Source organism: Somniosus microcephalus, unplaced genomic scaffold, assembly GCF_052327205.1.
Source record: "Somniosus microcephalus isolate GS21.2 unplaced genomic scaffold, FLI_Smic_1.0 unresolved_chr8, whole genome shotgun sequence".
NCBI classification, from domain to species: domain Eukaryota; kingdom Metazoa; phylum Chordata; class Chondrichthyes; order Squaliformes; family Somniosidae; genus Somniosus; species Somniosus microcephalus.
The window spans coordinates 41,489,929-41,562,017 of record NW_028225186.1 but is presented as its reverse complement, the minus strand read 5'-3'; positions in this window follow the sequence as shown (position 1 = coordinate 41,562,017).

The following is a 72,089-nucleotide window of genomic DNA, read 5'->3' as shown; positions in this document are numbered from 1 at the left end:
ACATTAACAGTTGCGTCGAGGTTGTCAAGACCCATAAAAATATCGGGACATACCCCAACCAGAAACCCTGAATGAATAGGGATGTCCACTCGCTGTTGAAAGCACGCAATGCAGCATTTAAATCTGGCGACGCCGCGGCTTACAGTGCAGCTAGGACCAACCTAAAAAAGGGTATCAGGACTGCCAAAAGGAAACAGACACTGCGGATAGAGGATCATTTCCATAACAACTCGGACCCCCGGCGCATGTGGCTAGGCATCCAGTCAATCACTGACTACAAGAGTAATAACACCAGCACCCCGGTCAGCGATGCCTCCCTTCCGGAGGAGCTTAACAACTTCTACGCTCGCTTTGACAGGGACAACAGGGAGCTGGATACCAAAGCCTTGCCACCTCTGGAAGACCAGGTGCTCACTCTGTCGACCTCCGACGTAAGGGATGTTCTACGCGGAGTGAACACACGTAAGGCTGCTGGACCTGATAGCATCCCTGGACGGGTACTCAAGGAATGTGCTGTTCAGCTGGCTGATGTCTTCACCGCCATCTTCAATCTGTCATTGGCCGAGGCAGTAGTCCCTACATGCTTCAAGACCGCTACCATTATTTCTGTGCCAAAGCAAACGGCTGTGACGTGTCTGAGCGACTATCGACCTGTCGCACTCACACCCATCATAATGAAGTGTTTCGAGAGACTGGTCCTGGCTCACATCAAAGCCAGTGTTCCCGCCTCTCTTGACCAACACCAGTTTGCCTATCGTGCAAACAGATCAATGGAGGATGCAATCACAACTGCTCTACATTCTGCACTGAAGCACTTAGACGGTAAAGAGACCTACATCAGAATGCTGTTCATAGACTACAGCTCAGCATTCAACACTATCGTCCCCAATAATCTGGCCACCAAACTCCACACTCTTGGCCTGAACACTTCCCTCTGCAACTGGACTCTGGACTTCCTAACAAGCAGACCCCAGTCTGTCAAATTAGGTAACCACACTTCCCCCCCCTGACTCTGAACACGGGGGCCCCACAGGGATGTGTGCTGAGCGCCCTCCTCTACTCCCTCTTCACCCACGACTGTGTGGCTGTTCATGGTTCCAACACCATCATCAAGTTTGCGGATGATACCACAGTGGTAGGCCAGATCACCAACAACGATGAGTCAGCCTACAGGGAGGAGGTGCAGCATCTCATGAAGTGGTGCGCCGATAACAACCTGGCCCTCAACATCAAGAAAACCAAATAAATCATTGTGGACTTCAGGAAGTGTAAAGGCGGAAGTAACACCCCCATCCACATCCATGGGGCTATGGTGGAAAGGGTGGACAGCTTTAAGATCCTCGGAGTCCACATCACGGAAGACCTCTCCTGGTCCCTCAATACCTCCTCTCTGGTGAAGAAGGCCCAGCAGCGCCTATATTTCCTAAGGAGGCTGAAGGGATGTAGCCTGTCACCCCGAACCTCTCTAACATTTACCGCTGCACAATAGAGAGCATCCTGACGAACTGTGTCACAGTATGGTATGGCAGCTGTAGCTACTATGACCGGAAAGCCCTGCAGCGGGTAGTCAAAACTGCCCAACGCATTACCAGCACCCTGCTACCGACCATAGAGCACATATACCAGAAACGCTGTTTACGGAGGTCACGGACCATCATCAAAGACCCTACCCACCCCAGCCACAGTCTGTTCGCCCTCCTGCCATCTGGGAGACGCTACAGATGCATTCGCACCCGAACGACCAGATTTAGGAACAGCTTCTTTCCCAGGGCTGTCATCCTACTGAACTCCACAAATAAACTCTAAAGCCTGCACATCTGCCAATGCACTTTATTATGTTTATGTTAATGTATTACAAGCCAGTTGAATGTTGAATGTTTAAATGTCTTAATCTAAATGTACATTCTCAGGAGCCACAAGCCTACATTTCGTTGTACTGCACTTGTGCACAAAGAATGACAATAAAGTTGATTATTATTATTATTATTATGATTGGTTAACGGACGGAAAGCAGAGAGCAGGAATAAACGGGTGATTTTTGCAATGGCAGGTTTTTGACGGTTGGAGTGCTGAAAGTTCAGTGCTTGACCCTACGCCATTTACAATCTATATCAATGACTTAGATGAGGGGCCGAATGTAATATTTTCAAGATTGCTGATGGTACATAAGAACATAAGTATAGGAGCAGGAGTAGCCCATACGGCCCCTGCGGCCTGCTCCGCCATTCAATAGGATCATGGCTGATCCGAATCTAGACTCACGTCCACTTCCCTGCCCTCCCCCCGTAACCCTTAATTCCCTTATCTGCTAGGAAACTGTCTATCTCCATTTTAAATTTATTTAATTTTGCAGCTTCCGCAGCTCTCTGGGGTAGCAAATTCCATAGATTTACTACCCTCTGAGTGAGGAAGTTTCTCCTCATCTCAGTGTTGAAAGGGCAGCCCCTTATACTTAGATTATGCCCCCTAGTTCTAATCTCACCTATCAGTGGAATCATCCTCACCGCATCCACCCGATCAAGCCCCCTCACAATCTTATACGTTTTGATAAGATTGCTTCTCATTCTTCAGAACTCCAATGAGTAAAGTCCCAACCGACTCAACCTTTCCTCATATGTCAACCCCCTCATCTCTGGAATCAACCGAGTGAACCTTCTCTGAACCGCCTCGAGAGCAAGTATATATTTTCTTAAATATGGAAACCAAAACTGAACGCAGTATTCCAGTTGTGGCCTCGCCAATACCTTGTATAACTGCAGCAAGACTTCCCTGTTTTTATACTCCATCCCCCTTGCAATAAAAGCCAAGATTCCATTGGCCTTCCAGATCACCTGCTGCACCTGCATAATAACTTTTTGTGTTTCATGCACCAGGACCCCCAGATCCCTTTCCACTGCAGCACTTTGCAGTTTCTCTCCATTAAGATAACAACTTGCTCTTTGATTTTTTCTGCCAAAGTGAATAACCTCACACTTTCCAACATTATATTGCATCTGCCAAATCTCTGCCCACTCACTTAGCCTGTCTATTTCCTTTTGCAGCTTTTTTATGTCCTCCTCACTCACTGCTTTCCCTCCCATCTTTGTATCGTCGGCAAACTTGGATATGTTGCACTCGGTCCCGTCCTCCAAATCGTTAATATAGATTGTAAAGAGTTGGGCTCCCAGCACTGACCCCTGCGGAACACCACTTGTTACTGATTGCCAGCCCGAGAATGAATCATTTAACCCAACACTTTGTTTTCTGTTAGACAGCCAATCTTCCACCCATGCCAGTATATTACCCCCAATCCCGTGATTTCTTATCTTGATCGGTAATCTTTTGTGTGGAACCTTGTCAAATGCCTTTTGGAAGTCCAAATACACGACTTCCACTGGTTCCCCTTTATCCACACTGTATGTTACATCCTGAAAGAATTCGAGCAAATTTGTCAAACATGACTTCCCCTTCAGAAAACCATACTGACTCTGTCCTATTTAATTATGTTTATCGAAATGCTCTGTTACTGTTTCCTTAATAATGGACTCCAACATTTTTCCAACCACAGACGTTAGGCTAACTGGTCTATAGTTTCCAGCTTTTTGTCTACTTCCCTTCTTAAATAAGGGTTTACATTAGTTAAGTGGGCAAGGATGCTGCGAGGAGAACGCAAATAGGCTGCAAGGGAATATAGACTGGTTAAGTGAGTGGGAAAGAAGTTGTCAGATGAAGTATAATGTGGGGAAGTGTGAAGTTCTCCACTTTGCTATGAAGATTGGAAATACAGAAGACTTTTTTTAATGGTGAGAATGTAGTGAGTTTTCGGATTCAGAGGTACTTGGATGTCCTTCTAAACGAATCACAGTACGTTAACATTCAGGTACAGCAAGCAATTAGGAATGTAAATGGGATTTTAGCCTTTAGAACAAGGGGGTTGCAGTATGAGAGTAAGGATGCCTTGCTGCAATTATTTAGGGCTTTGCTGAGAACACATCTGGAGTACTATGTACACTTTATGTTAACCTTACCGAAGGAAGGATAGAGTTGCCTTGGAGGGGGTGGAATGAATGTTCACTAGATTGATTTCTGTGAAGAGAGGGCTGGAGTTTAGAAGAATGAGAGATGATCTCATTGAAATGTGTATAATTCTTAAAGGGCTTGACAGCGTAGATGCTGAGCGGCTGCTTGCCCTGATTGGAGAGTTAAGAACTAGGGGGCAGAGTCTTAGGATAAGGGTTCGGCCATTTAGGACTGAGATGGCGAGATATCTTTTCACCCAGAGGGTTTTGAATCGTTAGAATTCTCTAAACCAGTGGGCTGAGGATGTTCAGTCAATGAGTATATTCAAGACTGACATCGATAGATTTTAGGGAACTAAGGGAAGCATGGGATAGTGGGATAGGGCATATCGTCTACTCCTGATTCTATTTATTATAGAAATATAGAAACATAGAAGATAGGAGCAGGAGTAGCCATTCGACCCTTCGAGCCTGCTCTGCCATTCAATGAGACCATTGTTGATCATCCAAATTCAGTACCCTGTCCCTGCCTTCTCCCCATATCCCTTGATACCTTTAGCCTTAAGAAATATATCCAACTCTTTCTTGAATATACTTAATGAACTGGCCTACAATGCATTCTCTGGCAGAGAATTCCACAGGTTCACCACTCTCTGGGTGAAGAAATTCCTCCTCATTTCATTTGTAAATGGCTTACCACTTATCGTTAGACTATGACCCCTGGATCTGGACTCCCCGGCCATCAGAAACATCCTTCCTGCATCTGGTCTGTCCAGGCCTGACAGAATTTTATAGGTTTCGATGAGATCCCCTCTCAATCTTCTAAACTCCAGTGAGTATAAGCCCAATCGACACAATCTCTCCTCATACGTCATTCCTGCCATCCCAGGTATCAGCCTGGTGAATCTTCGCTGCACTTCTTCCGTGGCAAGAACCCTCCTCAGGTAAGGCGACCAAAACTGCACACAATACTCAAGGTGCGGTCTCACCAAGGCCCTGTACAACTGCAGCAAGACATCCTTGTTCTTGTACTCGAACCCTCTTGCTAGGAAGGCCAACATACCGTTTGCCTTCTTAACCGCCTGCTGCACCTGCATGCGTACCTTCAGCGACTGGTGCACAAGAACACCCAGGTCTCTTTGCACTTCCCCTTCTACCAATCTATTGCCATTTAAATAATAATCTGCCTTCCTGTTTTTGCCACCAAAGTGGATAACCTCACATTTATCCACGTTATTTTGCATTTGCCATGTTTCTGCCCAGTCACCCAATATGTCCAAATCGTACTGGAGTTTGACGACATCCTCCTCACAGCATGTTTGTGTTCCGTGACTCAGAGCACACCAATTTTCAACAGGCACGGTATGATCGAGGACTGAGAGCTAACCCATTTTAAGAAGGCAGAGAATGATCGAGAATGACAGTAAACCCGTGTCAAGCAGCTTCAGAATGTTCCGTGAATGACAGGAAACACCTTTAAATCAGACATGGAATGATCAAAGAATGAATCACTTAATGTGACCTGAGACAAAGAAGTCGTTTGCAGCTGACAATCAAAACACATTTGGAAGGAACATTCTACATTTACTGAACCAGAAACAGCCTTCAGCCGTCAATCAACCCTGCCCCGCCCACACCACCCGCAGAATTCAGAGAGACAGAGACTGTCAGAGAATTCCAGCATTCAGTGCTGACCCTATTAAACTCACAAGCTCCTCACACAGAACCCTGCTGTCATAAACACTGAGCATTTTTACTGAACCCCTTAAAATAGTCTTTAAATTGACAAAAAACTCAAATTTCATCACAATTCGGCTGAATGGCAGAAAAGTTAATAACGATTTCACCATCACTCAGTAACCCCGTTAGACATTCATTCCACCCATAGAATAAATTATCTGCTGTAAGAATTGCTCATTTTGTCCCTCTGAGTTGAATTATTTCAGTTTCAGGAACTTAATGTCTTCATAAACACTTTATTAAAAAATAAATAAATAACTATCAAACACAAGCACGTTAACGGTTGAAGGCATCGCACTTTCTGCATTAAACCACCCGAGGGCGCTCTTGCATTCGCACTTATCCTGCAGACCGGCTAATGTGCACCGGGCACCTTAGACCAGCAGGGGCGCACATTCGTGGTTACTTTTACTGCGGACCGGCTAACGTGCAATGTGCGCATTAGACCAGCAGGGGGCGCACATTTGCGGTTACTTTTACTGCGGACCCGCTAACGTACACTGTGCGCATTAGACCAGCAGGGGACGCGCACTCTCCATTACCTTACTGCAGACCTGCTAACATGCACCGGGTACCTTAGATCAGCAGGAGGCGCACTCTTGCCGTTACCTATACTACAGACCTGCTAACTTGCACCGGGCACCTTAGACCAGCAGTGGGCGCACACTCGCCATTACTTTTACTGCAGACCGGCTAATGTGCACTGTGCGCATTAGACCAGCTGTGGGCGCAAACTCGCCACTACTTATAATGCAGTCCTGTTAATATGCACTGCGCACGTTAGACCAGCAGGGGGCGCACAATCGCCGTTAGCTTATAATGCAGTCCTGGTAACATGCACCACGCACCTTAGACCAGCAGGAGGCGCTCTCTTGCCGTTACTTTTACTACAGACCTGCTAACATGCACCATGCACGTTCGATCAGCAGGAGGGGCACGCTGCCGCTACTTATACTGCAGACCGGCTAATGTACACCATGCGCAAAAGACCAGCAGGGGGCGCACACTTGCTGTTACACATAATGCAGGCCTGTTAACATGCACCGCGCAATTTAGACCTGCAGGGGGCGCGCACACATGCCGTTACTTGTATTAAACATAGAAACATAGAAACATAGAAGATAGCAGCAGGAGTAGGCCATTCGGCCCCACGAGCCTGCTCCGCCATTCAATGAGATCATGGCTGATCATCCAAACTCTGGACCCTGCCCCTGCCTTCTCCCCTTATCCCTTGATCCCTTTAGCCTTAAGAAATATACCTAACTCCTTCTTGAATATATTTCGTGAATTGGCCTCAACTGCCTTCTGTGGTAGTGAATTCCACAGGTTCACCACTCTCTGGGTGAAGAAATTCCTCCACATCTCTGTCCTAAATGGCTAAACCCTTAACTTTAGACTGTGACCCCTGGTACTGGACTCCCCCGCCATCGGGAACATCCGTCCTGCTTCAAGTCTGTCCAGTCCTGGTAGAATTTTATAAGTTTCAATGAGATCTCCTCGCATTCTTCTAAACTCCAGCGAGTATAAGCCCAATTGACCCAATCCCTCCTCAAACGTCATTCCTGCCATCCCATTATTCAGCCTGGTGAATCTTCGCTGCACTCCCTCCATGGCAAGATCATCCTTCCTCAGATAATGCGACCCAAACTTCACACAGTACTCAAGTTGTGGCCTCACCAATTCCCTATACAGTTGTAGCAGGACTGCTCTGCTTTTTATCTCCAACACCTTTGCAATAAAGGCCAACATTCCATTTGCCTTTTTGACTCCTTGCTGTACCTGCATGCTAACTTTTTTGTGCTTCATGCACAAGGACACCCAGGTCCCTCTGAACTGTAGCATTTTGTAATCTCTCCATTTAAATAATAATTCGTTTTTTTATTTTTCCTGCCAAAGTGGATAACCTCGCACTTTCCCCATTATTCTCCATCTGCCAAATGTTTGTCCACTCATTTAGCCTGCCTATATCCCTTTGCATATTCTTTGAGTCCTTTGCACAACTTGCTTTCCCACCCATCCAGAAACTTGGCTACATTAAACTTGGTCCCTTCATCCAAATCGATAATGTAGATTGTAAATAGTTGAGCCCAAGCACCGATCCCTGTGGCACCCCACTAGTTAACTTTCACTAACCGGATTTGACCTATTTATCCCGACTCTCTGCTTTCTGTTAGTTAGCCAATTCTCTATCCATGTTAATCCGTGAGGTCTTATCATATGCAGAAACCTTTTATGTGGCACCTTATCGATTGCCTTCTGGAAATCCAAATACACCTCATCCATTGGCTCACGTTTGTCCATCCTTCTCGTCACATCCTCAAAGAACTCCAGCAAAGTTGTTAAACGTGATTTTCCTTTCATAAAACCATACTGACTCTGCTTGACTGCATTATGATTTTCCAAAATAGCCTGCTACTGCTTCCTTAACGAAGAACTCCAGCCTTTTCCCAACGACAGCTGTTAGGGTAACTGGTCTATAGATTGCTGCTTTCTGCCCCATACGGGCTGTCGTAACTCACGACTTCTACAAGAAGTAACTCAGGAAGTACTACTGGACGGCCAGCTGAGCGCGCCGTCCGAGAAGTATATATGCTCGGGCGTGGGCCCAACTTGGCCAGAGACAATCTGGAGACAGAAAGCAAGTGACTGCTAACTAGACCTCCATGTTTTGTTACAAGTCGATTAAAGCCTTGCTTTATGTTCAGCCAAGTGCGTAGTCAGTCTTTATTACGTCAATTTAATCGACTTGTTATCATCTCCACGCTTTGGGTGATTTGGAACAACCAGCTGCAACTCAAACCACAGAAAAGAACTTGGTCAAGAAACTGATCCATCATGGAAAAACTCCTTAGACCCGCTCGTCTCGACCTGTACCCGAATGCACCTGCGGCAGTGAAGGTATGGAAGCATTGGTTTCGTACCTTCAGCAACCTTCTTGAAGAATGTGGGGCGGATGCCCCTAATAAGTTACGAATGCTTATTAACTATGTATCCCCTCATGTGTATGATTATATTGAGGACTGTATAGACTACGGCACTGCTATCTAAATTTTACAGCAGCTATATGTCAAGTCCCCAAATGAAATCTATACCCGACACCTACTGACCACAACTCGGCAGCAGCCTAGGAATCACTCGATGAATTTCTCCAGAAACTCCACAGGCTCAGCAAAGATTGTAACCTTAAAGCGGTTACAGCTGAACAGTATCAAGAGGAACTAATCCGCGATTCCTTTATCAATGGGCTTGCGTCCCCTTTTATATCTCAGCATCTTCTGAAAAATAAAGCCCTCAATTTACGGGCTGCTTATGACCAGCCGTGTTCCCTGGACTTGGCCAAGAAGAATGCAGACAGTTTTCACCCACCACGTGCACGGGCGGCGGCTATCACCTGTAATAAGTCTTTCGATATGTCTCGGGTGGATGCCCCCGCTGATGATTGTGGTGTATGTGCCTTTAAAAGCCCTTGTGTACTGTAATGCCGGTTGTGGCCACTCGGGCTATATAAGCCTGTATAGTGTCTTGTATCTTTTAGTTCACCTCCAGACTTTGTTCAGTAAACACCTGTTAAACCAACTCCTGCATTCCGTGTCTTCATTAACACACGGATACAACAATGATGACTCTACTCTAACGAACGGTGACCCTACCCAAGAGGCCTTTGCTGATGACGACCCCGCCCGAGCAGCATCCTGGCAATCAGGAAGAAAGTGTTCCTTTTGTGGAGGTACGTTCCATTACAGAAACTTTGCCCGGCTCGTAATGCGACCTGTAATCATTGCAGCAAGAAAGGACACTTTTCCAAGGTATGCCAGTCACGGGCCTATGCTAACAAGAAAGGCCACTCCTCTAAAGTATACCGGTCGAGAGATCCTGTTAGCTTCACAGCTGCTATCTATGGAGCTGCTCCTCCCCCAAGAACCACTGCTAAGGCTACAGCTGCCGAAGGGAAAATCACCCCTCCTCCCATCACTGCTGTTTTTCCCCAAAGTTTGTCCCATGCAGCCACGATGTTTTAATTAAATGGGCACACTTTAAGCGTGCTAATTGACTCCTGCAGCTCTGACAGCTTCATTATTAAGCAGGCTGTCAGCAGGTTAAAACTGCGCATTTATCCCTCGGACAGGGAGATTGCAATGGCTCTGACGACTCTGACCACCATTTCTTCTGGCTTCTGTCTTGGCAACCTCATCCTTAATGGTCGCACGTATCCCTCCACCCGGCTCGGAGCACTCGAAAACTTGTGTAGCGATGTGCTTCTGGGACAGGACTTCCAGAAGCAGCACAAAAGACTCACTTTTGAGTTTGGAGGGTCGAAGCTGGAGCTTACCATTTCTAAGGTGCCGTTTTGTGCGCTCTCGGCGGCCTTACTCGGTGAGCCCTCCCTGTTTGCCAATCTCTCCCCCCGCTGTAAACCCATAGCCACCAAATCATGGCGCTTTAGCCAAGACGACTGGGCATTTATCGAGGCAGAAATCTCTCACCCTTTAGCTGACGGTATTATTGAGCCGTGTTCATCCCCCTGGCGGGCTCAAGTTGTCATTGTGAAAAACCCTTTAAAACAACATAAGAAACGTCTGTGTATTGATTATGCGCAGACTATTAATTAATGTACCGATCTGGATGCCTACCCGCTACCACGCATAGATGATATGTTCAACAACCTTGCCAAATACAAGGTATTTTCAACCTTTGATTTAAAGAGCACGTACCATCAGGTACTGCTGAAAGACTCGCCAAAAATTATACGGCCTTTGAGGACAATGGTCGGCTTTATCAGTTTTGTCACCTTCATTTGGGGTCGCCAATGAGGTGGCCATCTTCCAACGGGCAATGGATGGCCTAATCCGGCAAGAGAACTTGCCAGATAGCTTTCCATATTTAGACAATATCACTATTGCCGGCCATGATCAAAAGGAGCATGACGCCAATCTTCAGAGATTTTTTGACGTTCTCCGCCGTCGTCAGTTAACATTAAACGAATGCAAATCGGTGAAATCGGTGCCATCAGTGAACATTCTCGGCTACTGGGTGGGCAACGGTGTTATTAAACCGGACCCAGAGCGACTTTGACCATTTCAAGAGCTCCATCCCCCTACAAATCTCGTCTCTCTTCGTCGGGCACTTGGCATGTTTATTTATTACGCAAAGTGGATACTTCACTTCTCTGATAAAATACAGCCCCTGCTTCATGCAAAGTCTTTTCCATTAGAAACAACGGCTATTTCTGCCTTCAACCTCCTCAAACGATAGCTAGAGAAAGCCACGCTTTGCTCCATTGATGAAAACCTTCCTTTTGTGGTCGAATGCGATGCTTCGGAGGTTGTGATCTCAGCTACCTTGAATCAAGGTGGCTGGCTCGTGACATTCCTATCCAGAACCTTACAGGTAGCGGGCTCCATTATCCACCCCCCCCCCCGTTGAGGAGGAGGCTACAGCCATCATTGAGGCTGTACGCCAATGGAGTTATTTTCTTGCTCAGTGTCATTTCGTGCTCATAACTGACCAGCGCTCCGTGGCCTTCATGTTGGATAACTGGAAGTGCACGAAACCAAAAATAATAAAATTCAACTCTGCAGGATGGAGCTGGCCGCCTTTGGATATACTATCCTTTACCGACCCGGCAAACAAAATGTGGCCGCAGATACCTTCACACGGGCATTTTGCTCTTCAATGTCAACGTCAACTCTGGCAGATCTGCATATGGACTTATGCCATCCTGGCGTTACCCATATGTTGCACTTTGTGCACTCCAAAAATCTACCAATCTCAATGGAGGACGTAAGGAAAATATGCTCCTCCTGTAGGATATGTGCAGAATTGAAACCACAATTCTTCCGCCCATCAGATGACTTACTCATACATGCAATGCAGCCCATGCAGAGGCTCAGCATAGACTTTAAAGGGCCATTGCCTTCGTCGACGTGGAACACCTACCTACTTACGATGGTAGCCGAGTATTCACGCTTTCCCTTTGCCTTCCCCTGTCCTAATATGCTTACCTCTACGGTAATTAAATGCCTCGATCAGGTCTTTTCCCTTTGTGGGACGGCCAATTTTATCCACACGGATCAGGGTCCCTCCTTTATGTCGAGTGAACTTAAAAGTTATCTCTCCCAACGGGGAATCGCCTCGAGTAAGATGACACCATATCACCCAACCGGCAATGGACAGGTTGACTGATACAATGCCATCATCTGCAACGCTCTCCGTCTGGTACTGTGGTCATGCAACCTACCAGACCAGCAGTGGGAAACTGTGCTCCCCGACGTGTTACACTCTATCAGGTCTCTTCTCTCCACATCCACTAATATCACACCTCATGAGCGATTCTTCAAGTTCTGGCGTCGCTCTACACATGGGACATCTCTACCATCATGGTTGGTGGCTCCAGGCCCTGTGCTACTCCGGAGGTTTGTCCGGTCGGCCAAGAAGGACCCTCTCGTTGATGAGGTGGAGTTAATGGAGGTAAACCCCATGTATGCACACGTGCGGTATCCCGATGGCCGGGAGTCAACCGTCTCGCTCAGAGATCTGGCTCCCTGCCCAACCGGTCACATGGGCCCGAATGATGTAGGATCCCATGACGATGATGTCAACATTCTGCACCCCTATGAAGATGACGCCCTACCTGGGGCATCGAGGGATCTGCCAGCAGTGCTACTGGACCAACTCAGGGAGTTGAACGCTCCCCGTAGGATGCCCACCCGAAATCAGGACTCCGGACAATCTCCGGCTACGACCAATGATGAGCCAACTCTGCGCCTGTGGGGATCTGCACCCAGAGTTATGATAGTCCCAGGCCTCCACAGACACGGTCCGGGGAGACGTGCCTTCCGGTCACAAGCAGAAAGCAAAACGACTACGGCTATTTTTGGACTGCCTAGTCCGTTAAAGGAAGTCTGGACTTCCAAACCTTTTAGGGAGGAAGAAGGTCATAAATCGCAACTTCTACAAGAAGTAATTCAGGAAGTACTACTGAACAGCCAGCTGAGGGCGCTGCCCGTGGAGTGTAAATACTCAGGCGTGGGCCCAACTTGGCAGAGATAGTCTGGAAACAGGAAGCTAGTGTCTACTAACTAGACCTCCATGTTTTGTTACAAGTCGATTAAAGCCTTGCTTTATGTTCAGCCAAGTGTGTAGTGAGTCTTTATTATGTCACATATCTTTCAGCCAATGTCCCAAACTCCTCCATCACCATCCCATATTATGTCCTGTCCCGCCAGCAGGACAGACCCGGCACAGTGGTATACAGTCAGGAAGGGGTGGCCCTTGAGTCAAGACCACATGAAGTCTCATGGATTCAGGTCAAGCATGGGCAAGGAAGCCTGCTGCTGATTACTACCTACCGCCCTCCCTCAGCTGATTAATCAGTACTCCTCCATCGGGAACACCACTTGGAAGAAGCGCTGAGAGAAGCAAGGGCACAAAATGTACTCTCTGGGTGGGGGACATCAAAGTCCAACACTAAGAGTGGCTCGGTAACACCACTACTGACCGAACTACCTGCAACAGGAGGTGAGAGAGCCAACATGCGGGAAACACTTACTTGAACTCGTCCTCGCCAATCGACCTGTCTCAGATGCATCTGTCCAGGACATTATTGGTAGCAGTGAACACCGCACACTCATTTTGGAGATGAAGTCCCGACTTCACGTTAAGGGCACCCTGCATCTTGTTGTGTGGCACTGCCACCGTGCTAAATGAGATATATTCACAACAGATCTAGCAGCTCAAAACTGGGCATCCATAAGTCACAGTGGGCCATCAGCAGTAGCAGAATTACGTTTCACCACAATCTGTAAAATTCTGGCGCGTTATATCACTCACTCTATCAATCCAGAGGACAGTGGTTCAATAGTGTAGAAGAGCATGCCAGGACCAGAACCAGGAATACCTAAAGGTGAGGTGCCAACATGGGGAAGCTGCAACACAGGACTAAAGAGAGGAAACAGCATACTATAGACAGGGCTAAGCGATCCCACAATCAATGGATCAGATGAAAGTTCTTTAGTCCTGTTACATTAGGTCGTGAATGGTGGTGGACCATTAAGCAACTAACGGGAGCAGTAGGCTCCAGGAATATCCCCGTCCTCAATGATGGTGGAGCACAGCACGTGAGTGCAAAAGGCAAGGCTGAAGCGTTTGCAAACTTCTTCAGCCAGAAGTGCTCAATGGATGATCCATATCGGCCTACACCTGAGGTCAGCACCATCAGAGAAGCCAGTCTGCAGCCAATTCGATTCACTCCACGTGATATAAAGAAACGTTTGAGCGCACTGGATACAGCAAAGGCTATGTGCCCCAACAACTCCACGGGATTCGTGCTGAAGTCATGTGCTCCAGAACTAGCCGCACCTCTAGCCAAGCTGTTCCAGGACAGCTACAACACTGGCATCTATGCGACAATGTGGAAAACCGCCCAGGCAAGTCCTGTCCACAAAAGCAGGAATAATCCAACCCGGTAAATCACTGCCCCATCAGTCTACTTTCAATCATCAGTGATGGAAGATGTCTTCGACATTGCTATCAAGCGGCACTTACTCACCAATAACATGCTCACTGATGTCCAGTTTGTGTTCCACCAAGATCACTCTGCTCCTGACCTCATTACAAACTTGATCCAAACATGGAAAAAGGAGCTGAATTCCAGAGGGGATGTGAGATTGACTGCCCTTCACATCAAGGCATCAATGAGCCCTAGTGAAATTGAAGTCAATGGGGATCGCGGGAAAAAGCTCCACTGGCTGGACCCATACCTAGCACAAAGGTTGTGCTGGTTCAAGGTCTATCATCAAAGCCCCAGAACATCGTTGCAGGAGTTCCTCAGGGCAGTGTCCTAAGCCCAAACATCTTCAGCTGTTTCATCAATGATCTTCCCTCCAACATTAAGTCAGAAAAGGGGATGTTAGCTGATGACTGCACAACCCCTTGGATAATGAAGTTGTCCCTTCCCATAGCAACAAGACCTGGACGACGTTCAGGCTTGGGCTGATAAGTGCCAGGCAACATTTGCACTGCAGAAGTGCCAGGAAATGACTATCTCCAACAATCGAGAGTCTAACCACCTCCGAAGGAAATTCAATGGCATTACCATCGCCGAATCCCACTCCATCAACATCTTGGGGATCACCATTGACCAGAAACTTAACTGAACCAGCCACATAAATAATGTGGCAACAAGAGTATGTCAGAGGCTTGGCATTCTGTGGCGAGTGTCTCACCACCTGACTCCTCAAATCCTTTCCACCATCTACAAGGCGCAAGTAAGGAGTTTGATGGAATACTCTCCACTTGCCGGGATGAGTGCAGCTCCAACAACACTCAAGAAGCTCGACTTGATTGGCATTCCATCCATCACATTGAACATTCAATCCCTCCACCAGCAGCGTACCATGGCTGCAGTGTGTCCCATCTACAAGATACACTGCAGTAACTTGCCAAACCTTCTTCGGAAGCACGTCCCAAACACGCGGTCTCTTCCACCCAGAAGGACAAGGGCAGCAGGTGCATCGGAACACCACCACCTCCAAGTTCCCCTCCAACTCGCACACTATTTTGACATAGAAGTATATCGCCGATCCTTCATTGTCGCTGGTTGAAAATCCTGGAACTCCCTCCCAAACAGCACTGTGGCAGTGCCTTCACCGCAAGCGCGACAGCGGTTCAAGAAGACGGCTCACCACCACCTTCTCAAGGGCAATTACGGATGGGCAATAAATGCTGGCTTTGCCAGCGATGGGCACACCCCATTCACGAATTAAAAAATAGAAACAAGAGCTATGCAATGAAGTATACCAATTGTAGAAAGCTACTTTAGAAGAAACCTCTTTTTGTTTATTGATAAATACACACAAAATACATTGATTGTGATAATGTACACTTTCTATTTGGAATACATGTTTGAATTAGAAGATTAACAATTGAGGGTAAAATGAAGTTTGTTTCCCGCTATTTAATTAGGAAATAAGTAAAATAATTGTACCCTTTTCGTGATAAAGAGCAGGGATTATTATTGTGGGGAATGTTTGAGAGAAAAAATATTGGAAGCGAAATTTGTAAATTAACATTTTTACATCAACATAAGAGTAACATAAGAACATAAGAACATAAGAAATAGGAGCAGGAGTAGGCCAATCGGCCCCTCGAGCCTGCTCCACTATTCAATAAGATCATGGCTGATCTGATCCCAACCTGAAATCTTCTATCACTCTCCATCCCACCTGAACCCATGTGATCTCCCGGGAGAGGCGAAAAACCAGATAAAAAATCCAATGGCCAATTTGGGAGAAAAAATCAGGGAAATTCCTCTCCGACCCATCTAGGCGATCGAAATCCGTCCAGGAGATCACTCTGTCCCTATATTTTCTACAGTACTTGCCTTCTGTAAAGGCGATCTCCACCCCAGCCAGGAACAGGAATAAAACCATCTCCTGAAATCTAACACAGAATTAGAACACAAGAAGTAGGAGCAGAACCAGGCTACACGGGCCCTGGGCCCGCTCCACTACCCACAGGGCCATGACCATTCCGAAACTATACTCATGTCTAATTTCCTGCCAGCTCCCTGTAACCCTTAATTCCCTTTACTTCTAGGAAACTATCTATTGCTGTTTTAAATTTATTTAATGATGTAGCTTCCACAGCTTTCTGGGGCAGCAAATTCCACAAACCTACCACCCTCTGATTCTAAGATTATGCCCCCTAGTTCTAGTTTCACCCATCTTTGGGAACATCCTCACCGCATCCCCCCGATCAAGCCCCTTCACAATCCTATATGATTCAATAAGATCCTCTCTCAATCTTCTGAACTGCAATGAGTAGAGTCCCCATCTATTCAATCTGTCCTCATATGACCAGCCCATCATCCCCGGGATTAACCGAGTGAACCTTCTTTGTACTGACTCGAGAGCAAGTATGTATTTTCTTATGTATGGACATCAAAACTGTAAGCAGTATTCGAGGTGCGGTCTCAGCAATACATCCCTGTTTTTATATTCTATCCCCCTAGCAATAAAAGCCAACATTCCATTGGCCTTCTTGATCACCTGCTGCACCTGCATACTAACTTTTTGAGTTTCGTGCACCAGGACCCCCAGATCCCTTTGTACTACAGTACTTTCCAGTTTCTTGCCATTAAGATAATAACTTGCTCTGTGATTTTTCCTGCCAAAGTGCATAACCTCACACTTTCCAGTATTGTATTTCATCTGCCAAATCTCTGCCCACTTACTTAGCCTGTTTATGTCCCTTTGCAAGTTTTTTTATGTCCTCCTCACTCACTACTCATCGAAACTTATAAAAATCTGACAGGTCTGGACAAACTAGATGCAGGTAGAATGTTCCCGATGGTCGGAGAGTCCAGAACCAGGGGTCATAGTCTCAGGAAAAGGGGTAAGCCATTTAGGACAGAGATGAGGAAGAATTTCTTCACCCAGAGAGTGGTGAACCTGTGGAATTCTCTACCACAGAAGGCGGTTGAGGCCAAGTCTTTAAATATGTTCAAGAAGGAGTTAGATATATTTCTTAGAGCTAAAGGTATCAAGGGATATGGGGAGAAGGCAGGTACGGGATACTGAGTTTTGATGATCAGCCATGATCTCATTGAATGGCGGAGCTGGCTCGAGGGGCCGAATGGCCTACTCCTGCTCCTATCTTCTTTGTCTCTATGTTTCTATGTTTACTTTCCCTCCCATCTTTGTATCATCTGCAAACTTTGATATGTTACACTCGGTCCCCTCCTCCAAATTGTTAGTATAGATTGTAAAGAGTTGGGGAGCCAGCACTGACCCCTGCGGAACACCACTAGTTACTAATTGCCAGTCTGAGAATGAACCATTTATCCCAACTTTCTGCTTTCTGTTAGAGAGCCAATCCTCCACCCACGCCAGAATATTATCCCCAATCCCGTGATTTGTTATATTGAGCAATAATCTTTTGTGTGGCAACTTGCCAAATGCCTTTTGGAAGTCTAAATACACTACGTCCCCTGGTTCCCCTTTATCCACCCTGTATGTTACTTCCTCAAAGAACTCAAGCAAATTTGTCAAACATGACTTCCCCTTCATGAAACCATGCTGAGTTTGTCCTATTAAATTATGTTTATCCAAATGTCCCGTTACTGTCTACTTAATAATGGACTCTAACATTTTACCAACCACAGATGTTAGGCTAACAGGTCAATAGTTTCCAGCCTGCTGCCTACTACCCTTTTTAAATAAGTGTGTTACATTAGCAGTTTTCCAATCTGCTGGGACCTTTGCTGAGTCCAGGGAGTTTTGGAAAATTATTACCAATGCATCCACAATCCCTACCGCCACTTCCCTCAAGACCCTAGGATGTAAGCTATCAGGTCCAGGGGATTTATCCGCCTTGAGTCCCATTATTTTACCAGGTACCACTTCCTTAGTGATTTTAATCGTATTTAGGTCCTCCCCCCCTAGAGCCCCCTGTTTGTCCAGTGTTGGGATATTCTTAGTGTCCTCTACCGTAAAGATTGATACAAAATATTTGTTCAGCGTTTTTGCCATCTCCATGTTTCCCACCATTAATTTCCCGGTCTCATCCTCTAAGGGACCAACATTTACTTTAGCCACCCTGTTTCTTTTTATATAACTGTAAAAACTTTTGCTATTTGTTTTTATATTTTTTGCTAATTAACTTTCATAATCTATCTTCCCTTTCTTAATCAATCTTTTCGTTATTTTTTGCTGTCTTTTAAAGACTTCCCAATCTTCTAACCTCCCATTAGGTTTGGCTAACTTACATGCCCTTATTTTTAGTCGGATACTATCCTTAATTACTTTACTTAGCCACGGATGGCTCTGTTTTCTTTTACACCCTTTTTTCCTCAGTGGAATATATTTTTTTGGAAGTTGTAAAATAACTCCTTAAATGTACACCACTTATCCTTTAACTTATTTTCGCAGTCCACTCTAATCAATTCCGCTCTAGTACCTTCATAGTCTCCTTTATTCAAGCTTAGCACGCTTGTTTGAGACACAACCTTCGCACCCTCTAATTGAATATGGAATTCTACCATGTTATGGTCACTCATTCCAAGGGGATCCTTTACTGGGACATTTTTAATTAATCCTGTCTCATTACACAGGACAAAATCTAAGTTTACTTGCCCCCTGGTCGGTTCAGTTACATACTGCTCAAGAAACCCATCCCTAATACACTCAATGAACTCATCCTCAAGGCTGCTCTGCCCAATTTGATTTGTCCAGTTAATATGATAGTTAAAATCCCCCATAATTATAGCTGTTCCCTTATTACAAGCCTCAACTATTTCCTGATTAGTACTTCGTCCAACTGAGTTGCAACTGTTCAGAGGCCTTTAGACTATGCCCACTAGTGTTTCTTTTCCACTTATTATTCCTTATCTCCACCCAAACTGTTTCACTATCCTGCTACTTTGACCCAATATCATTTTTCTGTATTACAGTGATTCCTTCCTTTAATTACATAGCCACCCCACCTCCCCTTTCTTCCTGCCCGTCCTTCTTGATTGTTAAATACCCTGGTATGTCTAATTCCCAGTCATGGACACCCTGCAGCCATGTTTCTGTAATGGCCACAAGATCATACCCATATGTAGTTATTTGTGCCTTTAACTCATTCATTTTGTTACGAATGCTACGTGCATTCAGATAAAGAACTTTCAAATATGTTTTGTGACACTTTGTTCCTGTTTTTCCCCCTTTTACTACTTTACCGTTTACTCCATACCTTCTGTCCCTTCCTGACACGTTCTGTTTTTTAATTCCCCCACTGCTACCTTAGTCTATGACCTTCTCCGTTGTCATTTCTATTATTTGCTCTGTAGAAACCTCTCCCCCACTAATTAGTTTAAAGCCCTCTCTACAGCCCTAGTTATATGATTCGCCAGGACTCTAGTCCCAGCACTGGCCAAGTTGAGTCCATCCCAACGGAACAGCTCCCTCCTGTCCCAGTGCTGGTGCCAGTGTCCCAAGAAGCAAAATCCATTTCTCCCACACCAGTCTTTGAGCCACGCATTTAACTATTTAATTTTATTTATCCTAGCTAAATTCGCTCGTGGCTCAGGTAATAACCCAGAGATTATTACCCTTGAGGTTCTGTTTTTTAATTTGACCCCTCGCTGCTCATACTCTTTTAACAGTACCGTCTTCCTTGTCCTATCTACGTCGTTTGTACCAACATGGACCACGACAACTGAATCCTCCCCCTCCCACTCCAAGTTCCTTTCCAGCCCAGAAGAGATGTCCTTAACCCAGGCACCGGGAAGGCAACACAGCCTTCGCGACTCCCGCTTTTGACTGCAGAGAACCCTATCTATCCCCCTAATGAAACTATCCCCTACCACTACAACTTTTCTTTTTACTCCCTCCAGTTGAATGTCCCCAGTACCACGGTGCTGTGGCCAGGTTGCTCATTCTCCCCGCTCCCGCCCCCACAGGGAGTAAGAACCTCGATCCTGCTTGACAAGAGCAAGGGCTGTGGCTCCTTCAGCACTACCTCCTGGATCCCTGTACCTGCGTCACTCGTAGTCACACCGTCCTATCCCTGACCACGGACTACATCTGCATTAATTAATTTCATAGGTGTGACCACCTCCTGAAACATAGGGTCCAGGAATTTCTCCCCCTCCCTCATGTTTTGCAGTGTCTGAAGCTCGGTCTCAAGCTCTTTAACATGGAGCTTGAATTGCTCAAGCAGCAAACAGTTATCGCAAATGTAATCACCGTGAGCCTCAATGGGGTCCACCAGCTCACACATTTCACAACAGTGACACATCACCTGTTCACCCATATCTATGTAATTAATTAAATTTATTATTAGTTATTAAGGCCCTCTGCCCCGATATAGATGATAATATTACACCACTATTTAATACGACTTACCAATTTAAACGTATAGAACAGAAGGAAGAGGACCTACCAACCAGCTGATCTCCAACCTCCCTCGTGAATGCTGTCTGGGGGACCTGTCCGGTTGAATTGTCTCACTGCTCCACTTCTGCAGTGCTGGATTAGCCTGAGAGAGGGAAGCAAACAGAGCAAAAAGCACGCCCTCACCTCCCACTTGCCCGAACTCTGCCACTTACCAAACTCTGCTTACACTGAATGCGACTTGCACTCAGCGCTACCGCACTAAGCCCGCCCCTTTTTATAACTGGATTCTACTTCCGGTTTAAACTCCGCAACAGCTTAATTTACTCCAAAAAATTAAACTTTCATCAAATAATTTACTTTTTTACTCACTAAAATTCAGTAAATGCACTTAAAAGACTTTTTCTGCCACTTAACAAACTCTGCTAAAACTCAATGCGACATGCATTTCAAAGTCAAGCTGACTGGTGCTCCAGTCCAAGAAGAATGATGAATGTTTATTTCTGTTAAAGCATAGCTTTTCCTGCTTTTTGCTTTTAATTCGGTGATGCTAGTTGTGTATGTGTTGTTCTGCACTTGTGATTATTGCTGTATTTCTGACATGTTACATGGGGGTCTGCTGGTTCAAGAATAACACGTTTAATAATGGAAGTGATTGAAGTTGGAACTAAGGATACCAGCTTTTATTCAATGACTTTTAATATTGAAGCTAAAGAACTACAGCACATTATATTTGTTGGTTGTCTGGTTGCATTGTGATTAAGATTCTGGTTGCATGGCTGGATGTAAAGCACGTCAGCAGCATAGCAAATCCGCTGCTCCTGCTGCTTGTGCAGCCATTGCTCTAGTGACTTGAGGGATGGGCTAATACAATGACAATTTTAAAATTAATACAAATTGTATGAATAGATCTGCCTCATTCAGCTCACCTTGGGCTTTTGGACTGTTCATCGATGCATAACCCAGTAACTGAGGGGCGTTTCAAAAGTGCAAATGCAGTTTTTTTATATCCCAGTCATTGCTGGCAAGTATTTTTTTTACATGACGAACTAAAAGCTTTTAATTAATTCTATCGTAGCAAACTTGCAGAATGGGCACATGAACGACAAATGAATTTCAATATGGGTAAGTGTGAGGTGGTGCATTTTGATAGCAGGCATAAGGACCCTAGCTACTCCTTGGAAATTAAAAGTCTAAATGCGGTAACGGTGCAAAGGGATCTAGGGGTAGAGATTCAAAAATCATCAGAAGCAGCAACACAGGTTAAAAAAAGCCATTAAAGTGCAAATAAAGAACTCGGGTTCATTTCTAGAAGAATAGATTTCAAAATCAGGGAAGTTATGTTAAACTTGCAGAATCATTTCTAATTTCTCATGAATTGAGACGGTAAGGTGGCAATATCTCTTTACTGTATATATGATCTTAACTGGTTATTGTTGTTGGTTTCGTTGTTGTTAAAGTTGTTGTTCTAAAGGTTGATGTAAAATTTGACCACGGATGATTTGGTTCGTGGCCTGCTAATGACAAATACTTAAAGGAAGCATTGGTGGTGAAGAGCTGAGGATATTAGTTGGAGTGGGGAGGAGCTGAGGATATTAGGTGTGGTGGGGAGGGCCTGAGGATATTATTTGGGGCGGATCTAAGGATATTATGTGGGGTGGGAGGAGCTGAGTATATTAGGTGGGTTGGAAGGAGCTGAGGGTATTAGGTGGGGTGGGGAGGAGCTGGGGATATTAGGTGGGGTGGAACAGTGTTGAGGATATTAGGTGGGGTGGAGTGGAGCTGAAGATATTGGCTGGGGTGCAGAGGAGCTGCTGATAGTAGGTGGGATGGGGAGGAGCTGAGAACATTAGATGGGGTGCAGTGGAGCTAAGGATATTCGGTGGGATGGGGAGGAGCTGAGGATATTGGGTGGGGTGTGGAGGAGCTGGTGATATTAGGTGGAGTGTGGAGGAGCTGGTGATATTAGATGGGGAGCATTGGAGCTGAGGATATTGGGTGGGGTGGGGAGGAGCTGTGGATATTATATGGGGTGTGGAGGAGCTGAGGATATTATATGGGGTGGGGAGGAGCTGAGGATATTATATGGGGTGTGGAGGAGATGAGGATATTAGGTGGGGTGGGGAGGAGCTGAGGATATTACGTGGGGTGGGGAGGAGCTGAGGATATTACGTGGGGTGGGGAGGAGCTGAGGATATTACGTGGGGTGGGGAGGGGCTGAGGATATTCGGTGGGGTGGGGAGGAGCTGAGGATATTAGGTGGGGTGGGGAGGATCTGAGGATATTAGGTGGGGTGGGGAGGAGCTGAGGATATTACGTGGGGTGGGGAGGAGCTGAGGATATTCGATGGGGTGGGGAGGAGCTGAGGATATTAGGTGGGGTGCAGCGAAGCTGGTGATATTAGGTGGGGTGGGGAGGAGCTGAGAATATTAGGTGGAGTGGTGACGAGCTGAAGATATTATTTGCTGTGGGGATTAGCAGATGACTTTAGGTGGAGTGTTGAGGAGCTGAGGATATTAGGTGGGCTGGGGATGTGCTGGAGATATTAGGTGGCGTGGGGCGGAGATGACGATATTTGGTGGGGTGGGGAGGAGCTGAGGATATTAGGTTGGGGTTCGGAGGAGCTGTGGATATTAGGTTGGGTGGGGAGGAGCTGAGGATATTAGGTGGGCTGGGGAGTAGCTGTGGATATTAGGAGGGGTGGGGAGGAGCTGAGGATATTAGGTGGGCTGGGGAGTAGCTGTGGATATTATATGGGGTGGGGAGGAGCTGAGGATATTAGATGGGGTGGGACTGTGTTGAGGATATTAGGTGGGGTGTGGGGAGCTAAGGATATTAGGTGGGGTGGAGTGGAGCTGAGGGTATTGTCTGGGGTGCAGTGGAGCTGCTGATGTTAGGTGGGGTGGGGAGGAGCTGAGGACATTAGATGGGTTGTGATAGAGCTGAGGATATTCGGTCGGGTGGGGAGGAGCTAAGGATATTAGATGGGGTGGGGAGGAGCTGAGGATATTAGGTGGGGAACAGTGGAGCTGAGGATATTGGGTGAGGTGCAGAGGAGCTGGTGATATTAGGTGGAGTGGGGAGGAGCTGAGCACATTAGATGGGGTGGGGAGCAGCTGAGGATATTGGTGGGGTGTGGCGGAGCTAAGGATATTATGTGGGGTGTGGAGGAGCTGAGAATATTAGGTGAGGCAGGGAGGAGCTGAGGATATTGGTAGTGTGGTGAGGAGCTGAGGATATTAGGTGGCGTGTGGAGGAGCTGAGGATATTACATGGGGTGTGGAGGAGCAGAGGGTATTAGGTGGGGTGGGGAGGAGCTGAAGATATTAGGTGAGGTAGGGAGGAGCTGAGGATATTGGTGGGGTGTGGAGGAGCTGAGGATATTAGGTGGGGTGGTAAGGAGCTGAGGATATTGGTGGTGTGGGGAGGAGCCGAGGATATTAGGTGGGGTGGGGAGGAGCTGAGGATATTAGATGGGGTGGTGAGGAACTGAGGATATTGGTGGTGTGGGGAGGAGCTGAGGATATTATGTGGGGTAGTGAGGAGCTGAGTATATTAGGTGGGGTGGTGAGGAGCTGAGGCTATTGGTGGTGTGGGGAGGAGCTGAGCATATTAGGTGAGGTAGGGAGGAGCTAAGGATATTGGTGGTGTGGGGAGGAGCTGAGGATATTAGGTGGAATGTGGAGGAGCAGACAATATTAGCTGGGATGGGGAGGAGCTGGTGATATTAGGTGGAGTGGGGAGGAGCTGATGATAATAGGTGGAGTGGGGAGGAGCTGAGGATATTAAGTCGGGGGGAGGTGCTGAGTATAATATGTGGGGTGCGGAGGAGCTGAGGATGTTAGGTGAGGTGGGGATGTGCTGGTGATATTTGATGTGGTAGGGGGCAGATGACGATATTAGGTGTGTTGGGGAGGAGCTGAGAGTATTAATTTAGGTGGGGAGGAGCTGAGGATATTAAGTGGGGTGGGACTGTGATGTGGATATTAGGTGGGGTGTGGGGAGCTAAGGATATTAGGTGGGGCGGAGTGGAGCTGAAGGTATTGGCTGGGGTGCAGAGGTGCTGAGGATATTAGGTGCTCTGGGGAGGAGCTGAGAATAATAGGTAAGGTGGGGTGGAGCTGAATATATTAGGTGAGATGAGGAGGAGCTGATGATATTCGGTGGTTTGGGGAGGAGCTGAGGATAATAGGTAGGGTGGGGTGGTGCTGAGTATATTAGCTGAGATGAGGAGGAGCTGATGATATTAGGTGGTTTGGGGAGGAGCTGAGGATAATAGGTAGGGTGGGGTGGAGCTGAGCATATTAGGCGAGATGAGGAGGAGCTGAAGATATTAGGTGGTTTGGGGAGGAGCTGAGGATAATAGGTAGAGTGGAGTGGTGCTGAATATATTAGGTGAGATGAGGAGGAGCTGAGGATATTAGGTGGTTTGGGGAGGAGCTGAGGATTATATGTAGGGTGGGGTGGAGCTGAGATATTAGGTGAGATGAGGAGGAGCTGATGATATTAGGTGGTTTTGGGAGGAGCTGAGGATAATAGGTAGGGTGGGGTGGAGCTGAGTATATTAGGTGAGGTTAGGAGGAGCTGATGATATTAGCTGGGGTGAGGAGCAGCTGAGGATATTAGGTGGGGTGGGGAGGAGCTTATGATATTAGGTGGGGTGGGCAGGAGCTGATGATATTAGGTGGGGTGGGGAGGAGCTGAGGATGTGAGGTGGGGTGGGGCGGAGCTGAGGATATTGATAGTGGGGTGAGGAGCTGAGGATATTAGGTGGAGTGTGGAGGAGCTGAGGATATTAGATGGGGTGTGGAGGAGCAGAGGATATTAGATGGGGTGGGGAGGAGCTGAAGATATTAGGTGGGGTCATAAGGAGCTGAGGATATTGGTGGTGTGGGGAGGAGCTGAGGATATTAGGTGAGGTGGTGAGGAGCTGAGGATATTAGGTGGGGTGGTGAGGAACTGAGGATATTGGTGGTGTGGGGAGGAGTTGAGGATATTAAGTGGGGTGGTGAGGAGCTGAGGATATTGGTGGTGTGGGGAGGAGCTGAGCATATTAGGTGAGGTAGGGAGGAGCTAAGGATATTGGTGGTGTGGGGAGGAGCTGAGGATATTAGGTGGAGTGTGGAGGAGCAGACAATATTAGCTGGGATGGGGAGGAGCTGGTGATATTAGGTGGAGTGGGGAGGAGCTGATGATAATAGGTGGAGTGGGGAGCAGCTGAGGATATTAAGTCGGGGGGAGGTGCGGAGTATACTATGTGGGGTGTGGAGGAGCTGAGGATGTTAGGTGGGGTGGGGAAGGCCTGAGGATATTAGATGGGGTGGGGTGTAGCTGAGGATATTAGGTGGGGTGGGGATGTGCTGGTGATATTTGATGTGGTGGGGGGCAGATGACGATATTAGGTGTGTTGGGGAGGAGCTGAGGATATTAGTTTAGGTGGGGAGGAGCTGAGGATATTATGTGGTGTGGGACTGTGATGTGGATATTAGGTGGGGTGTGGGGAGCTAAGGATATTAGGTGGGGCGGAGTGGAGCTGAAGGTATTGGCTGGGGTGCAGAGGAGCTGAGGATATTAGGTGGTTTGGGGAGGAGCTGAGGATAATAGGTAAGGTGGGGTGGAGCTGAATATATTAGGTGAGATGAGGAGGAGCTGATGATATTAGGTGGTTTGGGGAGTAGCTGAGGATAATAGGTAGGGTGGGGTGGTGCTGTGTATATTAGGTGAGATGAGGACGAGCTGATGATATTAGGTGGTTTGGGGAGGAGCTGAGGATAATAGGTAGGGTGGGGTGGAGCTGAGTATATTAGGTGAGATGAGGAGGAGCGGATGATATTAGGTGGTTTGGGGAGGAGCTGAGGATAATAAGTAGAGTGGAGTGGTGCTGAGTATATTAGGTGAGATGAGGAGGAGCTGAGGATATTGGGTGGTTTGGGGAGGAGCTCAGGATAATATGTAGGGTGGGGTGGAGCTGAGATATTAGGTGAGATGAGGAGGAGCTGATTATATTAGGTGGTTTGGGGAGGAGCTGAGGATAATAGGTAGGGTGGGGTGGAGCTGAGTATATTAGGTGAGGTTAGGAGGAGTTGATGATATTAGCTGGGGTGAGGAGCAACTGAGGATATTAGGTGCGGTGGGCAGGGGCTGATGATATTAGGTGGGGTGGGGCAGAGCTGAGGAGATGAGGTGGGGTGGGGCGGAGCTGAGGAGATTTTGTGGTGTGGGGAGGAGTTTAGGATGTTAGATGCATAAATTGATATCTAAAGTCACAAAGTGAGGCTGAAGAAAACAGGAGAGCAGTTCTGTTACTTGAAATAAATCTTCTCCAACTTCTTCGAAAAGCAGTGGAACAAACTGACAAGTCAGGAGTTTACTCTGCAATAAATCCTCTGATTTTCTGGTAACATTCCAAAACCACCCACAATTGTAGATGGCTGCTTTTATTAATTATTATTGCTTTATCTTCAATAAACTGATGCTTTGCTTCAAATATTGAAAAGACATTTGTCTATACGAAATTTCACATTAGACATTATAAAACATAGAGACTGCGCAGTTAGGTGGCAAGTGAAGTTTAACATCGATGAATGCGAGATGATGCACTTTGGTAGGAAAATATAAGTATCATGAGGGTAGTGCGGGTGTTGTTGTGTATATGGGCTTTCAAAAGGCGTTTGGCAAAGAACCACGTGACATAACTGATTATGAAATTGTAGCCTATGGGATTTATGGGACAGGGCAGCATGGATACCAAATTGGCTAAGGGTCAGAAAGCAGAGAATAGTGGTGCTGGGTTGCTTTTCAGACTGGAGGGAACTATACAGTGGTGTTCCCCAGGGATCGCTATTAGGAATAATGCTCTCTCTGATATATTTTATTGACCTAGAGTTGGGTACACAGGGCATCGAACCTAGGAAATGTAGTACACAAGGAGGAGGATTGTAACAGATTTCAGGAGGACGTAGACTGACTGGTCAACAAGAGAACATACGAAATAGGAGCAGGAGTCGGCCATTCAGCCGTTAGATCCTGCTCCACCATTCAATACGACCATGGCTGGCCTGTGGTTAAGAAGACATTGATGCAGCATCTTCTAATTGACCCACATTTCCGTCTACAAATTTATCTCCTTACTAAATCTGCTGGTATATTTGGCATTAACAGAATAAAATATAATTGGAACCGGAAGCAATACCTTAAATGCCAAGAAAATTTGGCTGGGAATTTAACCTTATAAAATGGTTGGGTATGAGAGCTTGGCAAATTCTATTTAACACAGAGAATTGTGAAGTGAAAAATGAGAAGAGGCAATGTGATCTCAATTGTACAATTTTAAAGTGAGTGCAGAAACAGAGGGACCTAGGCATGTATCTTTGAAGGTGGCCGCACAATTTGAGAAGTATGTTCATAAAGCCTACGGGATCCTTCGCATTATTATTAAGCAGTAGAGCACAAAAGCAAGGAATTTATGCCAAAACTTTAAAAAGCACTGATTAGGCTTCAGGTGGAGTATTGTGTCCAATTCTGGGCACCACATTTTAGGAAAATGTCAAGGCCTTGGAGCGTGTGCAGAAGAGATTTACTAGAATGGTACCAGGGATAAGGGACTTTAGTTATGTGGAGAGACTGGAGTAGCTGGGGTTGTTCTGATTAGAGCAGAGAAGGTTAAGAGGAGATTTGATGGAGTTGCTCAAAAGCCTAAACAGATTTAATAGAGTCATTAAGGAGCAACTGTTTCCAGTGGCAATGGGGTCAGTAACCAGAGGACACAGATTTAATGTGATTGGCAAAAGAAACAGAGACAACATGAGGAAAATTTTGTTTTATGCAGCGACTTGTCGTGATCTGGAATGCGCTGCCTGAAAGAGCGGTGGAAGAAGATGCAATAGTAACTTTCAAAGGGCATTTGGACAAAATACTTGAGATAAAATAAAATTCTGTGGAAAGAGCAGAGGAGTGGGATTAATTGGATAGCTCTACCAAAGAACCGGCACAGGTAGGGTGAGCCGAATGTCCTCCTTTTGTACTGTGTCATTCCATGATTTTATAATCACCAATAACTTAGACAAAACGAAGCTGAACGTGGCAGAAGAGCAAAGGGCTCTTGGTTTCCAGGTGAGCAAATAATTTAAAGCAGTATCACTGGCCAGCAAAGCAATTAAAATGCTAACTAATGCTAACTGGGGTTTATTTCCACGACGATAGAAATCAAAAGAAGTGAAGTTGGCCAGTGTTGGGAAGTGATGATTCACAAGGATCGGTGCTGGGAACATTTTTGTTCACCATTTACTTAAACAATTAGGACTCAGGAATCGGAAGTGCAATTTCAAACATGTGGATGCCACCCAAATGGGGGGTTATACTTAATACAGAGGAGGACTGCGACATAATCCAGGAAGACATGATTAAACTGGCAAAATTGGCGTGTAACTGGCAAATGAACCTCAATATAGAGAAGTGTGAGGTAGTGCATTTTAATAGGAAGCATACAGAGGTCACATACTCCTTGGAAAATAAGTTCTGAACGGAGTTCTTTGGCAGCGGGATGTGATGGTACAGTTATATAAATCACTAAAAGTTGCAAAGCAGGTTGATAAGGCCATAAAACAAAGAAAGTTCATTTCTGGAGGGATAGAATTGTAAAGAATAGAAGTTATGTTAAACTTGTATGGAACCTTGTTTAGACCACACATGGAGTACTGTGAACATGGCCTCCACCTTATAAAAAGAGCACAGAGGGAGTGGTGAAGGTTCAAACAGTATTTACTAGAATGATGCCAGAACTGAGAGTTTATACCTGTTAGGGAAGACTGAACAGGGGGGGGGCCCTTTTCTTTAGGAATGTGAAGACTGAGGGATAATCAGATAGTATTTTTGAGATTATGAAAGGATTTCATAGGGAAGATTAGAGAAGGTGTTTCCATTTGCAGGAGAGACCATAACTTGGGGTCATAGATTTAAGATAGTCATTAATAAATCTAATAGGAAATTCAGGAGAAATCTTTTTACCATGAGTGGTGAGAATGTGGAACTCACTACCACAAGGAGCAGTTGATGTGATTAGCACAGACAGATTTAAAGGGGAGCGAGACAAGCACATGAGGGGGGAAGGAATAGAACGATATTGTTACTGGGTGAGATGAAGGAGGGTGGGTGGAGGCTCGTGTGGAGCATGGACACCAACATGGACATTTTGAGTCGAATGGCCTGTCTCTGTGCTGTAAATACTTTGTAAATTGTATTAATTATGTACAGGACACGAGTTAGGTCACACTTAGAGAACGGTGCATAGTTAAGGTCTCCATAATATAAAAAGGACGTAGAAGAACTGGAGAAAGTGCAAAAAACACTTACAACAACAACAGATTTTATTTATATAGCGCATTTAGCATAGTAAAATTACGCAAACGATTCACGGGAGCATTATTGAAGCAAACCTGATCCTGAGCCACCTAAGGGGATATTAGGAATGATGACAAAAGCTTAGTCAAAGAGATAAGTTTTAAGCAGCATCTTAAAGGAGGAGGGAGATTTAGAGAAGCAGAGAGGTTTAGGGAGGGGATTCCTGAGTTTAGGGGCCAGGCAGCTGAAAGCACAGCCGCCAATGGTGGAGCGGTTACAATTGGGGTGTGCAAGAAGCCAGAATTAGAGGAGCACAGAGATCTCGGGACTGTTGAGGGGCTGGTGGATCTTGCAGAGGTAGGGAGGGCGAGGCAAATTAGGGATTTGAAAGCAAGGATGATAATTTTAAAATGCAGGCATTGCCAAAACTGGAGTCAATGTAGGCCAGTGAGCACAGGGGTGGTGGTTTACTGGGATTTGGTGTGAGTTAGGTTATGGGCAGCAGAGCTTTGGATGAGCTCAAGTTATGGATGGTGGGAGATGGGAAGCTGGCCAGGAGAGATTTGGTGTTGTCAGGTCTTGAGCTACCAAAGGCATGGATGATGGTTTGAGCAGCTGATGAGCTGAGGGAGGGGCGAAGTTCGGCGATGTTGCGGAGGTGGAAGGAAGCCGTCCTGGTGATGGAGTGAATCTCTGCTCGGAAGATCATCCAGTGGTCGAATACGACACCAAGAATACAAAGAACAAACTGGTGCTAAGGAGAGGGATGGAGTCGGTGGCCAGGCAACGGAGTTTGTGAAGGGAGCCAGTCGCTTTGGTCTTACAAATATTTAGTTGGATGGCACCAGAACTGAAAGATTACAGCTGTCAGGATAGATTAAACAGATTGGGCCGTTCTGCTATAGAAGACAAAGGACTTAGATGAGGCCTGATAGAGTCCTTGAAAATTATGAATTGGTTGGATATGGTAGATGTGGAGCGAATGTTTACACTTGTGGGAGAATGCAACACTTGGGGTCATGAACACAAGATAGTTCCTAATAAATCCAATAGGGGAATAAGGAGCAATTTCTATACCCAGAGATGGTTAGATTCTTTCAAAAGGAAACTAGAGGAGTAAATGAGAGAAAGGGGAATAGAATGATATCTTGAGCAGCTAAGATGAGGTAGATGCAATGGGAGGAGAATGTTGCGGAGCATAAACACCAGCAGAGACCGATTGGGCCTAATGGCATTTTTGGGAGCTGCATATTCCATGTAATATAATCATCTGGACTGCAGCCCAGCTCTGTCTGCCCACCTATTGATCAGGCTCTTACACTGGAAGCTGCGAATGAATTGCTGCCCTCAATAGCTGAAGGGACTCTTTACAGAAGAGCTCAGACAGAATGCAGCAAACCACTGTTCCTGTCCCGAAAGAAAATGTGGGAATTGTCAGTCAGAAACTGTGACAAGTCCTAAACATAGTACTCTCCCCGCCGCTGGCTATATCTTCAGACCTCCAGGGGTTGCTAGAGTAATTCAGTGGATGGCAGTCTGGGGCTGAATATTACATTCCTGGGCTGGAAATACTGGGAGCCGCCTCTGGGCTGTGCTCAGTTCTGATTATTAATGAACTGAATAATTGGGGTGAATGGATATTTCACCACGCTCTTCACCTGCTCTCTGAACTTGGACTGGTTCACCGCATAAATAAATGTGTTTGTGCAGCAACTTAAATCCCGCAGCATAAATCCGACTAGTCTAAAGATATATAAACAAAGAGTGTAATAATGGGGATCTGCTCCTGCAATGGAATAAGATAAGAATTCTATAACAAAGTCCAGCCACAGCAGTATGAAGCTGGCGGATATGGTGAAGAGTAAAATCACAGACTTCCTTCTGCTCTCCATCTCTGGGTCTCTGCCATTCTCTCCCTTGTTTTCACTCCTCAGTCGCTTACGGACCCGACTGGCCACTAAAATGTGTCTGACTGTCAGAGCATTGAGCAAAAGAATTAAAGCGAATGGGAGCAATGGCGTTAAACCATATCAAACAAGTCAAATCCCTTCCACCCGGGATCAGTAAAATAGCTTGGGATTGTATCACAGAACCACAGCACATTGTCGATTATCACCGAGGGTTGAAATACAAAGTAGAAGGGAACGTTTGTTAAACAAAACAGAATGCAGGTTGTTCCGAGAACCATCTGCCGCAGTTTTCTCGGTGCAATATTTAAATTTCAGCTTCTGGCAACAAATGGCCACAAATCGATCAAAGATGAAAGTGACGGTGAACCAGACAGAACAGTCTGTGGCTACAGTGGACAGGACAAAGAGAACACGACACACAGGGGTGATGGACAGGAAAGAACTTGGAAATAATACCCTCTGATCTGGTCCAGTATGACCTCAGTGACAACAAGCAGGAGATCCACCGCTGCCATGCACACCAGGTAACGAGTGGTGCAGGTGGAGAGCCCACACTTTCCCCGGGACAGGATCACAATCGCCAGCAAATTCACTGTAAAACACAGAAGGGAAAAGAGACTGGAAATGACTGATCATTCTCCGTATCTGAGCCCGGGGCGGGATTTTAACACCCCAAAAACGGGCGGGTTGCGGTTGGGTCAGAGGTGAAAATTGAACAATATCGTCCCGACCACAACCTGTATCAAACCCGCCCGCTTCCGAGTTTAACGGAGACGGGACAGGGAGCGGGCTGTGTACTGCTCCCAGGAGGCGGGTTGGTAATTTAAATATTATAATGAAGCGGGCCGTCTCTGAGTTAAAAACAGAAAATGCTGGATACACTCAGTGGGACAGGCAGCATCTGTAGAGAGAGAAACAGAGTTAACGTTTGAGGTCGATGACCCTTTGTCAGAACTGTAATAAAATGGAGATGGAACAGGTTATTTATCTAGTGTGGGGGCAGGGAAAGGGGGGAGGGGAGGAAAGTAAAACATGGATGGTCTGTGATAGGATGGAAGGCAGGAGAGACTAAAGAGGAAAGGGATGATCGTGCAAGGCAAAAGGAGATGGCAGTGGGACAGTAAAGAAACAAACGATTGCTCTATATGAAGTTTAAATGGCAACGGCAGATTGATCGACAGATGCAATGTGAGAGAGAGAAATAAAAAAATCGGGGCAGAGGATATGTTCTGAAATTGTTGAACTCGATGTTGAGTCCAGAAGGCTGTAAAGTGTTTAATCGAAAGATGAGGTGTTGTTTCTCGAGCTTACATGGAGCTTCATTGGAACAGTGTAAGAGCCCGACGACACAGAGATCAGAGTGGGAGTGGAGCAGATAATTCAAGTAACAGGCAACCGGAAGCTCGAGGTCAACTTTCCGGACTGACTGGAGGTGTTCCGCAAAGCGGTCACCCAGTCTGCGTTTGGTCTCCCCAGTGTAGAGGAGACTGCATCGTGAGCAGTGAATACAGTATAATAAATTGCAAGAAGTACAGGTAAATCGCTGTTTCACCAGGAAAGAGTGTTTGGGGCCCGGGACAGTGGGAAGGCAGGAGGGGAAAATGCAAGTGTTGCATCTCCGGCGCTTTCACAGAAAGGTCCTGGGCAAAGCGGAAGATGTATTTGTGGTGATAGATGAGTGAACCAGGGTGTTGCAGAGGGAATGTTTCCTTCGGAATGCTGAAAGGGGAGGTGAGGGGATGATATGTTTGTTGGTGGGATCATGCTGGAGGTGGTGGAAATGGTGGAGGATGATTCCCTGAATGTGCGGGCTGCTGCAGTGAAAGGTGAGGGCAAGTGCATCCCTATCGTGGTTCCAGGATGGAGGGGAAGGGGTGAGGGCAGCAATGTGAGAAATAGAACGAACACGTTTAAGGGCCGTGTCAACCGTGGTAGAGGGGAATCCTCAGTTGAGGAAAGCAACCATGAGGGAAACAAGGAATACAGGTCACATTCACGAGTATGGAAAATCTGGTAGAATGGAATAGAGTGCACAGGAAGCGGGGTGGGAGGAAGTGTAGTCCAGGTAACTGTGGGAGTCAGTGGGCTTAAAGTGATTGATTCCCAATAGTCTATCCACAGATATGGAGACAGAGAAGTCGAGGAAGGGAAGGGAACAGTCGGAGATGGAACATGTGAAGGTTTGGGAAGGTAGAAATTTGAAGCAACGTGAATGAAATTTTCTATTTCAGGGCGAGCGCAGGAAACGGCACCGATTCAGTCATCAATGTATTGGAAAAAGATGTGAGGGAGTGGACCTGATTAGGACTGGAACAATGAATGATCCACATATACCACAAAAGACTCTGATGTAATCTATTTTATAGGCTTAACTATGGCTGGCCAGGCTTCCTGGGCCTCGGGAATGCTTTCACCCGGCCCCCAAAGCTCTACCCATTGCTCGAACCCCTATGCATAGAACCACCCAGTCGGGGTCGGGCATTCTCAAGACTGCAGTCTGGGCACACTCCCAGGACCGGTCAAATCCCCGGGTCTGTGATCGGACGCACTGCATGATACGATGTGGCACCCCATGTTTGTGCATCAGACCGACTTTGTCCTGCTCCGGAGTCCCGCATTCCCATCTGACTGGAAGCCGGATTGTCAATCAGGCTGACTTCCGTGGTGTGTAACCAGTCAAGGACAAAAGCCGTACGCTGTGGAGTTAAGGCACCACAACGTCTGGGAACATCCAGACTACTGGGTATCCTGTCGGATATTATGCAGCCACCCCGCACCCACCGGCCGTTGTAAATAACCTGCCTCTATTAATATCCAGGCATAAGTATTTGAGCAGAAGCATAATACTGAGACTGCTGAAAATCTGATAAAAAAGACAATGTTGAAAACACTCTGCAGATCAGCCAGCATCTGTGCAAAGAGAGAGAGAGTAAAGGTTTCAGATCGATAAACTTTCTTCAGAACTGAAAGATCGCAGAGATTAAGTGCTAAAGCAATGATAGATTCACAGAAAAGTGCGGTAGCATCTGGATAGAAAGGAGAGGAACGTTTTTCCTTCAGGAACTTATCCCATTCCCTTTTAAAAGTCATGATTGAATCTGCCTCCAGCACCCTTTCAGACAGTGCATTCCAGATCATAACCACTCGCTGCCTTAAAGCGTTTATCCTCATACTGCCCTTGGAGCTTCAGCACATCACGCAAAACCTGTGTTCTATGCTGCTCGACTGTTCCACCAATGGGAACAGCATCTCTCTATCTACTCTGTCTAGACCCCTGATGATATTGATCACCTCTATCAAATCTCCTCTCAATCTTCTCTGCTCGATGGAGAACAACCCCAGCTTCTCTAGTAAAGCTGCATTACTGAAGTCCCTCATCCCTGGAACCATTTTTGTAAATTTTTTCTGCACCCTCTCTAAAGCCTTCATGCCCTTCCTAAAGTGCGATGCCTAGAATTGGACACAAACTCTAGTTGTGGCCGAACCAATTTAATAAATGTTACTCATACTTTCCACGCTTTTGTACTCTAAGCCTCTATTTATAAAGCTCAGATTCCCTTAAACTTTTTTAACCGCTTTCTCAACTTGACCTGCCATCTTGAACGATATTTGTACATGTACCCCCAGGTCCCTCTGTTCCTGTACCCCCTTTGGAATGTCTTGCTTGAGTAAATTAGTGAATCCTTTGAATAAGTATCAGATAGTGTAAATAAGGGTAATGGAGTAGATGAAATATACTTTGGTTTGTTTTAAAGTCTTGCGATAAGGTATTACATAGCAGACTGAATCACTGAGCAAGTGGAGTTAGGAGACAAGCAGCAGAATGGATAGCAAAATGGCTGCAAGAGCAGCAAATTGGGAGTAGTGGATAAAGCTATTTACACAGATTGGTGGATGGTGAGAAGTGATGTTCCACAAGGATCGGCGTTGGGACCACTGTTGTTCACTACTTACATACACGATATTAATTCGGGAAGCAGAAGCACAAATTCGAAAATTGCAGATGGCTCCAAATTGGGAATACAGTTAATACAGAGGAAGAATGCAGCACAATACCTGAAGACATTATTAAACTTGCAGAAAGGACGTTTAAATGGAAAATTAATTTCAATATCGCTAAGTGAGAAGTACTGCATTTGGGTAGGAAGAATAAGGTTCCCAAATATCCCTTGGAAAATCAGAGTAGGAATTGGCTAGAGGGGTACCGATTAACAAATCATTTAAAGTAGCAACGCATGTTAACATGACAATAAACATGCAAGCAAAATACTGGGGTACATTTCCAGAAGAATAGAATCGCAAAGCAATGAGGTTAGCTTAAACTTATATAGAAGCTTGGTTATACCAAACTGAGCCTACCGTGTGCAGTTCTGATCTCCATCTATATATATAAAGCGGTTCTTCTGTCTGTCATTCCGTCTGTCTGTATAGAATAAACTCGAAAGTTATAGAGCGTACCTACACGTGTGTTACATCGAAAGAAAGCTGACGATTCCAGAACCGTCCTAAGCGTATTAACGTTTCGGCCAGACAAAAATTGCGCCGGCGGTATCCAAAAAACGTTCAACATTCCGCTCATTATCCGCTCATTAGCATCGAGTGACGTTGAGGTCGACCAATCATACGGCGGGTTCCTGGCACGTGCGGCCGGGCCCTCCTATGGTCGAGTGACGGGACGATTGACCAATCCTACGCTTTGGTGACCTGACGGTCGACCAATCGGTGCGTGTGTGGGCGGGCCTTATCGTTCTGAACCGAGGTGAGTCGCCGCCATCTTGATTCTAAACTTTTCATTTCTTTTTCCCGCTTTCTGTGTGTTTCCTTTCAAATCTACATTTCCAGCGAAAAAAAATTTGCTTTTAAAAAACAAATTGTTTTTAAAAAAAGTTAATTAATCTGTAAATCTTTTCTCTAACCTCTATAATTCTCCTACCTTCCAGGCCCGGGGCCTCGGCTTCTCCAACTGCCAGCAGTGCAACTCTAGACCCAGGCTCCCGGCCTAGGCCGAGACAAACACTGGCAGAGGAGATAGGGTGTGCTGCCTCAGCTCCATTCCCAGGGTCAGTAGGTGGGGAGGCTTCATAAGCAACTGGGGTAGGTCGCAAGCCCCGAATAATAATCTGAAGATCCTGTGTTTGCAGCTGAGGAAATTTCTTCTGCAGACAGCCCCAGGTTAACGGCAGCCATCTTTTTCAAGGAGGGTGAAACGTTTCAGTGCGACGCCATTTTGATTCAGTGTCGAACAGAGTGCCTGCCCGGCCATCTTAGTACAGGAACATAGAGTGGGTGGGGCTTCTGTGCTCCAAATCGGGTCCTGGTGACCGAGACAGACAATCGGCAGTGTGGGCGGGGCCTAATCTTTCCAACTGAAAAGCAAGCGGAGGCCATTGTTTGTGGTACAACACTGAGAGGTGAGGACCCCTTTTTTAATAAAAAGATTGGTGACGTTGTAAAGTGTATGTTATAGAAAGATTTACCAAAAATGTAAAGTACAGGAACCTTTGTGCTATCCGGAGGTGAGCTATCCGGCAATCTGGAGCCACCACAAAAATCAGCAGCCGTTTTTTATTCTTTGTTTATTTTCCTTTGTTTGAACAGTCAAGCTGTGCAAGGTCTGTAGCTATAGCAACAGCTTTAGCTGCAGAGCTTTAGGGCCACACCCAGTGTTTAGAAGCTGTTGCTAAGCAACACTGTTTGTTGTCAAATATGGAGATAAGAATCTCCGTATCTCTCAACATTAACTCTGGAGAGTAGGGCAGTTTTAAGGCAAGCAGGATAGCACAAACTTTCCTGTACTATAAGTATATCTCCCCCCCTCCCTTTCCACCCCCACGCCACCCAACCCCCTCCCACCCAACAAACCCCATCCCCCTTCCCCTCCACAGCCCCCCACCCCTCCGTCCCCCCCACACCCCACCCCCCATTCCCCCACCACACCCCACCCCCCTTCCCCCACCCCCGTTCCCCGCCAGCCCCCTTCCCCCCCACACCCCCATCCCCCACTTCCCCCCTCACAGACCCTCCACCCACCCCCCACCCCCACACCCCTCTTCCCAGCCACCCACCCACCCCTGCCCCTCCCCCCTCCCCCCTTCCCCCTCCCCTCCTCCCCCCTTCCTCTCCTCCCCCCTCCCCTCTTCCCTTAAAATCACATCTCTCTCTCTCTCTTCCCTCCAGTCGCTCTCTCTCTTCCCCCCAGTCGCTCTCTCTCTTCCCCCGAAGTCGCTCTCTCTCTTCCCCCTCAGGTCCTCTCTCTCTTCCCCCCCAGTCCCTCTCTCTCTTCCCCCCCAGTAGCTCTCTCTCTTCCCCCCCAGTCGCTCCCTCTCTTCCCCCCCAGTCGCTCTCTCTCTTCCCCCAGTCGCTCTCTCTCTTCCCCCAAGTCGCTCTCTCTCTTCCCCCCAGTCGCTCTCTCTCTTCCCCCCCAGTCGCTCTCTCTCTTCCCCCCCAGTCGCTCTCTCTCTTCCCCCCAGTCACTCTCTCTTCCCCCCCGTCGCTCTCCCTCTTCCCCCGTCGCACTCTCTCTTCCCCCCACGTCGCTCTCTCTCTTCCCCCCCGTTGCTCTCTCTCTTCCCCATCGCTCTCTCTCTTCCCCCCGTCACTCTCTCTCTTCCCCCCGTCGCTCTCTCTCTTCCCCCCAGTCGCTCCCTCTCTTCCCCCCCAGTCGCTCTCTCTCTTCCCCCCCAGTCGCTCCCTCTCTTCCCCCCAGTCGCTCCATCTCTTCCCCCCAGTCGCTCCCTCTCTTCCTCCCCAGCCGCTCTCTCTCTTCCCCCCCAGTCACTCTCTCTCTTCCCCCCCAGTCACTCTCTCTCTTCCCCCCAGTCGCTCTCTCTTACCCCTAGTCGCTCTCTCTCTTCCCCCCAGTCACTCTCTCTCTTCCCCCCCAGTCGCTCTCTCTCTTCCCCCCAGTCACTCTCTCTCTTCCTCCCAGTCACTCTCTCTTCCCCCCCGTCGCTCTCGCTCTTCCCCCGTCGCTCTCTCTCTTCCCCCCGTCGCTCTCTCTCTTCCCCCCCCTTTGCTGTCTCTCTTCCCCCGTCGCTCTCTCTCTTCCCCCGTCACTCTCTCTCTTCCCCCCGTCGCTCTCTCTCTTCCCCCCCAGTCGCTCTCTCTCTTCCCCACCAGTCGCTCTCTCTCTTCCCCCCCAGTCGCTCCCTCTCTTCCCCCCCAGTCGCTCTCTCTCTTCCCCCCCAGTCGCTCCCTCTCTTCCCCCCAGTCGCTCCATCTCTTCCCCCCCAGTCGCTCCCTCTCTTCCTCCCCAGCCGCTCTCTCTCTTCCCCCCCAGTCGCTCTCTCTCTTCCCCCCCAGTCACTCTCTCTCTTCCCCCCAGTCGCTCTCTCTTACCCCTAGTCGCTCTCTCTCTTCCCCCCAGTCACTCTCTCTCTTCCACCCGTCGCTCTCTCTCTTCCCCCCAGTCGCGCCCTCCCTTCCCCCCCAATCGCGCTCTCTCTTCCCCCCCAGTTGCGCTGTCTCTTCCCCCCCAGTCACGCTCTCTCTTCCCCCAAGTTGCGCTCTCTTCCCCCCAGTCACACTCTCTCTTCCACCGCAGTCGCTCTCTCTCTCTCTTCCCCCCAGTCACTCTCTCTCTCTCCTTCCCCCCGTCATGCTCGCTCTTCTCCCCCAGTTGCGCTCTCTCTTCCCCCCCATTCGCGCTCTCTCTTCCCCCCAGTCGCGCTGTCTCTTCCCCTCAAGTCACGCTCTCTCTTCCCCCAAGTCGCGCTCTCTTCCCCCCAGTCACTCTCTCTCTTCCACCGCAGTCGCTGTCCCACTCTCTTCCCCCCCAGTCGCTCTCTCTCTATTTCCCCCCAGTCGCTTTCTCTTTCTTCCCCCCCCAGCCGCTCTCTCTCTCTTCCCCATCAGTCGCTCTCTCTCTTCCCCCCCAAATCGCTCTCTCTCTGCCCCCCCCAGTCGCTCTCTCTCTTCCCCCCCCAGTCGCTCTCTCTCTTCCCCCCCCAGTCACTCTCTCTCTTCCTCCCACCCCCCAGTCGCTCTCTCTCTCTCTTCCAACAACAACATGCCCTCAAAAGACCCTCGGCACCGCCGGGCACTTCAGCTAGTATTAAATTAAGAATATTAAGGCAAAGGAGAAATTGCAATGTACTTACAAGGAGGACACCAGAACGGAGACAGTATAACCTTCAGGAAAAATTGAACAGAATGCTCCTCTTTTCTTTACATAAGAGAAGGCTGAGGGGTGGCCTAACAGAGGCTTTTACATTTTGAAGGGTTAACATAGAGTAGATGTTTATACTTGTGACGTGTGTGCAACATTGGACATTATCGATAAAAGATAGTCACTAATAAATCCAATACGGAACTGAGGAGAAATTTGTTTACTCAGAGGTTGGTTAGAAAGTGGAACTCGCTACAACTTGAAGTACTTCAGGCGATTAGCAGAGATGCATTTAAGGGGAAGCGAGAGAAGTACACGAGGTAGAAAGCAATAGAAAGTTATGCTGATAGGGTTAGATGAAGAGAGGTTGGGCAGGCTCCTGTGGAGCATAAACACTGGCATAACCTTATGGGACCGAATGGCCTGTTCTGTGCTGTAAATTCTATGGAGATCTGAATACAAAGTAATCAATTCATTTAATCATTGTGGATATTGAAGTATTTTATTTATTGAAGCATTGCCCTATTTATTACATTATTATCAGTTACATAATGGTATTATTTACTGCCCTCGGTACTGACCTCTGTATTATAAAAACATGATATGCATGTTCTTCAGCTGTAAGTTTCTCTTTCTGCAGGGACTTACCTCACTGAGCTAAGGGCAGAAATCGGTGCAGGTTCCCTGTGTAAATACATTGAATCATAGATAAGTACTGGTTTGTCAAACCTTAATCAGTTACAGAAGTGGAATTATCAATAACCACAGCCCAATATACATCCCGTCTAACGGTAACATAATGATATTCAGCACTCATGACCTACAGATTTTCAGGGACATTTTGGGGGAAGGGGATTAATCAGCACCAAACAATTAAAGTGTTTACAATAACTATACATAGAGTAAGAATAAGTCTTTATACAGAGGATTTGAAAACTGTAACACTGCTGTCCTGCTGTTTACCTCTCAATAATTAGTTAAACATTTTTTCTGTTGGTGCAGTTCAATAGGAAACAAAGCATTAGCAATATATTTCACCTTATATATGAACATAAGAACCTAAGAAATAGGAGCAGGAGTAGGCCATACGAACCCTCCAGCCTGCTCCGCCATTCAAAAAGATAATGGCTGATCATCCACCTCAACTCCACTTTCCGGTCCGATCTCCATATCCATTGATACCCCTAGAATCCAAATATCCATGTATCTCAGTCTTGAATATACTCAAAACTCAGCATTCACAGGCCTCTGGGGCAGAGAATTCCAAAGATTCACAACCCTCTGATTGAATAATATCCTTTTCATCATAGTCTTAAATGGACTACCCCTTATGCTGAGACTATGTCCCCTAGTTCTAGACACTCCAGCCAGGGGAAACAACCTCTCATCGTCTCACCCTGGCAATCACAGGAATAAATCTCGTGAACCTTCATTGCAGCAACTCCTATGTTTATAACCAAACTTCTTCAACCAACTGCAAAAATCTTCCCCTTTGCCATTAATTACAGTCGTAAAACAGGAATGAAGCTCCATGAAGGGGAGAGATCAGTTAACTAAAATAATAGTTTCAAATTGTAACCGAATTGTTCCAGTCCGTTTAGTGACCCACAGACTAGATGCAGAAAGGATGTTTCTGATAGCTGGGGAGTCCAGAACCAGGGGTCTTAGTCTAAGGATAAGGGGTCAGCCATTTAGGACTGAAATGAGGAGGAATTTCTTCACCCAGAGAGTGGTGAACCTGTGGAATTCTCTGCCACAGAGGGCGGTGGAGGCCAGTTCATTAAATATATTCAAGACAGAGTTGGATATATTTCTTGAGGCTAAAGGGATCAAGGGATATGGGGAGAAGGCAGGGACAGGGTACTGAACTTGAATGATCAGCCATGGTCTCACTGAATGGCGGAGCAGGCTCGAAGGGCCGAAAGGCCTTCTCCTGCTCCTATCTATTATGTCCGTGTGTAACTGAGACACGGACTGCAGGAGTTGGTTACAACAGATTTTTACTGAGTGGAGACAAACTGGAACTAACTATGCAAAGTTACTACACAGGCATATATACAGGGGTGGTCACTACTGGTACTGCAGTATACAGGGGCTGCAGAATATAGTTCCTTCTGCAAAGTACATACACTACAATTCCTCCCCTTTTAGCTAAACAGTACATAACATTCGATTAATAATTAAATAACATGTTTACAATTACAGTTGCTAGATACATTAGCTGAAGTTAAGCAATTATAAGTTCAGTCTTTGAGGAGGCTCCTTGATTCTGTCTGGATAACGCCTCTTTGGGGTATCAGGTTCTTCTGGCAAAGTTGATTCGGGATCAACGTCGTTGTTTGGTTCGTCTGCTTCCAATATCACCGATTCTGAGGTAGATGCAATTGGTACTTAGGTTTCATCACCAGGTGTATCGGATCGTGGTGTGGAATTGACGTTTTCCAGTGACTCTAGAATCTGGTCAGCATGGCGTCTTACAATGCTGTCTCCAACATCCACGGTATACATTAGGGGTCCTTGCCGTGTGCAGATCGTTCCTGGCTGCCATTTCTCTGTGCTGTAGTCCCGGCCCAAAACTGGTTGACCTTTCTTAAAACTCCTGGTCGGCCTTTCATTCATATTCTGAAACTGCCTGTTCTCCACATCCCTTCTGATGTTTGGCTTAACCAAATCCAAGCGGCATTGTAGTCTTCGATTGTACAACATCATGGCTGGAGTTTGGTTGGTAACTGCATGTGTCACATTCCGGTAGGCAAACAAGAAGTTATCCACCTTGTGTTGTAGGGGTATGTCTTCATTACACATTGCCTTGATAGCCTTCTTGAATGTTTGAACGAACCTCTCAGCCAATCCATTGGTGGCTGGATGATATGGGGCGGATGAGTAATGCTTAACACCATTGTTCTTTAAGAATCTCCGGGACTCTTCAGACACAAACTGTGGTCCATTGTCAGAGCAAATCTGTTCAGGCAGCCCATTTCTGGCGAATATGGTTCGTTAGACAGTGATAGTTTTTTCTGTGGTGGTTGAGGACATTTTTATTACCTCTGGCCACTTTGAATGTGCATCCACCGCAATTAAAAACATCGAGTCCATAAATGGACCAGCAAAATCAATGTGCACCCTTTGCCATGGAGACGAGTGCCACACCCATGGATGTGGAGGGGCTTGTGGTGGGGCGTTTTGGACCTTCTGGCATACTGTACAGCTCCTGGTCATCTCTTCGATTTCTCTATCGATTCCCTGCCACCACACAAACGCTCTGGCTAAGTTCCTCATTTTTACCCCTCCCAGACGACCCTCATGAAGCTCATTGAGCACTCCATCCTTCAATTTGGGTGGAATTAATATTCTGGATCCACACATCAAGGTTCCTCTGCATACTGTCAGCTGTTCTTTTCTCGGCGAGAAAGCTGGCAGCATTGGTTCGCCATGTGCTGGCCATCCCTTCACCGTTAAATCATAGACCCAGGAGAGTGTCGGGTCATTTCGTGTTTCCTTTTCTATGTTTGCATTCGTCACAGGTAGACATTGGACTATGGTCGAGTGGAAGATCTCCACAGGATCCACTGCAGGTGCTTCTTGCACCGTCGGCAACGGTAGGCATGACAATCCATCAGCATTGCCATGCTGTTTAGTTCCTTTGTACTCGATTTCATATTGGTGTGCCCCAAGGAAAAGGAACCACCTCTGTAGCCCTTGTGCTGTTATTATCGGGACGCCCTTCTGAGGGTTGAAATTGGAGACAAGAGTTTGATGATCAGTTAGTAGAGTAAATTTCTGACCGAGCAGGTAGTGATTGAACTTCTTCACACCCCACACCAGGCTGAGGGCCTCTCTGTCAATCTGGGAGTAGTTACGTTTGGCTGAAGTTAACGAGCATGACGCAAAAGCTATCGGCCTCTCTGAGCCATCAAGGAATTTATGTGACAGTACCGCTCCAATGCCGTAGGGAGACGCAGCCAGTCTTACCGGTAGTGATGGGTTGTAGTGAGCCAATACTTCTCTTGAAGTGATTAGGTCTTTACTCTTCTGAAAGGCCCGCTTACATTCATCGCTCCATTTCCATGCCACTCCAGTTTGTAGTAGGGTGTTCAGTTGGTGCAGAATTGTGGACAAATTCGGCAAAAACTTACGGTAGTAATTCACCAATCCGAGGAATGACCTGAGTTGCGACACATTTTCAGGCGCTGGAGCCTTAACAACCGCTTCAATTTTGTCAGGGGACTTATGTAACCCCTCTTCATCAATCAAGTGGCCACAATACGATATCTGTTTCTTAAAAAACTCGCACTTGGGGCGATTGGCTCGTAGCCCATGTTCTCTTAGTCTAGTGAGCACCTGCTCTAGGTTGGCAAGGTGTTCACTGTCATTTTCACCTGTCACTGGGATGTCGTCCAAGTAACACTGAGCCCCAGAATCCCTTGCAGGACTTGTTCCATCGCTCTTTGCCATATCGTCGGAGCTGATGCTACTCCGAATACCGGTCGATTATACTGGTAAAGACCTTCGTGAGTGTTTATCGTGAGATACTTCCAAGAAGATTCTTCAACTTCTATCTGCAAATATGCTTGTGCTAGATCAATTTTTGTAAAACGCTTCCCTCCAGATAGTGAGGCGAAAATATCTTCTATCCTCGGGAGAGGATATTGTATTGTGTGAAGGACTGGGTTCACCGTCACCTTGAAGTCCCCACAGATGCAAAACTTCCTTGGCTCCTCAGACTTATTGTTTAACGTTTTCTTCATGACAGGAACGATGGGTGTCGCCCACTCGCTCCAGTCTACCTTAGGTAACACGCCTACATTCTCCAGATTCTCCAGATCTGCCTCGACGGCTGGGCGAATTGCATACGGTACAGTTCTTGCTTTGAAAAATTTGGGAATTGCATTCTCTTCTATTTTTATCGAGGCGGTTATGCCTTTAAGAGTTCCCAGTTCTTGTTGAAATACCTCTTTGGCGTTAGCTAAGATTTTTGACAATCGTCCAGGTGTGACGTTGTCATCCTTTTTACCAGCCACCGTCAGTGCCTGAATGGAATGCCGGTCTAAACTTAACTTTCTGATCCATTCACATCCCAATAACGGTGGTCCACCATCTTGCAGTATGTACAGATACATTTTCCGTATTTCCTTGCCATTGTATTCGACAAGCACCCTTACTTTTCCCTCTGGGTTGTAACGTCTTCAAGACAATGGATGTCTCTTTCAAGTGTATGTGTGAGAATAGCCGCTCGTAGTCTCGTCGATTCATGACGGTCAGGGCTGATCCTGTATCCAATTCCATTTTGACTTGGGACCCTGCTATCTTGAGGGTGACCCAAATGCTTCGGTGATCTTCTTTTGTGATTATGTTGTGAAGTTTGAGACAGCTTAGTCTCTTGTTCCCGGATTCAATATCGCTCTTCTGGTCTTCGGAACTACTGTCTATCATCTTTTGTACTTTCCTGTACTGTTCCTTAGTAGCCTTATTGTTGTCGTTAGTCTTCTTCCCAGACCTGCAAACTCGTGCAATGTGTCCCATCTTTACGCATTGCCTGCATATTTTGTCCTTGGACCAGCAGTCCTTCTGGTCATGGGTTGTTCTGCCGCAGCGATAACATTTTTCAAATCCCTGTCATTTCGTGGGTGTCGTATTCCTGTGGCTTTTGCTGTATTTGTGCATCTCCCCTTGCTGCTGCTTCGTACGATACTGCCACGCTGAAAGCCTTATCTCGCGTCAGCTCTTTCTCTGAGAGTAACGTCTTCTGGGTTCCTTCACTCAGGAGTCCACAGACAAATTTGTCCCGTAGAGTATCTGTCAGTCCTGCTCCGAACTGGCACTGCTTTGATAGCTTGTGTAGTTCCATAAGGTAATCAGCATTGCTCTCATCTTTATGCTGATTTCTCCTGTGGAATTTAAATCTTTCTGCTATCAGCAACGGTGTCAGATTTAGGTGTTCCTGTAGGATATCAACAATTTCGTTAAAACTCTTCGCCATCGGTTTGGCTGGAGTGATCAGGTTCCGCAATAGGCCGTACGTTCTTGTGCCCATTAAGTTTAGTAGTACTGATGCCTTTTTCTCATTGGCTACTTCGTTTACCTTGCAATATACTTCGAATCTTTCCACATACGTGGTCCAGTCTTCTATTGCAGTATCGAAGGCAGTGATATTGCCAGTCTTTGGCATCTTGGAAATCTAAGATAGCGCCTCCCGCGCTTTGCCTTCTTCCCCGATTTAACAAAATGGCACCTCCCGCGCTTTGCCTTCTCCTCCACTGCTGCTAGCGCTGTTGCTGGCATTTTATGCCTTGATGGCGACGCCCTATGGTTTTCACACACTTCCCCCCCGCGCTACGGCTAACGCCGCTCTCCGCGGTACCCGTGGCAAATTGCAGCTCCTCGCGGCTTTCTGCGCTTCTAATTTCTTTTATTTTCCCATCGTCAGAGCAACCCTACGGGACACTTTCCTCCCTCTTCGCGGGTCTGTATGCTGCCCGGCTTCGTAGCACTGGCCGCGCCCTGTGTGCTCCACCCTCTCTCTCTCTCTCCTCTTCCCGACAACGCTGCTCGGCACCGTTGAAAAGCCACCCAATCGAGCTCTAGCCTGCCGCAGCCCAGGAAGGATCAGTGTACTACCTGCCACCAGCCCGATTAGCTGGAAAACCATGGACAGGATAACCAAGCCCCGCTCTCGACAGCCTCTCCTGCAAATCTTCAACTCCGATGAATCAGAGGCGGTTGCCCACGGTCGACTCCCGTTTCTTCTGTTTGTTTTTTTTTCTTTCTTCCTTCTGGCCTCGACCTCTAACAACTTCGCTTCAGGGATGGATCCCCATGAGGTGGTGCAGACTGTAGGTAAGTTCGGATCTGCTCGTCGCCAGTATTATGTTCGTGTGTAATTGAGACACGGACTGCAGGAGTTGGTTACAACAGGTCTTTACTGAGTGGAGACAAACTGCAACTAACTATGCAAAGTTACTACACAGGCTTCTATACAGGGGTGGTCACGACTGGTACTGCTGTATACAGGGGCTGCAGAATATAGTTCCTTCTGCAATGTACATACACTACACTATCTTCTATGTTTCTATGTTTCTATTCAGGACAGTACTTCAATGATAGATACTCCCAGTAATGCATGACCACTGGGGTCAGGTGTTCCACTCCGGTTGATGATGCACACTCAGTACAGCTCTACAGTGACAGACATTCCCAGTAATACGTGGTGACTGGGTTCTGGTTTTACACTCTGGTTAGTGACCCACACTCAGGACAGTTATACAGTGACAGACACTCCCAGTAATACATGGCCACTGTGGTCAGGTGTTCCACTCCGGTTCGGGACGCACACGCAGTACAGTTCTACAGTGACAGACACTCCCAGTAATACATGGCCACTGTGGTCAGTTGTTCCACTCCGGTTAGTGACCCACACACAGTACAATTCTACAGTGACAGACACTCCCAGTAATACATGCCCAATGGGGTCAGGTGTTCCACTCCAGGTAGTGACACACACTGAGTACTGTTTTACCGTGACAGATGCTCCCAATAATACATGGTGACTGGGGTCAGATTTTACACTCTCGTTAGTGACCCACCATCAGGACAGTTGTATAGTGACAGACACTCCCAATGATACATGGCCACTGCGGCCATGTTTTCCACTCCGATTAGAGACCCACACGCTGCACAGTTCTACAGTGACAGAAACTCCCAGTCATACATGGCCACTGCGGTCAGGTGTTCCACTCCGGTTAGAGACACACTCGCTGTACAGTCCTACAGTGAAAGACACTCCCAGTAATACATGGCCACTGTGGTCAGGTGTTTGTCTCCGTTTAGTAACCCACACTCAGTACAATTTTACAGTGACAGACACTTCCAGTAATAAATGGCCACTGGGGTCAGGTGTTCCACACCGGTTAGTGGCCCACACTCAGTAAAATTCTACATTGAAAGCCACACCCACAAAACATGATCACTAAGGTCAGGGGCTCCACACCTGTTAGTGAACCACACTCAGAAAAGTTCCACAGTGACAGATACTCCCAGTATTACATGGCCACTGGGGTCAGCTGCTCCACTCCAGTTTGTAACCCACACTCAGTTCAATTCTACATCGAAAGATACTCCCAGTAATACATGGCCACTGGGGTCAGGTGTTCCACTCCAGTTAGTGCCCCACACTCAGGACTACTACAGTGACACTCCCTTCCACTGATACCTTCTCTCAGAGTGTTGCTTACACAGAGGTCTGATTCAACATGCAGAATATTGCATTAAAGAAAATAACAATAACAAACCCTTGAGTAATTCAGGATTTTTGACGAAATGAATTGTCATCACTGTCCGGGTGTCTGAATAATGGTGACCGCTAGATCAGGATGTAACATTATCAGTGACAGAGCAGAACCAGAGACCAGCTCACACACAGATTTACACAACTTCAATGGTTATTGTCACTTACCAGGAACACCAATGGCGGCAATGAAAACGTAGTTTCTTTTCGCAACAGTGTAATATGTGTCAAGCATTTTCTGTGTGAAGTGATGTGTCCCTTCGTGTTGCAGCCAATCTCTCTGAATTAAATTCTGAGGCGTGACATTCCCAGCGCCATTCCTTTATACCCAGCGGGTTCTCCACGGGGACATTGAAGTTGCAAAATCGCTGAAAAAGCTATTTAAAAAAAATGAACAAACAGATGACGACAGCCGAGTTATTTCCCTGTGGGGAATTTGTGCCGATGGATCCTCAAACTAATACAGTCCCTCAAACTAATACAGCCCCTCAAATTAATAGAGTAACTCAAACTAATACAGCAACCTCAAACTGATACAGACCCTCAAACTAATTCAATACCTCAAAATAATAGAGTAACTCAAACTATTTCAGTACCTCAAATTAATACAGTCCCTCAAACTAATACAGTACCTCAAACTAATACAGCACCCTCAAACTGATACAGCCACTCAAACTAATAAAGGCCATAAAAGTAATAAAGACGCTAAAAATAATACAGTGCCTCAAAATAATACAGCCCATCAAACTAATACAGTACCTCAAAATACTAGAGCCCCTCAATCTAATAGAGTCCCTCAAACTAATACAGCCTCTCAAACTAATAGTGCCCCTCAAACTAATACTGCACCTCAAATTAATACAGCCCCTCAAACCAATACAGACCCTCAAACAAATAGAGTCATAGAGTCATAGAGTTATACAGCGTGGATAGAGGCCCTTCGGCCCATCGTGTCCGCGCCGGCCATCAAGCCCTGTCTAATCTAATCCTATATTCCAGCGTTTGGTCCGTAGCCTTGTAAGCTATGGCATTTCAAGTGCTCATCCAAATGCTTCTTAAATGTTGTGAGGGTTCCTGCCTCCACAACCCTATCAGGCAGTGAGTTCCAGACACCAACCACCCTCTGGGTGAAAAAGTTCTTTCTCAAATCCCCTCTAAACCTCCCGCCCTTTACCTTGAATCTATGCCCCCTAGTTATTGACCCTTCTACTAAGGGAAAAAGCTCCTCAGTATCCATCCTATCTATGCCCCTCATAATTTTGTACACCTCAATCATGTCCCCCCTCAGCCTCCTCTGCTCCAAGGAAAACAAACCCAACCTGCCCAGTCTCTCTTCATAGCTGAAGCGCTCCAGCCCTGGTAACATCCTGGTGAATCTCCTCTGAACCCTCTCCAAAGCGTTCACATCCTTCCTGTAGTTTGGCGACCAGAACTGCACACAGTATTCCAGCTGTGGCCTAACCAGTGTTTTATACAGCTCCATCATAACCTCCTTGCTCTCATATTCTATGCCGCGGCTAACGAAGGCAAGTATCCCATATGCCTTTTTTACCACCTTATCCACCTGTTCCGCCGCCTTCAGGGATCTGTGTACTTGCACGCCCAGATCCCTCTGACCTAGGGTCTTGCCTAGGGTCTTACCATTCATTGTGTATTCCCTTGCCTTGTTAGTCCCCCAAAGTGCATCACCTCACACTTTTCCGGGTTAAATTCCATTTGCCACTGTTCCGCCCATCTGACCAACCCATCTATATCGTCCCGCAGACTGAGGCTTCCCTCCTCGTTATTTACCACCCTACCAATTTTTGTTACATCCGTGAACTTACTGATCATACCATTTACATTCATATCCAAGTCATTAATGTAGACCACAAACAGCAAGGCACCCAGCACCGATCCCTGTGGTACCCCACTGGCCAGAGGCTTCCAGTCACAAAAACAACCTTCGACCATCACCCTCTGCCTTCTGCCACTAAGCCAGTTTTGTATCCAATGTGCCAAGGCATCCTGGATTCCATGGGCTCTTACCTTCTTGACCAGTGTCCTGTGCGGGACTTTATCGAAGGCCTTACTGAAATTCATGTATACCACATCCACTGCGTTACCCTCATCCACACACCTAGTCACCCCCTCAAATAATTCAATCAAATTAGTCAAACATGATCTTCCCTTGACAAAGCCATGTTGACTATCCCTGATTAATCCTTGCTTCTCCAAGTGGAGACAAATTTTGTCCCTCAGAATTTTTTCCAATAATTTTCCTACCACTGATGTTAGCCTCACTGGCCTGTAGTTCCCCGGTTTTTCCCAACTTCCCTTCTTGAATAATTATACTACATTAGCGGTTCTCCAGTCCTCTGGCACATCCCCTGTGGCCAGAGAGGTCCTGAATATATGTGTTGGAGCCCCCGCAATCTCTTCCTTTGCCTCACACAGCAGCCTGGGATACATTTCGTCTGGGCCTGGGGATTTATCCATTTTTAGGCCAGCTAAAACCCCCAACACCTCCTCCCTCTCGATGTTAATATGTTCGAGCATATCACAGTCCCCCCACCCTATTTCTATGTCTACATCGTCCCTCTACATAGTGAAAACTGATGCAAAAAATTCATTTAGAACCCCTCCTACATCTTCCGGCTCCACACACAGATTGCCATTAGGGACTTTTACCCTTAATATACTTAGAAAACATCTTAGGATTTTCCTTTATTTTGCTCGCCAGTGTTATTTCATGGCCCCTCCTTGATCTCCTAATTTCTTTTTTAAGTATCCCCCTGCACTTTTTGTAATCCTCTAGGGCTTCCTCCATCTTTAGCCTTTTGTATCTGCCAAAAGCCCTCCTTTTTTTCCAAATCCATTCTCGTATATCCCTTGACATCCAAGGTTCCCTGTGGTTTTTGGAACCACCCTTGACCTTTACGGGAACATGTTGCCATTGTATGATCTCAATCTCCCTTCTGAAAGCCTCCCATTGCTCCGATGTGGATTTTCATACAAGTAGCTGATCCCAGTCCATTTTGGCCAGATCCTGCCTTATCCTATTAAAATCGGCCTTCCCCCAATTTAGAACCTTTATTTCCGGCCCATCCCTGTCCTTTTCCATGACGACCTTAAATCTCACCATATTATGGTCACTGTCACCAAAATGCTCACCTACTAGCACTTTTTCCACTTGGCCGACCACATTCCCTTGAATTAGGTCCAGTACCGCCCCCTCTCTTGTAGGACTTTCTACATGCTGGCTCAAAAAGCTCACCTGGATGCACTTTAAGAATTCTACACCCTCTGAGCCTTTCACACTCTGACTATCCCAGTTAATATTGGGGAAGTTGAAATCCCCCATTATTATTACCCTATTATTTGCACATTTCTCTGAGATTTGCCTACATAGCTGTTCCTCTATCTGCCCCTGACTGTTTGGAGGTCTATAGTACACTCCCAGCAAAGTGCTTGCCCCCTTTTTGTTTTTAAGCTCCACCCATAAGACCTCATTAGAGGAACCTGCTAATATATCATCCCTCCTTACTGCAGTAATTGACTCCTTAATTAATATTGCGACAGCCCCTCCTCTTATACCTCCCCCTCTGTCTCGCCTGAAGATTCTGTACCCCGGAATATTGAGTTCCGGAATACAGTACCTCAAACTAATACGGCCCCTTAAACTAATAGAGCCCCTCAAACTAATAGTGCGCCTCAAACAAATACAGTACCTCAAACGAATATAGCCCCTCCAACTAATAGAGCCCGTTCAACTACTATGGCACCTCAAACGAATACAGCCCCTCAACCTAATACAGTACCTTAAACTAATACAGCCCTTTAACTAATGCAATACCTCAATCTATTACAGCCCCTCAAACTATTAGTGCCACTCAAGCTAATACAGCCCCTCAAACTATTGGCGCCCTCAAACTAATACAGCCATGCAATCTAATAGAGCTGCCAAACTAATACAGCCCCTCAAAATAATAGAGCCCCTCAAACAAATACAGCAACTCAAACTAATGCAGCCACACAAACTAATAGAGACCCTGAAACTAATAAAGTGCCGCAAATTAATACAGTACCTCAAACTATTGCAGCCCTTAAACTGACACAGTACCTCAAACTAATGCAGCCCCCCAAACTAATAGTGCCCCTGAAACTAATACTGCACCGCAAACTAAGACAGTACCTCAAAATATTACAGTCCTTAAATTAATAAAGTACCTCAAAATAATACAGCCCCTCAAACGAACGCAGTACCTCAAACTAGTACACTACCTTAAACAAATACAGTAACTCAAACTAATACAGCCCCTCAAATATTACAGCCCCTCAAGCTAATACAGCTAATCAAACTAATACAGACCCTCAAACTAATAGGGCCTCTCAAACTAATACAGCCCCTCAAACTAATACAGCCCCTCAAATTAATACAGTGCCTCAAATTAATATAGCACTTAAATTAATACAGCCCCTCCATCTAAAAGAGACCCTCAAACTAATAAAGTACCTCAAACTAATACAGTACCTCAAATTAATACAGCCACTCAGCCGAATAAAGCACCTCAAATAATACAGCCCCTCAAAATAATACTGCCCATCAAATTAATACAGCACCTCAACCTAATACACCCCCTCAAATTAAAACATTACCTCAAACTAATAAGGCACATCAAATTAATACAGTACCTCAAACTAATACAGCCCCTCAAACTAATACAGTACCTCAATCTAATAAAGTACCTCAAGTTAATACAGCCCCTCAGCCTAATAAAGTACCTCAAATAATACAGCCCCTCAAAATATTAGTGCCCATCAAACTAATAAATCCCCTCAAATTAATACAGCTCCTCAAACTAAAACAGTACCTCAAAATAATATAGCACCTCAAACTAGAGCAGTTCCTCAAACTAGTACAGCCCCTCAAACTAATACAATACCTCAAACTAATACAGCGCCTCAAAGTAATAAAGTACCTCAAACTAATTCAGCCCCTCAAAGAAATACAGTAACACAAATTAATACAGCCCCTGAAACTAATACTGCACCACAAATTAAAAGAGCCCCTCAAACTAATACAGTACATCAAACTAATACAGCCCATCAAATTAATACATTATGAAACTAATATAGTATCTCAAAGTAATACAGCCCCTTAAAGTAATACAACCCCTCAAATTAATACAGCCCCTCAAGCTAATACTGCACCCTGAAACGAATACAGCCCCTCAAACTAATACAGCCTCTCAAACTAAAACAGCCCCTCAACGTAACACATTACCTCAAATTAATACAGCCTCTCAACCTAATAAAGCCCCTCAATGAATACAGCCCCTCAAACTAATACAGCCCATCAAACTATTACAGTCCCTCAAATGAATACAGCTCCTCAAACTGAAACAGTATCATAAACTGATACAGTACCTCAATCTAAAACAGCCCCTCAAACTAAAACAGCATCTAAATCTAATACATCAACTCAAAGTAAAACAGTACCTCAAACTAATATAGCACCTCAAACTATTGCAGTACCTCCAACTAATACAGCCCCTCAAACTAATACAGGAACTCAAACTAATGCAGCCACTCACACTAATACAGCACCTCAAATTAATACAGCACCTCAAACTAATATTGCCCCTCAAATTAATTCAGCCCCTTAAACTAATACAGTACCTCAAACTAATACATCCCATCAAACTAATACAGTATCAAACTAATACAGTGACTCAAACTATTACAGCCCCTTAAAGTAATACAAACCCTCAAACTAATACAGCCCCTCAAACATATACATCACACTGAAACTACTACAGCCCCTCAAAATAATACAGTACCTCAAACTAATACAGCCCTTAAAGTTATACAGTACCTCAAAATAATACAGCCCATCAAATTAACACAGTACCTCAAACTAATACAGTACATCAAACTAATACAGTATCTCAAACAAATACAGCATCTCAAAGTAATACAGCCCCTCAAACTAATAAAGCCCCTCAAATAATACAGCCATCAAACTAATACAGCCCATCAAACTAATGCAGCCACTCAAACTAATACAGCTCCTCAAAATGAAAACAATATCTCAACTAATAAAGTACCTCAAATTAATACAATCCCTTAAGCTAATACCACACCTCACCCTAACACACATCCTCAATCTAACACAATACCTCAAACTAATATAGCACATCAAATTAGTACATTACCTCAAACGAATACAGCCCCTCAAACTAATACAGCTCCGCAAAACGAAAACAACATCTCAAATAATACAGTACTTCAAACTAATACAGTCCCTCAAACTAATACAGCACCTCACTCTAATACACCCCGCAAACTAAAACAGAACCTCAAACTAATATAGCACATCAAATTAATACATTACCTCAAACTGATACAGACCCTCAAACTAATAAAATACCTCAAACTAATACAACGCCTCAAACTAATACAGCACCTCAATCTAATACACCCCCTCAAAATAAAACTACCTCAAACTAATATATCTCATCAAATTAATACATTACATCAAATTCATACAGACCCTCAAACAAATACAGTACTTCAAACAAATACAGCCCCTCAACATAATACTGTACCTCACACTAATGCACTCCCTCAAACTAATACAGCTGCTCAAACTAATAACGACCCTCAGCCAATACAGACCCTCAAACTAATACAGCCCATCAAACTAATACTGGCCCTCAAACTAATACAGCTCCACAAAAGTAAAAGAGTATCTCAAATTAATACAGTACCTCAATCTAATACAGCCCCTCAAACTAATTAAACACCTCAATCTAATACACCCCCTCAAACTAAAACAGTACTTCAAACGAATATAGCTCCTCAATTTAATACAGCACCTCAAACTAATACCGACCCTCAAACTAATACAGTATCTCAAACTAATACAGCCCCTCAACCTAATAGATTTCCTCAAATTTATAGATCACCACAAACTAAAAAAGCCCCTCTAATAATACAGCCCCTCAATCTAGTATAGCCCATCAAACTAATACAGTCCGTCAAACTAATACAGCTCCTCAAACTAAAACAGTATCTCAAAGTAATACAGAACCTGAAACCATGACAGCCCCTCAAACTAATACAGCACCTCAATCTAATACACCTGCTCAACCTAAAACAGTACCTCAAACAAATATAGCACCTCAAACTAATGCAGTACCTCAAACTAATACACCTCGTCAAACTATTACACACCCTCAAACGAATACATTACCTAAAATAATGCAGCACCTTAAATTAATACAGCGCCACACTCTAATACAAAACCTCAACCGAATACAACACCTCAAACTAATAGAGTATCTGAAATGAATACCGACCCTCAAGTTAATACAGCACATCAACTATTACAGCACCTCAAACTATTACAGCTCCTCAAACAAGTAGCCAGAACCGCCCACCACCTCTCTGCTGCAAAGTCCTGTAATCTCTTATTCTCACATACTCACAGTGCACGGGATCTCAGTTGCCAGACACCATGAGATCGTTGTCAGGCTAACAAGAACTGAGTGTACACATTATTTGAACAGGTTCACAATGCGAATTCTAAATATATATTTTAAAACCTTCAGTTTATTCCTGTTAAGTTAGAAATGGTATATTACATATAGGCATGGCAGGGCCACTCAGTGCCGTGGAATGCACATTTTGTGCCATGCGGGAACTCCAGTACACTTCCTGTGTCCTGGACAACCACATGTGAAGGAGGTGTCGTCAGCTGGAGGAGCTCGAACTCCGTGTTTAGGAGCTTCAGCAGCAACTGGGGTCACTGCGGTGCAGCCGTTAGGCTGAGAGCTACGTGGATAACACGTTTAAGGAGGTGGCCACCCCGCAACTTAAGAGTGTGCAGGCAGACCACCAGACAGACAACGAACATCCGGCAGGTAGTGCAGGAATCCCCTGAGTGCATCTCACTCTCTAACCGGTATTCAGATCTAAATCTGATCAGGAAAGCAACAGTGATAGGGTAATCAATATTTCGGGGAATAGACAAGCGTTTCGGCGACAGCAGAAGTGAATCCAGGATAGTATGTTGCCTCCCTGGAGACAGGGACAAGGATGTCACTGAGCAGCTGACGAACATGCTGAGAGGGGAGTTTGATCAGCCAGAGGTCGTGGTCAATATCGGAAGCAATGAAATATGTAGGAAGAATGATGAGGGCCTGCAGGCAGATTTTAGGGAACTAGGGAAGAGATTAAAATCAGGACCTCAAAGGTAGTAATCTTCGGATACCTCCCATTGCCTGTGCTGGTGAATATAGAAATTGGAGGATAGAGCAGATGAATGCGTGGCTGGTGAGATGGTGCAGGAGGGAGGACTTTAGGTTCCAAGGACATAGTGACCGGTTCTCGGAGAGGTAGGACCTGCAGAGGCTGGACAGTTTGCACCATAACAGGGCCACAACCAATGGTCTCGACGGGGATTGGGGTGGGTTGCTCGTAGTGTTGTGGAGGTTTTTAACCTGTTTGGCACGGGGTGGGCATCAAGCTGTAGCATTAGAAAGGAGCAACAATGTGCACAAAGGATTGGGAGAGACAGATTGCACAAGAGTAATACATTATAAGGTATTATGTGGGGTTCGACAGGATTATAGTGCATCTGGGTAAATGCAGGAAGTGTGGTAAAAAAGGTTGCTGAGCTGCAGGCGCACATAGCCAAATGGAAATATGATGACGTGCTGATAACGGAGACATGGCTGAAAAAAGGGCAGGATTGGGTACTAAATATTCCTGGGGAGAAGGTGTTCAGGAAAGTAAGGAAAGGAAAGAAAGGAGGTGGTGTGGCAGTATTGATACAGGCGAATGTTACAGTGCTGGAGAGAGAGGATGTCCTGGACATGTCAAAGAGAGAATCTATTTGATTAGTGTAATGTATGTAATGTATATATACCTGAAGGGAGAGAACTACTTTTTACAGCTCCTGTTTACTGTAGTACCGGCAGTGACCGCACCTGTATATATACCCTGAGTAGTGATCTGTACAGTTAGTTCTAGAGTAACCCTCATTCAGTAAACACCCGTTGAATCGTTCCCTGCAGTCTGTTGTCTGATTATTGAAGGGCACAACATTAAGATACACAGACATAACATTGGCGACGACGCAGATTCGAACCTACCTGCAACTCTGCATCAACTCCCAGGGATTCGCTCCTGGAGAACAGTGGAAGAAGTTCGAGTCCAGAAGCACGGATCATCCAGTGGAGATTTGAGCATCGCAGGGGAGGCTGTCGAGAGCCAGGCTTGCCTTTCCAGTCACGGTGGTCCAGCGAAATGGGCTGGCAACAGGTACTGCGCAGACCCTTCCCGGACAATGGCGGGCTAGAGCCCGACCGAGCGGCACAGATAAAAGCCGAGCAGCGTCGACGGGGGAGAGAGAGAGGGTAGAGCACACAGGGCGCAGCCGGTGTTCAGGACCGAGCGGGGTCAACAGGGGAGAGAGACGAGAGAGAGCAGACCACAGCCGGTGTTCAAGGGCCAAGCAGCGTCGATGGCGGAGAGAGAGAGGGCAGAGCGCACAGGGCACAACCAGTGTCCAGGATTGAGCGGCGTCAACGGGGGAGAGAGACGAGAGAGAGCAGAGCACAGCTGGTGGTCTAGGGCCGAGCAGCTTTAACGGGGGAAAGAGGCACGCAGGAAAAGGCGAGGTGCTGCCATTGCCACGAAGCCCAAAGAGAGCGGCATTGGCAGCAGCGCAGGAGCAGCGCACGAAACCCACAGGGCGTCGTCATTTGCCACGAGGACCGCCGAGAGCGGCGTTGGCAGCAGTGCGGGAGACGCCATTTTAAGCCGCAGTGGGGAAGAAAGTAAAGCGCGGGAGACGCCATTTTATGCCAGTCTAACCACACCCAAAAATGCCGAAGATTGGCAGTATCACAGCGTTCGTCAATGAATTCGAAGTTTGGATGACATATGTCGAATGCATAGAAGTATACTGCAAGGCGAATGAAGTGCCAGATGACCAGAAAGCGCTGGTATTGTTGAATTCAATGGGTGCAAAAACGTATGGCTTACTACGAAACCTAGTAACCCCAGAGAAGCCAGTAGAAAAGGATTTTGAAAACATAGTGTCAATCCTACAGGACTACTGAAACCCCACACCGCTGCTGAAAGCAGAAAGATTTAAGTTTCACAAAAGGAACCAGCATAAAGATGAAAGTAATGCTGAGTATTTAATGGAACTGCGCAAGCTATCGAAAGACTGCCACTTTGGAACGGGACTAGCAGATACTTTAAGGAACAAGTTTGCGTGTGGGCTTCAAAGTGAAGGAACCCCGAAATGGCTTCTATCAGAAAAGGATCTTACGCTGGACAAGGCTTTCAACATTGCAGTATCACATGAAGCAGCAGCACGGGGTGCTGCAGAGATACAATGGAGACTGCAAGAATATGGCACAAATGAAATGTCATACGGAACAGTCAATTGCTATCGCTGTGGCAGAACAACACACGATCATAATGAATGCTGGTTCAAGGACAAAGTGTGCAGACAGAGTGGAAAAGTAGGACACATAGCAAGAGTCTGCAGGTCGGGAAAGAAAACCAGCAGCAACAAATCTCCTCAGGAGAAGTACAAGAAGGTACATAAGGGGACGGAGAGTAGTTCAGACGAACAGAAGAGTGATACAGACTCCAGAAGCAAGGAGCTGGGTTGTCTGAAACAACATAATGTGATCATAACGGAGGATCACCAAACTATCTGGGTCACGCTCAAGATAGCAGGAGTCCAAGTGAAAATGGAATTGGACACAGGATCAGCCCTAACAGTCATAAACCGAAGGGACTACAAGTGGCTATTCTCACATATACCCTTGAGAGATACAAAGATTGTCTTGAAGACGTACACGGGGTAAAAAGTCTACCCCAAAGGAAAGATAAGGGTGAACGTTATATATAACGGCAAGGAAACAACAAAAATGGACCTAAATGTATTGCCAGATGGAGGACCACCACTACTAGGACGTGAATGGATCCGGAAGATACAGCGAGATTTGCATTCCATACAGGCACTGACTGTGGCTGACAAAAAGGATGACGACGTCGCACCTGGGCGACTGTCAAAGATCATAACTGATGCAAAATAAGTGCTCCAGCAAGGACTCGGAAAACTAAAAGGCATGACAGCGATGATTCCAATTGAAGATAACGCAAGCACAAAATGTTTTAAGGCCAGACCTGTACCTTATGCGATCCGCCCAGCCGTCGAAGCAGAGCTGGAGAGTCTGGAACGTTCAGGTGTACTGTCCAAGTTACACTGGAGCGAGTGGGCTACACCCATCGTCCCTGTGATGAAAAAGTCATTGAGCAGTACGCCTGGGGAACCAAGGAAGGTTCGCATCTATGGGGACTTTAAGGTAACAGTGAGCCCAGTCCTTCACACCGTACAATATCCACTTCCGCGGATTGAAGATATTTTCACCTCGCGATCTGGCGCGAAACACTTCACTAAGATTGACCTGGCCCAGGCATATCTGCAAATGGAGGTAGAAGAAGCATCAAAAAAATACCTCACAATCAACACCCATAAAGGTCTCTACCAATACAACCGGATGGTATTCGGGGTCGCATCAGCTCCGGCTATTTGTCAGAGGCCAATAGAACAAGTATTGCAAGGGATCCCAGGGACCCAGTGTTATTTGGACGACATCCTGGTCATGGGCGAAAATGACAGTGATCACCTTGCCAACCTGGAGCAGGTGCTCACTAGATTGCAGGGATATGGGCTCCGAGCTAACCGCCCCAAAATTGAGTTTTTTAGAAAACAGATCTCGTATTGTGGCCACGTTATCGATAAAGAGGGGTTACATAAGTCCCCAGAGAAGATTGAGGCAGAAGTCAAGGCTTCAGCACTGGAAAATGTGTCACAACTGAGGTCGTTCCTCGGGCTGGTAAACTACTACCATAAGTTCTTGCCAAATTTGTCTAAGTTACTACACCCACCGAACACCCTACTGCAAACTGGGGTGCCATGGAAGTGGAGTGACGAATGTAGACGAGCTTTCCAGAAGAGCAAAACACTAATCACATCGAAAGAGGTATTGGCCCATTACAACCCGGCATTACAAAATTCGGTTGGCATGTGATGCGTCACCCTACGGCATTGGAGTGGTGCTGTCGCACAAATTCTCGGACTGCTCAGAGAGGCCAATAGCCTTTGCGCCACGATCACTAACCTCAGCCGAGCGTAACTACGCCCAGATTGACAGGAAGGCCCTCAGCCTAGTGTGTGGAGTGAAAAAGTTCAATCACTATCTGCACGGGCAGAAATTCACCCTGCTGACTGATCACCAGCCTTTTGTCTCCATTTTTAATACAATGAAGGGCGTTCCATTGATGACTGCGCAACGACTACAAAGATGGTCACTTTTTCTAGGGGCGCACCACTATGAGATTGAATATAAGGGCACGAAATAGCATGGAAATGCTGATGGGCTATCACGCCTGCCACTGCCTACAGCGGAGGAAGCACCAGCAGTGGATCCTGTCGAAATATTCCATTCGACTATAGTTGCATACCTGCCAGTAACTAATGCTTGTTTCGAAAAGGAAACCCGAAATGACCCGACACTGTCTCGGGTATATGATTTGAAGGTGAAGGGATGGCCAGCACATAGTGACTCACTGTTGTCAGCATTCTCGACAAGGAGAGAAAAGCTGTCAGTGTGCCGGGAGACCTTGATGTGTGGATCCCGAGTGGTAATTCTACCCAAGTTAAGGGAAAGAGTGCTCAATGAGCTTCATGATTATCATCTGGGAGGGGTAAAAATGAATAGCCTAGCCAGGGCTTATGTGTGGTGCTGGGAATCGATAAACAGATCGAGGACCTGACCAAGAGCTGCTCAGGATGCCAGAAAGTCCAACATGCACCACTACAGGCCCATCTACACCCGTGGGAGTGGCCCTCATCTCTATGGCAACGGGTGCATATTGATTTTGCTGGTCCATTCACGGACACAATGTTTTTAATAGCCGTGGATGCGCACTCGAAATGGCCTGAGGTCATCAAAATGTCCTCCACCACCACGGAGAAAACTATTGCAGTCCTACGGACCATTTTTGCGAGGAATGGCTTGCCAGAACAGATTTGCTCCGACAACGGACCACAGTTTGTGTCGGAAGAGTTCCGGAGGTTCTTGAAAAAGAATGGGGAAAGGCATTACACATCCACCCCGGATCATCCAGCCACAAATGGATTGGCTGAGAGGTTCGTACAAACCTTTAAGAAGGCAATAAAGGCTATGTACAATGACAACATTCTGCTGCAGCCCAAGGTTATCAATTTCCTGTTCGCCTACCGGAATGCGACACATGCAGTCACCAACCAGGCCCCAGCCATGATGTTCTTTAACCGAAGGTAAAGCTCTCGCCTGGATTTGCTCAGACCAAATGTACGAAGAGATGTTGAGAGTAAGAAATTCCAGCACATCAATGAGAAGCCGACAAGGAGCTTCAATGTCGGGCAACCAGTCATGGCCTGCGACTACCGAACAGAGAAATGGCAACCAGGAATGATATGCACACGGCAGGGGCCACTAATGTACACAGTGGATGTTGGGGAGAACATTGTGAAACGCCTTGCTGACCAGATTCTAGAGTCACAGGAATGAGTCAACCCCATGTCTCGGCCATACGTACCTGGTGAGGAAACCGACGTACAGGTAGTATCTACCACAGAAACAGTAGCATCGGAAGCTGATGAACCAACCGACGACAGGGGTCAAGAATCGCCTCCGTACCAAGAGCAAGACACTCGGGATAGGCGCTATCCAGAAAGGTTCAGGAAGCCTCCCCAAAGACTGAATTTATAAATAGACTATTTTCAGCTAATGTTGCATGTTAAAAATGTTAATAGTTAAATGAGTATTATGGTACTGTTAATCTAAAACGGGAGGAATTGTAATGTATGTAATGTATATATACCTAAGGGAGAGAACTACTTTTTACAGCTCCTGTATACTGTAGTACCGGCAGTGACCACACCTGTAAGTAAACCCTGAGTAGTGATCTGTAAAGTTAGTTCTAGAGTAACCCTCATTCAATAAACACCTGTTGAATCTTTCCCTGCAGTCTGTTGTCTGATTATTGAAGGACAAAACATTAAGATTCACGGACATAACAGTTAGAGATAAGATATAATAGAGGTGCCACTATACTACTAGGTGTATTTTATAGACCAGCAATTAATGGGAAAGATATAGAGAAGCAAACATGCTAAACAGCGGAAGCAGCATGCTATGGACCCGGCTAAGCGATCCAACAATCAATTGATCAGAACAAAGCTCTGCAGTCCTGCCACATCCAGTCGTGAATGGTGGTGGATCATTAAACAGCTAACGGGAGAAGGAGGCTCGAGGAATATCCCCGTTCTCAATGAATGCAAAAAACAAGACTGAAGCGTTTCCAACCATCTGCAGCCAGAAGTGCCAAGTCGAGGATCTATATCGATCTCGTTCTGAGGTCGCACCCTCACAGAAGCCAGTATTCAGCCAATTCCATTCAGTCCATGTGATAGCAAGAAAGGGCTGAGCGCACTGGAAATACAAAGTTTATGGGCCCTGACAACATCCCGGCTGTCGTGCTGAAGACTTGAGCTCCAGAACATAGCCGTGACACTAGCCTAGCAGCTCCAGTTCAGCTACCTCAATGGCATGTACCCGACAGTGTAGAAAACTATACAGATATGTAATGTCCACAGAAAGCAGGGCAAATCCAATCCGACTAATTACCACCCCATCAGTCTACTCTCAATCATCAAAAAAGTGATGGAAGGTTTCATCGACAGTGCTATCAAGCGGCACTTTCTCAGCAATAAGCTACTCAACAATACTAAGTTCAGGTTCCGTCAGGACCACACAGCTCCAGGCCTCATGACAGCCTTTGTCCAAACATAGACGAAAGAGCTAAATTCCAGAGGTGAGGTGAGAGTGACAGAATTTGACTGAGTGTGGCATCAAGCAGCCCTAGCAAAATTGAAGTTAATGGAAGTCAGGGGGAATATTCTCCACTGGCTGGAGTCATAACTAGCACAAAGGACGAAGGTTGTGGTTGATGGAGGTCAATCGTATCAGGCCCAGGACACTGCTGCAGCTGTTCCTCAGGGCAGTGTTTTGGCCCAACCATCATCAGCTGCTTCATCAATGACCTTCCCTCCAACATAAGGTCAGTAGTGGGGATGTTACTGAGGATTTCTCAGTGTTCTGTTCCATTCTCAACTCCTCAGATAATGAAGCAGTCCATGCCCGCACGCAACAAGACATGGACGACATTCAAGCTTGGGCTGTTAAGTAACTGGTAACATTCACGCTCAGAAGTGCCAGGCAATAATTATCTCCAACAAGCGAGAGTTGAACCATCGCCCCTTGATATTCAACGGCATTACCATCGCCGAATTCCCCACCATCAACATCCTGGGGGTCAGCTTTGACCAGAAACTTAACTGGGCCAGCCACTTAAATACAGTGGTAACAAGAGCAGGTCAGAGGCTAGGTGTACTGTGGAGACTGTCTCACGTCCTCACTCCCCAAAGACTTTCCACCATCTACAAGGCACAAGTAAGAAGTGTGATGGAATACTCTCCACTTGCGTGGATGATTGCAGCTCCAACAACACTCAAGAAGCTGACCTCCATCCACGACGAAGAAGCCAGCTTGAATGGCACATCAGCCACCACTTTAATCATTCACTCCCACCACCAGCGGCGCATCGTGGCTGCAGTGTGCACCATCTACAAGATGCACTGCAGCAATTCGCCAAGGCTTCTTCGGCAGCACCTCCCAAACTCGACAACTTTTCCACCAAGTAGGACAAGAGCAGCAGGTGCATGGGAACACCACCACCTCCAAGTTCCCTTCCAAGTAACACACCATCCTGACTTAGAATTACATCACCGATCTTTCATCATCGCTGGGTCAAAATCCTGGAACTCTCTACCTAACAGCACTGTGGGACTACTTTCACCACACGGACTGCAGCGGTTCAAAAAGGCAGCTCACCACCACATTCTCAAGGACAATTATGGATAGGCGTTAAACTCTGGACTTGCTGGCGACGCCCGCATCCCATAAACAAAATAAAATAAGACCTGCAGAGTGTTAGGGAGAGACAGAGCCAAACAAAGAGAGAGAGAGAGTCAGACAGGCAGATTGAGATTTTCAGACGGACATAGATAGAGAGACAGATACATAGAGAGAACCCGGCAGACAGGGGCACACAAAGACAGAGATAGAGAGGCACAAAGATAAATGGACTCAGACAGACAGAGCCAGACAGAGGTAGACACAGAGAAACAGACAGACAAACAGGCATACACATTCAGCAACAGAAACTGACTGAGAGAGAGGGAGACAGAGACAGACAGAGCCGGAGAGAGGGAGACAGAGACTGACTTAGAAACAGGCAGTCAGAGACAGACAGATTGAGACATGCAGACAGCAGACAAAGACAGTGACAGAAACTGACAGAATGAAAGACACAGACAGACAGAGCCAGAGAGAGGGACAGAGACAGACAGACCGATATAGAGACAGAGTCAGAAAGACATAGACAGAGGAACAAACACAAAGACACGGGCATAGACACAGATTCAGATGGACAGACTGACAGACAGAGACACATTCAGACTGGGACATAGACTGACAGCGACAGACAGACAGACAGCAACAGAGAAAAACAGGCAGAAACACAAGGACAGACAGAGCCAAATAGAGAGGGGCAGCGACAGAAAGACAGGGGGAGATAGACAGACAGAGACAAAGACGTACAGTGACAGACCAACAGAAGCAGACACACAGACATGGACAGACAGCCAGGTACAGACATGCAGAAACAGATAGACAGGCAGGGAGAGATTCAGACTGAAAGAGTCAACAGAGGGAGAGAACCAGAAAGAGATATAGAGAGAAAGACAGAGACAGAGACATGTGCAAACAGGTACAGACAGACAGAGAGAAACAGACATACAGGGAGACACAGACAGCGAGGCAGACAGATGCAGACAGACAAGCAGAGACATATAGACAGACAGAGAGGGTCAAAGAAACAGACAGAGGTAGGCAGTGAAGGAAAAAGGCAGTTAGAGACAGAATGACAGCGTTAGGGACACAGACAGGCAAAGACACAGACTGCATCAGAAACTGACAGAGAGATAGAGAATAGACAATGACAGAGAAACAGACAGAATGAGATAGACAGACAGCAAAAGCGACACAGATGAACAGAGATAGAACGACAGACAGATAGATATGCAGAGCCAGACAGAGTGAGAGACATAGGCAGAGAGAAGGAAATAAGACATATGGAGACAGACAGATAGACAGAGACACAGAAACTCAGACAGGCAGAGCATAGTCGGACAGAGAGAGGAATAGACTCATCTTGAGAGAGCCAGGGAGAGGCAGATGCAGAGACTGGAATAGATGGAGACAGACAGACTGAAATAGAAAGGGTCACAGACGGACAGACAAAAATACAACAAAAACAACTGACAGAAAGAAAGAGTGAGACAGAAAATGACAGAGCCGGACAGAGATTCACAGAGACAGACAGACAGACTGAGATGCACAGACATCAGACAAAGACAGCGGCAGAAACTGAGAGAGTGAATGACAAAGGCAGACAGAGCCAGAGAGATGCACAGAGACAGACAGACACAGGCAGAGAATCAAACACAGAAAAACAAACTTGCAGACGGAGACACATTCTGATGGGGACATTGATACACAGAGACATAGACACAGACAGACAGTGACAGATCTACAGAAACAGACACACAGTCAAGAACAGACAGCCATGGAGAGTCACACAGAGACAAGCAGATGAGACTCAGACTGCGAGAGACAACAGAGCGAGAGAATCAGAGATAGAGACAGAGAAAGAGAGATGGAACCAGAGAGTGAGAGACAGATATAGAAAGAGACAAACAGAGACCCAGGCAAATAGACAGAGATAGACGGACATACACAGAGAAAGAGAAAGTCAGAACGGCAGCTACAAAGAGGCAGACAGACAGAGTAAGACAGTCAGACAAGACTCAGTCTGAAAGACAGATGTAGACAGCGAAAAAGAGACAGACAGAGACAGAGAAAAAGGAAAAGAGACAGTTAGTCATATACATAGTGATAGGGACAAGGATACATTTGAGCAGAGATACAGACGTCGACAGAAACAGACAGAGAGATTTTAGACAGACAGTGACAGATAGACATTGTTCAAATTTATTTGCTACCAGACAACATCCTGCTAGCCCACGCTGTAATCGTGACCATCTTCAAGAAAGGTGACAAGTCCGATTATGCTAATTACAGTGGAATTTCCCTGCTGTCTGCCACAGGAAATAATCCTCCTCAATTACAATGACCACTTTCAATTATCCTTCAATATTGAACATTGCAATGGAATATCATTTGTAATATAATGGGGCAGAAATTAGGATCGGGGGCTTGCCGCGCGTGCAAGCCCCCGATCTGCTCTTACCCGACGCGCCTTCCGTTCACCTCCAGGGACGCCTGGAATTCCTTTTTGAAAGAGAAGAATCCCGGGCAGCGTATGACGTCACGCCGCGCAGGAGTGCAGCCACCGCGAAGCCTGCAGCGCACTGGGCAACTGAGACACGCCCCTTAAGGTCTCATTGTAATAGGACACGCCCCCAAACTTTCCAAGCAGCTGCAGAGGACTTCGCAGTTACACAGCTGCAGGGAAAGTAGGTTATGTGCTATTTTATGAATGTTTTGTGAACTTTTATAAAATTTTAAAAACGTTTAAATGATTTTGATGACTTTTAGATAGTTTTAAAGAGAATTGAAGCTATTTAAGCATTTTTTAAAGCCTTGAAAACATTCTATTAATTCTTTTCAGTTAATTAGCAAATGGAATGGCTGGAATGAGCACATTTCACGTGATTAAAAGAATTCATAACTTCACTGATGATGACCTCAGCAATCTCCTCAAAGAGGTGGAGGCGAGGCGCCTGCGCATCATGGAGAATGAACAGTCGAGACCTCCGTGAAAAGGTCAGATGGCAGCGTGGTTGGAAGTTGCACAAGCTGTCAGCGCGACCTCCACCATTCCACGTACAGCGGAACAATGTCACAAGAAATTCAGTGACTTGATGCGATCTGTCAGGGTTTGTACAGTTATTACTAAAATGTACTGTAACATTGCTTAGAATTTAAGTTAGCCAGATTTCAAAATGCTTTCTCAATGCATTTGCTGCAGTCAAGTTACTTCTTGGTAAAGTCACCTGAGGTAGCAATGAAACTTTATGGCTTTGGGTCCAGCTCAGGGATACCTACTGTTCTCTTATCTTGATTCCATTGCTTGGAGCTGTGAAAATTCAATCAAAGATGTAAAGAAACACCCAACCCAGTCTTCAAAGCCTTCGCTGTCCATGTCAGAAATGCAGCTTTGTGATTCTCTTATTTCTGGTGTAATTTCAGAGTAAAAGTGCTCACAACTCCAGGGAACGCACACTCACAGGCGGTGGTGTTGCCATGCTGAGGGTTTTGACCGAACACGAGGAACGGGTCCAGCAGATGCACGAATTTGCTAGCAATCGCCCCGCGGATGAAACTCAAACAGACATTGCTGACCCTCAACGTGAGTTGGCCTGGCCAGCTATATGTTAAAGAAGGTAAGGTGTGTGCTGAATACCTGTGATGTGGCACATCGTGCTTTACCTTAGCAAATGTTTTCTGCTTCCTTCCCACAGCTGGACAGAGTACCTCTCACACACGGGATGAGCAGTGCGTGGAGTCAGCAGCCACAGAGGACATTGGGGAAGGTTTTTCTGATGCAGTGGCAGCAGTTACTGAGGTGGCTGAGGTGGTTGAGGAACAGGAGCAACCAGTCCTATGTCAGCAAGTGCAGCAGGAGTGTATAGACCCTGTGTTGCTGGCCACCATGGTGTATGTGCCTTTAACAGCCCCTGTATACTGTAATGCCGGTAGTCGCCACTCGGGCTATATAAGTTGTGTAGTGACTTGTATCTGTTAGAACACCTCCAGACTTTGTCCAGTAAACACCTGTAAGCCAACTCCTGCATTCCGTGTCTTCATTAACACACGGATACAACAGTGGCGACGAATTGGAAATGGACTTACCTGCAATTCGGCAGCACCTTAAGGAGATCGATTCCTCAGACGAAGGAAGAAGAAAAAAAGGAAAAAAAAACTGTGGTTTCACCAGCTAGACGGGCTGGTGTCAGGTATTGCAATAATCCTTCCTGGGCGGCGGGCTGTGGCTCGATCTGCTGGCTCTACAGCGGGGCCAAGCAGTGAAGGCGCAGGCAAACAAAGACGAGGGGTGGAACACTCGGGAGGTGGCCAGCTCTGCAAAGCAGGTCGGCGTTCGGACCATGCAGAGGGCGGGGAAAGTCCCAGAGAGTCCGGCGGGAACAAGTCTCCGACCATTAAAAATATTTGTATAAATAAAAACCGCGGAGAACAGCGTTGTCAGCAGCAACAGCGGCGGGAAAGCACGGGAGGCACCATTTGTTTTCAGCAAGGAGGAAAGGAAAGCGCGGGAGGCGCCACTTTTTTTCAGGATGCCTAAGACTGGCAATATTACTGCTTTCGATAATGATGTAGAGGATTGGACCACATATGTGGAAACAGTAGAGGTATATTGCACAGCAAATTAAATAGAGGATGGTAAAAAGGCATCGATACTCCTAAATCTAATGGGCGCAAAGACATAAGGGCTGTTACGAAACTTAATCACTCCAGCCAAACCGATGGACAAGAATTTTAAGGAAATTGTTGATACCCTACAGGAGCACTTAAACCCAACACCGCTGCTGATAGCAGAACGGTTCAAATTCTTCAGGAGGATTCAGCACAAGAATGAAAGTAATGCTGATTACCTCACCGAATTAAGGAAGCTATCAAAGGACTGCCAATTCGGAGCAGGACTGGCAGATTCTCTTCGAGACAAAATTCGTCTGCGGTCTCCTAAGTGAACGAACACAGAAAAGGCTATTTTCTGAGAAAGATTTAACACTGGACAAGGCTTTCAGTATGGCTGTATCATATGAAGCAGCAGCGAGAGGAGCTGCAGAGATAGAGCAAAAGCCACAGGATTTCGGCACCCATGAAATGACACAGGGTTTCGAGAGATGTTATCGCTGCGGCAGATCCACCCTTGACCAAAGGGACTGCTGGTTCAAGGACAAAGCATGCAGGCAATGCAGAAAGATGGGACACATTGCACGTGTATGCCGATCTGGAAACAAAAAATCCACTGACAAAAGAAAATCAATAAAGTAAAGTACAAAAAGGTACAAATGATGACGGACAGTAGCTCCGAAGACCACAAGAGCGATAGCAACTCCGGAAACAACAGACTAAGCTGTCTCAAATTACATAAAGTATTGCCAAAGAAGATTACCAGACCATTTGGGTTACCCTCACGATTGCAGGGTCCCCAGTTAAAATGGAGCTAGATACAGGATCAACTCTGACCATCATAAGTCGACAGGATTATGAGTGGGTATTTCTGCATATACACTTGAAAGACACATCCATTATCTTAAAAACATATACGGGGCAGAAAGTATACCCCAGAGGGAAAGTAAGGGCGCCTGTTGTATACAACGGCAAGGAAATACAGAAGTTGTATTTATACGTTCTGCAAAATGGTGGTCCACCGCTGTTGGGACAGGAATGGATCAGAAAGATACATTTAGGCTGGCACTCCATTCAGGCACTGATGTTGACAAGTAAGAAAAAAAATGATGATGACGTCGTGCCTGAACGATTGAAAGACATCTTGGCCAACGCCAAAGAAATGTTCCAACAGGAACCAGGAGCCTTAAAAGGCGTCACCGCCTCAATAAAATTGGAAGATGCGGCAATTGCCAAGTTTTTTAAGGCAAGGCCGGTGCCATACGCAATTCGTCCAGCAGTCGAGGCAGAGCTGGAGAATTTGGAAAAGACAGGCGTGTTATCCAAGATAGATTGGAGCGAGTGGGAAACACCCATCGTCCCGGTCATGAAGAAAACTTTGAATGATGATAAATCTGAAGAACAGAGAAAAATTCGCATCTGTGGGGACTTCAAGGCGACTGTAAACCCAATCCTTCTCACGGTACAGTATCCTCTTCCGAGGATAGAAAATATTTTCGCCTCACTAACCAGAGGAAAACGTTTCACAAAAATTGACTTAGCACAGGCATATCTACAGATGGAGGTTGAGGAGACCTCGAATAAGTATCTCACAATAAACACACACAAAGGCCTGTACCAGTACAATCGACTGGTTTTCAGAGTAGCATCAGCTCTAGCTATCTGGCAAAGAGCTATGGAGCAAGTCCTGCAAGGGATTCCTTGGACTCAATGCTACCTAGGTGACATCCTTGTAACAGGAGAAAACGACAACGAGCACCTTGCCAATTTGGAGCAGGTGCTCACTAGTCTGAGAGAACGGGGCCTAGGAGCAAACTGCCCCAAGTGTGAATTTTTCCAGAAACAGATATCATATTGTGGCCACACAATTAACGAAGAAGGGTTGCATAAGTCCCCTGAAAAAATTGAAGTGTTATAAAAGCCCCAGCACCTGAAAATGTCTCACAATTAAGGTCGTTCCTGGGATTGATAAATTACTATCATAAATTTTTACCGAACTTGTCAACTCTTCTGCACCCTCTTAACGAACTGCAACAAACGGGAGTAATTTGGGAATGGAACGAGGACTGTAAACGTGCCTTCCATAAATGTAAAGGCTTGATCACGTCCAAGGAAGTTTTGGCTCATTACAACCCATCACTGCCAATCACACTGGCGTGCGATGCATCCCCTTATGGCATAGGAGCGGTATTATCGCATAGATTCCCTGATGGCTCGGAGCGGCCGATAGCTTTTGCTTCACGCTCATTGAACTCAGCTGAGCGTAACTATGCCCAGATTTAAAGGGAAGCACTCAGCCTGGTATGGGGAGTGAAAAAATTCAACCATTACCTGCACGGATAAAAATTTACCTTGTTGACTGACCATCAACACCTCGTCTCCATATTCAACCCTAAAAAGGGCGTTCTCGTTATGACAGCACAAAGGCTACAGAGTTGGTCCCTTTTCCTAGTGGCACACCGATATGACATAGAATACAAAGGAACAAAACAGCATGGAAATGCTGACGGTTTATCGCGCCTACCGTTGCCAACGGTAGAAGAGGCACCTACAGTGGACCCAGTGGAGATGTTCCACTCAACCATAGTGGAATGTCTACCAGTAACAAATTCTACCATTGAAAAGGAACCGAGAACCGACCGACTCTCTCACGAGTCTACGATTTAACGGTGAAGGGATGGCCAGCACATGGCGAACAACAGTTGCCAGCATTCTCGCAAAGAAGAGAACAGCTGTCAGTGTGCCGAGGAACCTTGATGTTTGGATCCAGAGTGGTAATTCCACCCAAACTCCAGGATAAAGTGCTAAAGGAGCTTCACGAGGGTCATCTGGGTGGAGTGAAAATGAAGAACCTAACCAGAGCGTTTGTGTGGTAGCCAGGTATCGATGGAGACATCGAAGAAATGACCAAGATCTGTCCAGGATGCCAGAAGGTCCAAAACGCCCCAACACAAGTCCCTCTACATCCATGGGAGTGGCCCACATCTACATGGCAAAGGGTACAAATCGACTTTGCCGATCCATTTATGGACTCAATGTTTTAAATTGCGGTTGATGCACACTCCAAGTGGCCGGAGGTAATAAAGATGTCCTCCACCACCACGGAAAAAACCATCACAGTATTAAGGACCATATTTGCTAGGAATGGGCTGCCTGAACAAATCTGTTCTGATAATGGACCACAATTTGTGCCCGA